The 72,089-nt window shown below is 45.6% G+C and overlaps 1 protein-coding gene across 1 annotated transcript; it reads right to left on the reverse strand.

Moving 5' to 3' along the window:
- Window positions 1-566: 566 nt before the first annotated feature.
- Window positions 567-49,161, reverse strand: LOC141165347 (beta-1,3-galactosyltransferase 1-like). Its single transcript, XM_073650944.1, has 2 exons — window positions 48,981-49,161; window positions 567-2,077 (listed from the first exon to the last, which is right to left on the reverse strand). Exons 1-2 carry the CDS (start codon window positions 49,056-49,058, stop codon window positions 1,025-1,027), a joined length of 1,131 nt encoding a protein of 376 aa, XP_073507045.1. The 5' UTR covers window positions 49,059-49,161; the 3' UTR covers window positions 567-1,024.
- Window positions 49,162-72,089: the final 22,928 nt, after the last annotated feature.

The following is a 72,089-nucleotide window of genomic DNA, read 5'->3' on the forward strand; positions in this document are numbered from 1 at the left end:
ATGACAAGCACGCCGCTTCTCTGACCTCTCCCCATCCCCTTTCCTCATCAAACACGTACCCTCCACTCATCATGCAGCACCACTATCCTAGCCAAAGTGATAACAATACTGTAGTGGAAATGCGATCATTTCCCGCACTTTTACCAAATTTTGCAGATTTTAAGTAAAGTGTCTGATCATGAATCCGAATGTGCAACGTTTGTGCCGAATTTGAAACTGGCGAACATTTTCCGAACATGTTCGCTCATCTCTGTTCACTATTTCTCATGCATCAGAAAAACTTCATTACTGTACTGCTTTTTCCTTCTGCAGAGCTGGCTAGTATGTTCTGCATTCACTTCACACTCATAAAAAAACTTGAATGCCATCTACACCCTTCATATTCGGATTTATTGCCTAGAGCCTCCACCTGCTGCTATCTCTAACTTTGAGAGGAGGAATAGTGAGAGCAGAGAAAGCTGACACAGCCAGGAGTTCCTAATCTATATCATGAGCAACAGGAAAGTCAGATGTGTGAAGCAGTTACACAGGTGCTGCAGCAGCAAAATGGTAATTTTTTTAAATATTTTATTTTGAAAGTTGCTTAAAGGAGTTGTCCAGTGTAAGAAGAAATATCTACAGCTGTGAGGCACACATTGAGGCAATTTCTAGTCCCTACTAAAACATTAAGAAGCAGAGGAGAGTCAAGTGGTTACATGAACTATTCATGAACACCCATTCCCAAGAGGGAATTCAGGGAAAGTGTGTGCAATACGAGCTGTTAAGTTTTGGAAGTTTGCAGTAACGGCAGATTTTTCTTCTTAGACTCATTCACCCTTTTAATTTTGCATTTAGACAAAATGGCAATAAAAATAGTGCTGATGTATCTATAGCTATTAAATAAATACAACATATGTAGGGTTTATTATATAAATCCTACCAGACTAACGGACATGTGTGTACATTTTTTAAAAAGTATGTTCACCCGGGTTAGTTTTCCTCAAATATGATGCTTTTCTCCAGTCCATTTTTAGTTTCTATTTTCTTAGCACTTTTGAGATTTCTTAGCCCAAAAGTCTGCCCATATATTCCGTAGCTCTTCTCCATGATAATGATGCACTGTGACAACTTTCTTAAATTTGCAATGGTTGTAATGAACCTTGAATCCATTAAATACACCTCTAGGGGGTTCACTGGGTGGAATATGGAGCTCATACAAGCAAATTCCCATAAAAGCATCTTCCATGGGGATGACCCTAATCTCTTGGGCCACATCATAGATTTTCTTTGCCATGTCAGCTGAAAAGACATATCCAGGACCAGAGCAATAGGGTGGGTACGTATTATTTGGATATATTTCCTTTGGTACGTACCATTTATAAGATTTTATCCTCAAAGGTCCAGTATTTACAACTAGGGCTCCAGTGAAGTAATTTTTCCGAACTGGTAACTTTGGGTAAAGAACATTATGAATCAGGTAGTCTACATTAAGAAACATGTCACTGTCTATCTTCATGACATAACTGGCAGAAGGACAGAATTTGGTCACCCACTCCATACCCATTAAGGATTTCAAAGTCAAATTGTAATATGTGTCCATGAAGTCTTGTTGTACGATGTCACCAAAGGTCGCACTTTCCTCTTCTAACAAATCCTGGGTTCGATCAGGATAGATCTTAGGTAAACCCACTAGAAAAATCCTGACCACCTCAACATCATAAATACTTTCATTACCCCATGTTTCTCTAATTGTGTGTCTAGACTCCAAGTCCTGGCACTCTGCAATCACCATTATAACAAGGAAAGGCTTCAGATTCTTGCACTTGTCCGGCTGGTTAATGAGGAACTTGTATGGAAATGGGTACGGAGGAGACAATGGGTGCTTGAATGCTGGGTAAGTTAAATTATTCACAGGTTTCTTTCTCTCCTGTAATTTAACAGAATATTGAATCCATTTGTTGATCATTTTTATTTTTCTTTTGTAGCACAGTAAATACCCAGACATTAACATCAGGGTCATGAAGAGCAGGGCAAGAAATTTCTGAGAGTGAATTCGTCTATTCATTTTGCTTCCAAAGATGCAGATCTCATAAGATTTCTGTAAAAATGAAAATGAAAATGTTAATAAAAGAAAAATTCAAGAAAATCTTGGAGAATAAATGTCAACAGTCAATATTATCTTTGGTAGTAACATGAAGGGGCATAAGTACAACCGATGCAGGGGCTGCAGTCGAACCCCCTGAAACGTATACAAAAATCGATTTACTTTACGTATTAAGGGCTCATTCAAATGTCAGTGATTTCTCATCAGTATTTGTATGCTAACACCAGGAGTGTCTCCAAAACACAGACCAGGCGTCAATCTTTCAATTATAGGTTTTCTCTGTGTGTTCCAATGCTGTTTTTTTGCATTAAAATATTGATGAAAAATCACAGAGACGTCTGAATGAGTCTTAAGATCAATACTATTAACTTCCTTTGCAGCCAATTTTCTTTTTTGCACTTTTGTTTTTCATCCCCTTCTTCCAACTGCCATAACTGCTTTCTGCACGATCAGTTGTAGACCCTTCATTTTACCATACGATGTCCTGGAAAATGGAATGGGAAAAATATTTGAAATGCAGTAAAAACAAGAAAACAATGTAATTTCACCACCATTTTTTGTCTTGTTTTTTTTAAATCTTGAAATTTCTAAAAAAAAAAAAAGAATTGTATTGTCATTTTCTGAGACCCTTAACGTTTTTTTTTAATTTTTCAATTGATTGAGCTGTAATAGCTTATTTTTTTGCAAGGCAAGCTCATGGTTTTATGAAGACAATATTGGGGTACATATAGTACCCCAACATGGCAGTCATAGGGGTCTTCAGCAGGCCATTTGCTGCAATGGTAACTCATTGGCACCTTGGAATCACAGATGTGTCCCCATAATGCTTGCCCACAAAACTGCGCACCTGGAAAGCTGCTGTCAGAGATTGGCAGTGGCATGTAAGGAGTTGATAGCTCTGTCTCATTTCACACACTGCTGAAGACTCAGTGAGCCAAGCAATACCATTTTATGCTTTTTCTGTGTAAGGATCTGAGCTCAGAGCACACAGCATAGTGATAGAAAAAGGACTTTTCGATTGTGGTGTTCTAATTCAATGCTGTTGAAGCACATTGAAAATGGGAGTGATGGGTGGCGTGACTAGCTGCTGACATGAGAGGACGCATCTAGTGAGAGCTTCACACTGAACTAAGTTTACTACCTATAATTCTGCTGAAATCTGGGTGAGGAAAGTATCCAGAGATAGCTTACATTGTGGGCTTCCTGGAGAGCAACATTATGAATAGGAAGAGGCAATCCATGGCTCTGGAAAAGCTCCTGGAATTTGCAAGGCCCCTGACACAAAATGGCGCCGGCCCCTCAGTACAACAGCAGGGGGAGGAGGAGACGGCATGTGGTGACACAGAGGGAGATGCACTATAGGAAGAACCTGAGCTGATGCTGAAACAGGTCTCTGCTCAACTATTGTCTGCCATACAAGCGTCTGCCCTCTCTCTCACCGACAAAATTAATGAGGTAAAAATCGATGTGGTGCTGCTGAGACTTGATCTTCAAAACCTGCCCGAGCGGGTAAAAGAAGCTGAGACCAGGGTGTCTGCACTACAAGACACGTTGGCTCCTGTGGCAGGTAAGCACTCGCATCTTGAAAAAGCTGCTGATATGAGGTCAGAGAGGGCCGAGGACTTAGAAAACCATCTCTGCCAGAATAACTTAAGGATTTTGGGTTTTCCTGAACGTGCTGAAGGCGGGGACCCCTGTACTTTTATCGAGAACTGGATTAAATTTACATTTCCGAACGACAATCTATCAGCTGCATTCACCATTGAACGAGCCCACCATGTTCTGACGCATCCACCTCCACAGGGAGCCCATCCCAGAACGAGGAGAAATGGTCACATCTCTCTTCATTGCTAGAAAGGTGATTGCCACCAAATGGATGGATAGGCACCCACCAAGTTGTTCCATGTGAATTAGATTGACAAATGCGATGCTATCCTTTGAATCTTTTATCTATGAAAACAAGAAATGTCCAGAGAAATTTGATAGAGTTTGGGGACCGTGGATCAATTCCACTCACACGGGTGGTCCTCCCTAGGCCCTTAGGGCCTCTTTGCGAGACTTGGTTGAAGATTGGGGTTAAGGCCTTTGATAACATAAAGATAGTTCATTTTCCTCTTTTATATATTACTGATGAGTACAATAAGATGTACAATAAGATGCGAGCGTTTAAAAAACTAATATTTATTGATTTGAGATAACGCGATGATTTGGACTTTGTAACCATTATTTGATTTCTGTGATCATTAGAGTATAATTCTTATGAGAATTGATGTCACTGCAATGTTGGTTGTATTTTACTGTTATTCGGTTCAAATCTTTCAATAAAATGAGTGGTAGACTCTATGAATACTAATCCAGAAATTCAAGTGATATACAGTGGGTACGGAAAGTATTCAGACCTCTTGAAATTTTTCACTCTTTGTTTCATTGCAGCCATTTGGTAAATTCTAAAAAGTTAATCTTTTTTCTCATTAAAGTACCATCTGCACCCCATCTTGACCAAAAATAACCAGAAATGTAGAAATTTTTGCAAATTTATTAAAAAAGAAAAACTGAAATATCACATCACATGGTCATAAGTATTCAGACCCTTTGCTCAGACACTCATGTTTCAGTCACATGCTGTCCATTTCCTTGTGATCCTCCTTGAGATGGTTCTACTCCTTCATTGGAGTCCCGCTGTGTTTAATTAAACTGATAGGACTTGATTTGTAAAGGCACACACCTGTCTATATAAGACCTCACAGTGCATGTCTGACCAAATGAAAATCATGAGCTCAAAGGAACTGCCCAAGGAGATCAGACACAGAATTGTGGCAAGGCACAGATCTGGCCAAGGTTTTAAAAGAATTTATGCATTACTCAAGGTTCCTAAAAGCACAGTGGCCTCCATAAATGGAAGAAGTTTAGGACCACCAGAAGTCTTCCTAGACCTGGCCATCCTGCCAAACTGAGCAATAGTGGGAGAAGAGCCTTGGTGAGAGAGTTAAAGAAGAACCCCAAGATCACGGTGGCTGAGCTCCAGAGATGCAGTAAGGAGATGGGAGAAAGTTCCACAAAGTCAACTATCACTGCAGCCCTCCACCAGTCGTGCCTTTATGGCAGAGTGGCCCGACGGAAGCCTCTCCTAAGTGCAAGACATATGAAAGTCCGCATAAAGTTTGCTCAAAAACACATGAAGGACTCCCAGACTATGAGAAATAAGATTCTCTGGTCTGATGAGATGAAGATAGAACTTTTTGGTGATAATTCTAAGCGGTATGTGTGGAGAAAACCAGGCACTGCTCATCACCTGCCCAATACAATCCCAACAGTGAAACATGGTGATAGCAGCAACATGCTATGGGGGTGTTTTTCAGCTGCAGGGACAGGATGACTGGTTGCAATTGAAGGAACCATGAATGCGACCAAGTACAGAGATATCCTGGATGAAAACCTCTTCTAGAGTGCTCTGGACCTCAGAATTGGCTGAAGGTTCACCTTCCAACAAAACAATGACCCTAAGCACATAGCTAAAATAACAAAGGAGTAGTGTTGAGCCACCCCCGTAGTGTTCGAGTTCGGTTCAGTTCGTCGAACACCCGTGTGTTCGCCGAACTGTTCGTCGAACTGTTCGTCGAACACCTTCGAACACCGTTAAAACCAATGGCAGGCAAACAAAAACACATAGAAACACATAGAAAACACCTTCAAACGTGTCCAAAAGCTGACAAACTGCTCAGAAGACACAACTAACACATGGAAAAGTGACAAGTACATATAGTCATGCGAAAAGAAAAGAGGTGGAGGAGTAAAAGGAGGGGGAGACACAGATATAGGCATGTCATGCCCTTCTAAAATCCAAAAAGTGAGAAGCCGACACGTTCAGTCCGCTCCTGCCACCTCTGTGTCGCCGGGTTTGTGCCAGAGCCGCGGTGAACCCTGACGGCCAGCCCCCCTCTCCCAATACTGGTGCCTGTCCGCTGGTGGGTCGAGCGAGCCCCCCTGTGGTGGAGGCAGCTCTAAGCTTTTTAATTTAAATTGTCTCTCTAATTTGAATAAATACACTTTAAATCCATTTACAAGGATCTATTGGAGGGCAAGTCTCATGCCAGCAGCCGCGTAATTCCAGCTCCAGTAGCGTCCACTAAAGCTGCTGCAGTTAAAAAGCTTTTATAAGGATCGAGCTCGGCTGTCCACCGCAAGGCATCCTACTGCCAGTCCGAGCCCCTATGCCTTGGGGTGCCTCCTGATGCTCTTCACTGAGTATCCCGTGGTCCCGAAGCATTTCCTTTGAAAAAATTAAGTGTCCAAACTACAGGTGGTGTAGCTTGCTTAACAGCCGGGATAATCCGCTGACTAGCAGACACTGCTACTAGGCACAAAGTATTTCCTGGGCTAGATGCAGTTAAAAATTTGTAATTAGATACTCTCGTTGGATGCTGAGAAAGCATTCCATAGAGTCTCCTGGCACGCCATATATGATTCTCTTAAAAAGCTTGGGGTAGGGGTCTAGGGGACCCTTTTATAGCCAAAATCACGACCGTGTATCGCAATACGTCACCTAGGCTGAAGATAAATGGAACTGTAGCACCCTGAGGGCTCGGTTGCTACAGAGGTATTGCACCTCACCCAGAGGTGTGATATCTCACTCTCAGGTAAGGATGTAGTGTGGATCAGGACCTGACACCTGCATGCATTACACCACATTGCCGTGGGGCAGGGCGACCAATATGCCCCTGAGATGGGCACGACAGTCCCTGTCCCTGGCTGGAGTGGGGGGAGGGAACACTGAGGAAGGGGAACCCTGTAGTGCAGGAGCAGGGAGGAAGCAGTTCCTGGGTGCATTGAGAAGGGAGTATAAAAGGTGGGCACCATCTTAGTTCAGTGCAGAGAAGTCTGAGCAGAAGTGGCAGGGAGCAGGGGCTCTGCATGAGCTCTGCTCCGGAGGCGGGCCTAGTAACAGAGGCCCAGGCCTGGAAGAGGGAGAAGGAAGGAAGAGGAGCGGAGAAGGCTCCAGGAACGAGGAACGAAGGGATCTCAGGGGTGCGGACGGGCGAGTCGCCACCGCACGCCCGAATCCAACTGCGTGGAGGGGTCAGGCCAAAGGGGGAGACCGGTCCCCGAAACTAGTGGAGGCAGGAAACGACCCTCAGCTAGAAACAGGAGGCTGTGACATTTTATGTGGCGCAGCCCCTCGCTACACCCGCTAGGAAGGCACCACATAGGGTCAGGGAAACTGGCGCCAAGTTTACCAAGAGGAGGCCCGAGGCAGCCGGGCAGAAGGGTTGGTAAGAAAGGCCAGACAAAGGACACACAAAGGGGGTCCTGTGAAGCACTCCAAAGTTATCTGGGAGTTGTCTGAGCCCCTCACCTGGTGAGCACAGTACGACGTGGGCAGCCGTTACCTGCAGACGTGGTCTGGATAATAAGAACTGTGAGTAAAGGCCCTGGACTGCATCACTGACTCCGTGTCATTACTGCTGCTGCCCTGCACCATCACCCCCATCCTCCGCATACACTGCCCTGAGGCTATACTCCTCCCGTGGGGAGTTATGCTACGCTCTGCTGCACCCACAACACCAGCCTCAGCGGTCTGCCCTGCAGCGGCGGTTCACTCTGACCGCAATCCACGGGTGGCGTAGTCGGACATTTAAATATCAAAACCACATAAATAGTTCCGCCACTGGTTTGACCACCCTGAGCCACGGAACCGGGTAGCTGCCACGAAGACTACAGCCACCAGCATCCACCAAAAAGGGTCCGGCTCCGGGTGTCCCAAGGCCCAGGGGGTGCATCAGAACATTTTCATCACCTTTCACAATCACCAATGGGACAAGGCAGGGATGTCCTCTGTCCCCTCTCTTATACATCCTAGTGACGGAGCACCTGCTCTCATCAATTCGCCATAACCCCAATATTAGGTGGATTGAGGTGGGAGGCACCGAGTACAAGTGCTCTCTATTTGCTGATGATGTCCTAGTATATATCACTCAATCACATATATCCATCCATGCTGTTATGGCTGAAATAGATCACTTTGTTACATGGTCAAATTTTAAAATCAATGCAGCGAAGTCTGAGGCCCTCGATGTCTCCCTCCCCAAATCCATATAGGATTCCATCCAGTCCAACTTTCCCTTTGCCTGGCCCTCACAGGGTATCAAATACTTAGGAATTCCTATTCATAGAGACCTCTCCCATCTATGTTATCTTAATTTTGGGCCCTTTATTGAACAACTCCATACAGACCACGGTTGGCAAGTTAGAACTGTAAGATTCACTACGTGAACCACTGGTGTTTTGTGGAAAAGCACATGTACACTGTGTTCCAAATTATTATGCAAAAAGTGTTTAGGAGTGATAAGGGAAGAATTTGTTTGTTTGTCAGTTAAACTCATTGATGGTGATGTGTGTCAGGGCTCTTTATATCACTGTAAGCAATTGCAGACACCTGTGCTAATTAGTTTGGCAGGTGTGTCCAATGAAAGGCAAGACTACTTAAGAAGGCTGTCTCACATTATTAAGCAGCCTACATTTTCTGCCAAAATGGGAAAGAAAAAGGATGTGTCGGCTGCTGAGAAGCAACAAATTGTGGAGTGTTTAGGTCAAGGCATGACTACAATCAACATTGTGCAATGATCAGGATGAAGTGTCTTGGCAATCAAGAAGTATGTAGCTGATTCACAGTACACACGTGTGCGTGCTGATAAGGGCAAATTGAGGACTCTTTCCTACAGGCAATTACGTCAGGTTGAAAGAGCAGCGGCAAAAAAGCCTTGTCATAGCAGCAGACAAGTTTTTGAAGCTGCTTGTGCCTCCAACGTCCCCCGAACAACAAGATGCAGGGTCCTTCAGAGGTTTGCAGCTGTGCATACGCCATCCTGTCGACCTCCTCTATCCACTTCACACTAGCAGAAACGGCTCCAGTGGGCCAAACATTACATGAAAACTGATTTCAAAACTGTTTTGTTCACGGATGAGTGCCGTGCAGCGCTCGATGGTCCAGATGGATGGAGTGGAGGATGGCTGGTTGATGGACACCCCACGCAAACACGGCTACAGCGCCAACAAGGAGGAGGTGGAGTAATGTTTTGGGCTGGAATCATGGGGAGAGAGATTGTCGGCCCCTTTAGGATCCCTGAAGGCGCTAAAGATGAACTCCATAATGTATGTGGATTTTCTCAAACAGCACTTCCTGCCATGGTTCAAGAAGAAGAACCGTGTATTTCACAGCAAGATCATTTTTCTGCATGATAATGCACCATCTCATGCTGCACATAAAACATCTGCATCTCTGGCTGAAATGGGCATAAAAGGGGACAAACTTATGGTGTGACCCCCATGCTCCCCTGACCTCTACCCCATTCAGAACCTTTGGAGCATCATTAAAAGGAGTGTCTATGATGGCGGGAGGCAGTTCACATCTAAGCAACAGCTCTGGGAGGGTATTCTGTCCTCATGCAAAACAATTGAAGCAGAAACCATCCAAAACCTGACAAATTCAATGGACGAGAGAGTTCAGAAGCTCCTTTCGAACAAGGGGTCCTATGTGAAAATGTAACATCACCTAGAATAAAGTTTTGAGTTGAAAACTGTTTGATTTCAGTTTCTAACAACCTGCTAATGCTTATAATTTCAAAAATGACCATTTTTTTGGTCTTTATTAAAATGAAAAGGTTGATCGAAAAGTTTGGGGGATCTAAGAGTGTGGCAACCCAGTAGTCATGATTACTTCGAATTCTGACAATATGAGGGTCATGCTGCAGGTAGTGCAGCAAGAAGGCACTTATGTGTCTTGCGCATCTCGGAGCCCCAAAATTATTTTCCGGGCTAGATTCAGCTAAAAATTATTATTAATTTTAAATCTGGTGAAGCTTTAGTATAGATGGCCTAATAGGATCAGTGCTGCACACTGCTACAAAGCCCAAATTATTTTCCAGTCAAGATACAGATAAACATGATTAGTAATTTTAAATCTGGTGGAGCTTATTATAGATGGCCTAATAGAATCAGTGCTGCACACTGCTACAAAGCCCAAATTATTTTCCAGCCAAGATACAGATAAACATGATTAGTAATTTGAAAGCTTAAAACGGTTGGTAGGGTGATTTTAACCAATCATCAAGCTTTTACTCTCCCCAGGATGACACAGGGGTAGAAAAGTCGTTTCGGATCCATGATTTGTTCATCTTTATGAACGTGAGTCTGTCTACATTATCAGTGGAGAGCCGCGTGCGCTTATCTGTCAGCACACCACCAGCAGCGCTGAACACACGTTCAGACAGAACGCTGGCTGCGGGGCATGACAAGATCTCCAAGGCGTAAGTGGCTAGCTCCGGCCATTTATCCAGATTGGAAGCCCAAAAAGAGCAAGGGTCCAGTGACACAGTCGTGGCTTTAATGTTTACTTGGAGATACTCCTGTACCATAGTCTCTAGGCGTTGACTATGTGTCAGACTTCTTGTCTCCTGTGGCCTTGCAAAGGATGGGCTAAAAAAGTGGTGAAATGATTCCGCAAAATTGATGTTACCAGCAGATACTGTGGTTCTGTTACGGTTTGAGTGCTGAACACTTGACGGTCCCACGGTTGGCAAGTTGGAATTGTGAGATTCACTACGTGCACCACTGGTATTTTGTGGAAAAGCACATGTAAGATTCTGCAACAGTCTCTGCTGATACTCCTGCATGCGTGCATCCCTTTCTATGGCAGGAATAATTTCTGCAAATTTACTTTTGTACCGGGGATCTAACAGTGTGGCAACCCAGTAGTCAGGATTATTTCTAATTCTCACAATTCGAGGGTCATGTTGCAGGTAGTGCAGCAAGAAGGCACTCATGTGTGTTGCGCATCCAGGAGCACCAAGTCCCTGTTGTGTTGGTGGCGAGGTAACAATCATGCTTCCTTCCTCTGTCCTCTCCCCCCAACCTCGCACAACAGAAATGTGATCAAGGTCTCCCTCATCTGATGAGTCTTCCATCCGTTCGTCCTCCACTTCTTCCTGGGTTCCTGCACCTTCCTCACTAGTTTGGCTGCTACCATGCGCCCTGGTAAAACCATCTCCCCCACCCTCACATGCCTGCCGCCTTGGTGCTGCCGACCGTCTGGACCTTGCAGATGTTAGCCCTTCCGCATACAACTCCTCCTCCTCTACTTCCTCCACCTCCTCTTGTGCCACCACCTGACTCTGAATTCTGTTTAACATGTGCTCCAGCATGTAAATCACCGGAATAGTCATGCTGATAATGGCATCGTCAGCACTAAACATCTTCGTCGCCATTTCAAAACTGTGCAGGAGGGTGCATATTTCCTTGATCTGAGACCACTCCTCCAGCGTGATTTGCCCCACCTCTGGATCTCGTTGGCCCAGGCTATACGTCAGAACGTATTGCACCAGGGCTTGTCGGTGCTGCCACAGTCGCTGCAACATGTGCAGAGTTGAATTCCACCGGGTAGGCACATCGCATTTTAGCCGGTGAAGTGGCAGGCCCAACGACTTCTGTAGAGATGTAAGTCGCTGAGCTGCGGGATGCGAACGGCGAAAGTGAGCACACAGCGACTGTGCCCTCTGCAGAAGGCCATCTAGTCTGGGATAGTGGGCTAAAAATTGCTGGACAACCAGGTTCAACACGTGAGCCATACAAGGCACGTGTGTGACATTGCCCCGGCGAAGGGCCGCACCCAGGTTTGCAGCATTGTCGCACACGGCCTTCCCTGGTTTCAGGTCCAGTGGAGACAACCATTCATGAAATTGGTTCTCCAGAGCTGACCACAACTCCTCAGCTGTGTGACTCACATTTCCCAGACATTTCAATGTAAAAACCGCCTGATGACGTTGAGCCCTACTGCCAGCATAGTAAGGAGGTGTGCAGGATCCCTTCTGCGCAGTTAGAAAGCTTGTGGCATGACCAGACAGGCTTTGGGTGCAGGTGGAAGACCGAGAGGAGGTTGAGGAGGCAGAAGCAGTGGAGGAACTTTGACATAAAGAGGATTGACGCACAACTCGTGGGGACGGCAAGACTTGGACAGCAGCCCCTTGTCCTGCTGTCACCATAGTTACCCAGTGCCCAGTCAGCGACATGTAACGCCCCTGTCCATGCCTACTCGTCCAAGTGTCTGTGGTGAAATGCACCCTGTCACACACAGAGTTTCTCAAAGAAGCGGTGATGTTGTGTGCGACATGCTGGTGGAGCGCAGGCACACCTTTCTTTGAGAAGTAGTGCCGATTGGGCATCTGGTATTGGGGCACTGCGACGGACATAAGGTCTCGAAAATCCTCTGTGTCCACCAGGCGGAAAGGCAGCATTTCTGTAGCCAAGAACTTGCAGATGGTGAAATTCAACCTCTTAGCTTTCTCATGGCTAGGAGGAAATGGTCTTTTACTTGTCCACATCTGAGGGACCGAGGGCTGGCTATTGTGCTTAGACGGGGTTGATAAGGGTGTCCCCGGCAAACTGCCGGTCTGTGAGGAAGATGCAGGCGGACATGTTAGGTTGCCTTGATCCAAAGGTGGTGCTATCGATGTCGAACAGCGCTCAACACCAGCTGGTGTTACCACCTCCAAAGAAAATGATGACCTGCCAATCACGCTGGCTGTTGCGGGTAAAGAGGTGGCAGGTCTGCGCCCCAAAACAGGTGTGACTGCTGTCCCCCCAGTCACAGAGGATGAAGAGGCCGCAGATGCACAAGATATGGCAGACGGTGGTTGGCCCGGCCGGCTAGGCCGCATTGTAGCACACTGAGCTTCCCACTGCAACTTATGCTTCATGTCCATGTGCCGGTTCATGCATGAAGTACTCAAACTATGTATTTTTTGGCCTCTACTTAGCTTTTGCTGACAAATGTTACAGATAACACGAGTTGGGTCATCTTTATCGATCTGAAAAAATGCCCAGGCTATGCAAGGCTTAGCACCCATGCGACCTGAAGAGCCACCACGACTTGTGGTGAGAGGCAGAGTTGTGTTTGAGGATGCAGTTGTTGACGTGCTTACAGTACTACGTCTCTGTCCAGGAAGGCGCAACCTGACCTCGTCGTCACTAGCATCTTCTTCCACCTCCTCTGCTGACCTCATCTCTTTGCTGACTGTGGGTTGACAGTAAGTGGGATCTCCAACCTCATCATCATCACCCTGTGCGTTATCACACCCGTCATCCTCAGAGCCAACCTGTTCCTGCCCTGACAAATAACTAAAGTTGTCGCTCCAATCAGGTATTTGAGTCTTATCATCGTCTTCCTCATTGTCTCCACCAACAGGAGTTACAGTTTGGGAATGAGGGTCTACATTATGGTCAGAACCTTCTGCGTCTGGTCCTGGATCCGACTCATAAACATTCTGGGCATCAGTGCAGATCATTTCCTCGTCTGGATTCACAGAAGAGCTGGAGTCGACCTCTGATTCCCAGGCTATAGTATGAGTAAACAGCTCTGCAGACTCAACCATCTGTTCTACCTCATACTCAGACGGGCAGCTGGAGATTTGGGAGCTGTGAGGAAGCAAGTGCGATTGGGGTGACACCTTTGAGGACTGGAGTATTTGTGATGTTGAAGTTGATGTGGAGGAGAGCCCACTTAAAGGAGCACTTGATATCCGTTGAAGCACCTGCTGTTTTTGTGCCTCATCTGGAATTTGTAGCGATTGGCGTGGCCGTAAGAAAGGGATCTTATCACATTGTCGGCTAAAAGAAGTAGACATTTTAGTTTGGCTGGAAGATGGTCTTTCTTTTGCAGATGTTACTGTTGCTTTAACACCTACCCCACGGACACAACCTTTTTTCCCCTTCCCAACACGCCTATTCCCCTTTCTACCAGCAGCAGGCCTTTTTCCACTCATTTTGGTGGTTAACTAATTAACAACTCTGGAGTTGTTTGCACAAAAAAAACAATGCATGGGAACCGAGCAGAGCGGAGTGGCCAAACTGTGGTATTAGGCCAAAACTATTGGCTGGGTTAGATGCAGAAAAAAATTATATTCAATTTGCAACCTGATGGAGGTCAGTATAGATGGACTAATAGAGAAAGTCCCACACACTGCTAGAAGGCCAAATATTTTTTCAGAGCTAGATGCAGAAAAAAATATATTCAGTTTGCAACCTGATGGAGGTCAGTATAGATGGACTAATAGAGAAAGTCCCACACACAGCTAGAAGCCCAATATTTTTTCAGAGGTAGATGCAGAAAAATTATAATCAGTTTGCAACCTGATGGAGGTCAGTATAGATGGACTAATACAACAAGTCCCACACACAGCTAGAAGCCCAATATTTTTTCAGAGGTAGATGCAGAAAAAAATATATTCAGTTTGCAACCTGATGGAGGTCTGTATAGATGGATTAATAGAACAAGTCCCACACACAGCTAGAAGCCCAATATTTTTTCAGAGGTAGATGCAGAAAAAAATATATTCAGTTTGCAACCTGATGGAGGTCAGTATAGATGGACTAATACAACAAGTCCCACACACAGCTAGAAGCCCAATATTTTTTCAGAGGTAGATGCAGAAAAAAATATATTCAGTTTGCAACCTGATGGAGGTCTGTATAGATGGATTAATAGAACAAGTCCCACACACAGCTAGAAGCCCAATATTTTTTCAGAGCTAGATGCAGAAAAAAATTATATTCAATTTGCAACCTGATGGAGGTCAGTATAGATGGACTAATAGAATGATGCTATGCCCAAAAGATTTTACTTCACTAGGTGCAGTAAAAAAATTGGTATTCTATACACAGGTGGTATATCTTGCAACACAGATAGGCTACTCCACTGACTAACACACTCTGCAATAGGCCAAAAAGGATTAGCTTTGCTAGATTCAGCCAAATGCTGTGAAAAAAACTTGCACAGCACTGGCACAGACCTGCCTGGCAAAAACTGATAGGAACTGATGTAACCTAGTCCTGAAAAGGACTCCAATTACAATTAGTCTTTACTCCCACAATCTATCTATTTAAGAGCACAGACCTGCCTGATAAAAGTCGTAGGAAATGCTGTAACCTAGTCTTTAAAAGGACTGCAATCACAACTATTCCCTACTCCCAAGCTATCTGTATATTTGTGCGAAAATTGGCTTGAAATTAACAAGGTATAGCGCACACAGCAACAGCGGTGCCGTCTAACACGCAGCTGCAGCAGTGAGAAAATGGTGGCGACGGGGAAAATGGCTTGGTCTTATAGGGCAAGGACATGTGACATACACTGCCAATGACACATGCCCTTGCTTGTGTGAAAAAAAGCACTTTGCTCCGTGTGTGCGCTGCTGCTAGGCTGACAGATTGCACCTCCCCACTGTAAATGCGGGAAAGAGAAAAAAAAATGGAGATCTTCATTGTTCCTGCAGAGATCCATCCCCTGCCCCTCCCCCCACCCCGCTGTACACTCAAACTGCGTATTAACATTAATTTTCATCATTACTGAGAAAAAATCCAGTTATGATTTTGGTGCACGAACAGTTATCGAACATAACCTCGAACAGCCAAATTTTTCTCAAATTGTTCGTGTTCGCCGAACGGCTCGAACACCGCCCAAAACAGCTCGAATTTGAGATTGGCGAACAGTTCGAGTAGAACAACGCTCATCTCTACAAAGGAGTGGCTTCAGAACAACTCTGTGATCATTCTTGACTGGCCCAGCCAGAGCCCTGACCTAAACCCAATTGAGCATCTCTGGAGAGACCTGAAAATGGCTGTCCACCAATGTTCACCAACCAACCTTTCGGAACTGGAGAGGATCTGCAAGGAAGAATGGCAGAGGATCCCCAAATCCAGGTGTGAAAAACATGTTGCATCATTCCTAAGAACACTCATGGCTGTACTAGCTCAAAAGGGTGCTTCTACTCAATACTGAGCAAAGGGTCTGAATACTTATGACCATGTGATATTTCAGTTTTTCTTTTTTAATAAATTTGCAAAAATTTCTACATTTCTGTTTTTTTTTCAGTCAAGATGGGGTGGAGAGTGTACTTCAATGAGAAAAAAATTAAGGTGTGAAAAATTTAAAGGGTCTGAATACTTTCCGCACGCACTGTAATGCAGTAATAGCTGCATTTTTTCACAGTGTGTGAGAAAGGAGGGTCATTATTAAACCTCTCATTGCTAATATTGAAATTCATACCAAAATCCTGATTCAAAGCTTGTTGTGTATCACTGAAAGTGTGGTACCTGTATTTTGAGACACACAAGCCACATTTTTTAATCTCCAAAATTCTGAGACCTAAATACAACTGTTTAGGTACCAAAGTGTGTATGTTGGTTAAAATAATTTTTTAGCCCGCTTCATTGCTCTAATAGTCTTTTAACAAATGCTAACACACATCACCTGAATACAGTGATCAGTTGCATGTGAATGCAGGCCACACATCTCTGCCCATTGTGTTTCAATGTGCTAGACAGTAGTTCTGCTGTTGTCGAGGCTGCCATTGCTGGCCATAAACTGCCACACATTTCCTTGCCAGACTTGTCCTAACTCTATACCGTGCCGCTCCTGCTGCAGCCACTGTATAGCCACACCAGTTATATATCTTGTGGCTGCCCACTGTGTTTCATAGTGCTAGACAGTACTACTGATGCTGGGAAATGTACTCTCTTGAGGGTACACAGACATGAAACAGCCACCAAAATAGGGCATATTTTTTTAAAAGGCCAATAATAATAGTATACTTAGCATTCTTTGCTTCATTTTAAGTATACAGTGGTGGCCAAAAGTATTGGCACCCCTGTAATTCTGTCAGATAATATTCAGTTTCTTCCTGAAAATAATTGCAATCACAAATTCTTTGGTCTTATTCTCTTCATTTAATTTGCTTGCAAGGAAAAAACACAAAAGAGAATGAAGCAAAAATCAAATCATTGATCATTTCACACAAAACTCCGAAAATGGGCCAGACAAAAGTATTGGCACCCTCAGCCTAATACTTGGTTGCACAACCTTTAGCCAAAATAACTGAACAACCACTTCCGGTAACCATCAATGAGTTTCTTACAATGCTCTGCTGGAATTGTAGACCATTCTTCTTTGGCAAACTGCTCCAGGTCCCTGATATTTGAAGGGTGCCTTCTCCAAACTGCCATTTTGAGATCTCTCCACAGGTGTTCTATGGGATTCAGGTCTGGACTCATTGATGGCCACCTTAGAAGTCTCCAGTGCTTTCTCTCAAACCATTTTATAGTGCTTTTGGAAGTGTGTTTTGGGTCATTGTCCTGCTGGAAGACCCATGACCTCTGAGGGAGACCCAGCTTTCTCACACTGGGCCCTACATTATGCTGCAAAATTTGTTGGTAGTCTTCAGACTTCATAATGCCATGCACACGGTCAAGCCGTCCAGTGCCAGAGGCAGCAAAGCAACCCCAAAACATCAGGGAACCTCCGCCATGTTTGACTGTAGGGACCATGTTCTTTTCTTTGAATGCCTCTTTTTTTTTCCTGCACACTCTATGTTCATGCTTTTTCCCAAAAAGCTCTACTTTTGTCTCATCTGACCAGAGAACATTCTTCCAAAACGTTTTAGGCTTTCTCAGGTAAGTTTTGGCAAACTCCAGCCTGGCTTTTTTATGTCTCGGGGTAAGAAGTGGGGTCTTCCTGGGTATCCTACCATACAGTCCTTTTTCATTCAGACGCCGACGGATAGTACGGGTTGACACTGTTTTACCCTCGGACTGCAGGGCAGCTTGAACTTGTTTGGATGTTAGTTGAGGTTCCTTATCCACCATCCGCACAATCTTGCGTAGAAATCTCTCGTCAATTTTTCTTTTCCGTCCACATCTAGGGAGGTTAGCCACAGTGCCATGGGCTTTAAACTTCTTGATGACACTGCGCACGGAAGACACAGGAACATTCAGGTCTTTGGAGATGGACTTGTAGCCTTGAGATTGCTCATGCTTCCTCACAATTTGGTTTCTCAAGTCCTCAGACAGTTCTTTGGTCTTCTTTCTTTTCTCCATGCTCAATGTGGTACACACAAGGACACAGGACAGAGGTTGAGTCAACTTTAATCCATGTTAACTGGCTGCAAGTGTGATTTAGTTATTGCCAACACCTGTTAGGTGCCACAGGTAAGTTACAGGTGCAGTTAATTACACGAATTAGAGAAGCATCACATGATTTTTCAAACAGTGCCAATACTTTTGTCCACCCCCTTTTTTAGGTTTGGTGTGGAATTATATCCAATTTGGCTTTAGGACAATTATTTTTGTGTTTTTTCATTGAAGACAAATTAAATGAAGATAATAATACCAACGAATTTGTGATTGCAATCATTTTCAGAAAGAAACTGAGTATTATCTGACAGAATTGCAGGGGTGCCAATACTTTTGGCCACCACTGTAGGACATACCATGATACCAAACATCACAGTGACTACTTTTTACTCTTTAAATAGGTAAATTGATTGATTACACCTGTGATGCTATTTACAGGACACATCTTAGCTTAACATGTCCCTAAGGTCAAAATGTTTTCAATCTTTTCGAGGGGTACCATCATGTTTGTCAAGGCCATTTTCATTCGTGTTTATTTATTTTTTTAACCACAATTCAAAAGCAATGTCTTACTTTCACTAATTGATATTAATCTAGTATAATAAGGAAAATTTTTATCAAAAATTAGTTTTGTAGGTTTATCAGTGAGGTTTTCTTACTTTAACTAAAGGGTACCAACAATTTTCTCCTTGTGTTCATCTGTGCAAAATATTAAACATAAAAACATCATGGTGTTAAAAGTTAGAAATTGACTTTGTCACCTTAAGACACCATGACATACAGAATGCCTTTAGTTAAGATATTGTTCAATTATTGTGAAATCAACTTTGAACCTCTTTTGGCAGTGCCCTAATGGATTCCCTGGACACTGAACTCAGAGAGTCTGCCTGTGGTTTATGCTGTTGTACTATAATGTAAAAGTGTGACATGTACTGGACTGTTGCATACGTGTCAACATTTCCGATTTTACTAGGACAATCGAATAAACTTGGGCTACAAAAGAGTTGAGTTAAGCATATCATGCCCAAAAGTGGCACACTGTACAGTGAATTGTGTATTTGAATTCGACCCACTGATTTTATCTTTTCGAAAAAGGCATTTTTTAAGAGTTATCTCTAAATATGAACTTGTCGTTGAGAGTGAGGATGGGAGGAGGGGGTTACCATATTTTAGAACTTGATTCCTGTTGAACATTAACCAGTCTAGTCCGAGTCAACATTTACTCCACTTGCAATCTGCTTTCACCTAGGACAATTATATTTTCTTGTATTATGAGCAAACAATGTTAGATTTTTTATTGGATTGTTTGAGTTTATATGGTACTTACTTCTTGTACTTTAGAAAAGGATATCAGGAATATTCTTAAAAGAGGCATAAAAAGAAATTCAAAGTTTTTTTGCATATACCCACTTAAATTTTATAGGACAACCTACAGCATTAAAATCACAAATAAAGCATATGGTCTACTTTCTTGTACAGACACAGATCCCCTAAAAAATGGAGACCTTGGGCTCAAAAATAAATATAGACCCAAGGCTGAACAACGTTGGAATACAGATTTTGTATAAGATATCACCTACTAAAACTTAAAAGGGTTCTTTCTTAAAGGATTACCGTAAATGCCGCCAATAAAAAAACAGATATTCACCTCCCGGATTGGTGCAGTTCTAGTGACGTTAATGCTTTGTCTACTGGTACTCACTAGAGGGAGCTCACTACCTACAAATGTATACAGCTCTCATTAAACTGAGTAATAAATTCACCTCTTAAAATTTGTTACATTCTGTTCCTCCTCTGACAATTATTTTACTAAATATTAATAGATAAATTATTATATTGTGGTATCTGTAATTCAAAAGTTCCCCTACCTGATCACTTTATACAGTGTATTCACATTCCCAGTTCATCCACCTTGGTTGTCTGCATTAATTGTCATATGAGGCACTATACAGAACTGAATATGTTGCACTTATAGCACTTTATAACTATATACTATATAACAAAATCACATATGATAGGCTTAGGTATAGCACCAAAGACTATCATGGTCTATATAAAAGCAGAAGCAGGGAATGCAGCAACCATTTTCTGGCAAATATGGATTTGCTTTGCCACAAACCGGATTTCCTAGGAACATTTGGCAAACTCGAATATCAAAAGATTTTATCATCTGGCCACTGGCCAATTGTCCTTATGATCTTCTAGCTTTATCAACAGGATTATAGCATTAGCTGAAGGCTCTGCTTTTGAGGGAAATTGCAATTTATTCTATGTTCTGCAATATTCTATTATTCCAGTATATGCTAAAAAAAAAAGATAAAACAGATCAAGGTTAAATTCCCCTAAAGACAACTGATTGATGATGTCACTGCTGTAGAAGTGACACGAATCGTCGTGAGACACTCGTTTGCAGTGATCGTGGACTATGTCATTGAAGGTGGACAAGTGAGGGATATGGTTGTTTGTTTTTTTCAGAAGATCAAGGGATTTGGGGACAAGGCGTACAATAAATAAAAAAAAAAAGTGTGTTTTTATTTAATTAAAATACTTTATTCTGGCCGTGTTTTTATTGAAAAGGCGGCGACCATTTTACTACGCAGTTAGTAATGGGGGCGTCTTGCAGCAAAGCAACCCCACAGCATTATGGATTCCCCACCATGCTTAACTTTTAGTAAGGTGTTCTTCTCCTTAAAAACTATTGTGCCATCTGTAAACAACTGTTGGTTTGCCAAAAAGCTCTATTGTCCACAAAACATTTTCTAAGAAGGATTGTGGTTTGTTAAGGTACTCTTTGGCAAAGATTAGTCATTACTTTTTATGTCTTTTCTTCAGCAATGCTTTCTTCCTTGGCATTCGCCGATAAATCTCTGCTTGGTTTAGTGTGCAGCGTATGGTACTTGTTGAAACCATGACCCCAGACAGTTTCAGGTAGGCCTTCAGGTCTTTGGATGTTTGACGTGTTGTATTTTCCACCATTTGCACCAACCTTCAAAGACATCTCTTGTCAATTTTCCTCTTTCCCCCACGTCCAAGGAGGTTCTTGATGGTTCCATGTTTGGAAAACGTTTTAATATTGTGCACTGTTGAAACTGGGGTACCAAGGTCTTTGGAGATGGCCTTATACCCTTTGGAAGTCTTATGTTTGCTAATAATAGCAGTTCTGATGTCCTCAGACAGCTCCTTTGTCTTCACCATTGTGACAAAGGAACAGGGCCTACCATGTGGCTTTTTAAAACACTGAAATCATCATTCCTTGGCTAATTCATGTCACATGGGCACCAACAATTAATCACAGGAGAATCTCTTTTGTCATTTACCACAGGTGAGTCAAAATGTGTTTCCATACTAAATTAATGTAAAGAGTGTCAATACCAGTGTCACAGCAAGCTTTAGGTTTCTCTATTTTTCCCTCCCATTGTTATTGGTTTAAAATTGTTTATCATTTGCTCTTTTGTATTTAAAAAGAGTGCTCTATACAAAAAAAACTTTTTAACTTGATTCATTTTTTTCAGGAGATATTCTACATTATGTACTTAAACTTCATGGGTGCCAATAACGATGAGTTTGACTGTATGTAAAAGACACATAACCTTGTTCACACTATATTATAACGCGATTGGTGACTCCAGGGGTAGGAACATAATAGTACAGTCTACCACTCTTCCATGCCAGGTGAAGCTTCGGTCACCACTCACAGCACACTCAGCGGCGTCTGTAAGCACACCCCAGCACTTTGACTGACAGTTGGCTCTACATTGATTCACTGCAAAGCCAGCTGTCAGTCAAAGTTCTGGGGCGTGCTTTCTATTGCCACACTGGCATGCCTGTATGACTGAAAGCTGGCAGCAGATAGTCGGTGAGAAAACACTGGATTTCCAAACTCATGTCAACCATCATTGATATACTTTAGGAAGAAGAGGTTAGATTTACCAGTCTCTAAACACTCTGTGAAACATACAGAAAAACAATTTAAGTTTAGGATCATAGATCACATAGCGTATGGCTGCTGAAACTGAGAGAATTTGAGTGGATTTATAAACTAAACACTCTTAAGCCTAATGGGTTGAATGTGGAATTTAAAATTAATTTGATTTTATATGATTGATGCCTGCCCTCACCACAGGGAATCTCATCTATGTGATATATTTAGGTTTACTAGAATCTTCTAGGATTTTATTGTATGGTTTTTATAGTGTCATATTCACAGATTATCCATGGATCACCTAGAAACACAACTAGAAAGACATGACTCATTTGTATAGAACTTTTTGTGAAGGACCCTGGATTTCTGCTGCAGAATTTCTCTTTTTTTACTTTTTATATTCAATGTTTATAATAAGTAAAAAAATAATAATAATTTGGGTTCTGACTTTGGTCATCTATGTTGAGGTTGAGAGGATACCGTTCTGCTTTATAAATTATTATTGCCTTATATTGTATAGTTAAATGATTCTTAAATTATTTTCTATGGATATAACCATGAGAAGTCCTAATTGTCCAACACCCTCCCACCCCCACTCCAAATAAAAAATAATTATAAAATTCAGCTGGGTCACAGAAGAGCATATCCAACAACTTTTCAGCCCTTACAAAGTAATTTTGCCCCTATTGAAGCAATGTTCCTAAGTTTGCTTGCTGGTGCGAGTAATTATGAATTGTTTATAAACTATGCAATTGATTAGATTTCATATTATATATGCAATTAATTTATATATGGATCATAGGATACCTAAACTCTGGAATTCATGTATATATTATATATTCACATGGCTAGATTGTTATATGAATTCCTATATGATAATTGTTAATTATATTATAATTATGTATTTGATTAATAATAACAACCATTTATATATGTACATTGTACCTGCACTTACTGCTTGAAAAGATTCTATAATAGTACCGAAATGCCATCATACGGGCTAATAAAAGCCTACTTTTTTGCATAATGCATGGAGTGTTGCCTCCTTTTTTCTTTTAGATAGATAGATAACAGATAGATAAACAAATATGCATTATGTAGATAGATAGATAGATAGATAGAGACAAAAAGCATCACTAGCAAGCAGTAAGATGAGATATGGGTGCCAAGTCTTCCAGGCATATACTAATCCACAATATAGAAGTCTTGAGAAAGGCTCATACTTGAAGCCGAAACACTGCCTAAAGCCCTTATGGACTATTAAATCACCATTTATATTTTTCTAAAAAGGAGTCCTGTCTTCATTTTTTTTTCTAGATAAATCGATAGATGGATATATAGATGGATAGATTGATAGAGAATAGATAAGCAATAGATATATAGATGAGAGAATAGATATCTATGGGATAGATAGATAGACAGATAGAGATGGGTGAACCCAAACAGTAAAGTAATGGAGATGTGTCTATAAGAAACCCCCATTACTAACCCCATAGTAAAAGTTTGGAAATAAAGACACAGAAAAAAAAAAACTTTTATTGGAAATTAAAGTTCACACCGTTTTTTACTTATTTATTTAAAAATAAAAAACACTGTTATACTCACCTAACACCTAATCCTCTGAAGCCAATGTCCCCTGTAAAAGAACAGAAAATAAAAAAGCAACCTTATACTCACCTAACACCTAATTTGCTGAAGCCATTGTCACCTGTAAAAAAGAACAGAAAATAAAAAAACACCATATTCCTCAACTGTCCGACAAGATGAAATAATACAGAGTGTCCCATGGCGATCGGATCATTTGTAGGACAGTTACATCAGCAGTCACTGATGTGACTGTTCTAAAAGACAGCAGGTTATACACTGACATAGGAGTGTAATCACTCATATGTCAGTGCATAGTGCTGAGCTGCACTGAGAGAGGTCACTGGAGTTCAATCAGTTGATGAGCTCCAGTGACCTCACTTACGGCACAGACGCTGCATGGGAACTTTCTCACGCAGCTTCTGTGCAGTAAGTGAGGTCTCCGGATCAACTAATTGAACTCCGGTGACCTCAATCCAGGCAGTTCAGCGCGATACATTGCCGAAGCAATTATGATTCTGCTAGTACATCACTGACTGCCGAATAGAATAGTCACATCTCCCGATGCAGCTATTCTAATAATGAGATCTGCGTGGGACACTCGGGATTATGTGGATTACGGCAGATAGGTGAATATATGGTGGTTTATTATATTTTCTTTATTTTTTCTTTATTTTATTACAGGAGACATGGGCAGTATATGGTGTTTTTTTAGTTTTTACAGGGGACAAAGGCATCAGGGAGTAGGTGTAGGTGAGTATATGTCGTTTTTTATTTTAATATTTATTTAATAATTTTAACTTCTTTTTTTTACTTTAAGAACAGGCACCTGCTGATGAGAGACTACTTGTCCCAGCAGTGGTGCCTGTGATGTCTATTTATTGTGACAGCAGACGTCGGCTGATGGGGCTAGTAGTCCCATCTGACGACACTTGTGACCAGCAGTAAGCTTTTTACCGCAGGTCGCAGTCACAGCCACAGGATCAAACTGACATCTGACAATGTGATCCTGCATCGTTCTGACACGTGGTAACCATGTTACCACCTATCAGAGCCACTGCTTCCCGTGCTGTCACGCGGTTCTGGTTGAGAACCTTTTTTTTATATTTCTACCGTGTGCCATCTGCTTTTTTGCATTTACATTATTGAGTTACTGGCTGTAACCTGCAAGTTGGTGCCTACCGACTGTATTTTGTCTTTGTGCTGCCTCATCTTTTGTTAGCCTTGTCCTGGGAACCTGCACAGCGCTTTTCATCTAGGATGACTACTCCCCACTTGGATCCGGATGCCTGTGTGTGTGTTGCTTATACTGTGGAGGATGCCAGGTGTATTCTGTCTGATTTACAAGGAGAAGCTGCTTTCTTGACTACACCCTCCATTTCAGAACCAAAACACAAGCATGATACCAACCTAAAGAGACTCGCCTCTTTACAATTACATCTACTCGCTCTTGCTGAATATTTTAAGGCATGTAAAATTCCACGAGGCACGAGGTCAAATGTTCAGCCTCACCTAATTTTAAAAGATCCTGATTTTTGTGCAAAGTTTGCTTGCTGCTATTTCTAACAAGTATGCATTGGACACTTTATTGCTTAAAGGGGTTGTCCGGTCCAAAACCAGCGAATCCCCGCAGCATGCAGTGCGTGTGCTGGGGGGATTCATAAGTCTGCAGTCACACAGAGTGACTGCAGACTTATCGATTTGGACCGGACAACACCTTTAATATAGAAGGAAAACCAGGGACTTGGATTTACATGGAGTCGCATCTCAAAAGTCCTTCTGAGGATTGGACTGCATTTAAGGAATTCACTGATGCACTTAATTAGAGATGAGCGAACATATTCAGAAAACGTTTGTTTTTTTCAAATTTAGCATGAACATTGCACATTCAGATTTGTGTTTGGACCCCCTAGACTTTGGCTAGGATAGTGGTGCTGTATGATGACTGTGGGGGGGATGTATTTGATGAGACTCCAGTTCAAAACCCTAACCATGACATACAAAGCCATTCACAACCTGTCTCCTCCATATATCTCCGACCTAGTCTCCCGTTACATACCTGCACGCAACCTCCGATCCTCAGAAGATCTCCTGCTCTACTCCCCTCTTATCTCCTCCTCTCACAACCGTATACAAGATTTCTCCCGTGTTTCCGCCCTACTCTGGAACGCTCTACCCCAACGTATCAGACTTTCGCCTACCGTGGAAACCTTCAAAAGGAACTTGAAGCCAACCTCTTCCGACAAGCCTACAACCTGCAGTAACCACCGCTCCACCATACCGCTGCACGACCAGCTCTACCCTCACCTACTGTATCCTCAACCATCCCTCGTAGATTATGAGCCCTCGCGGGCAGGGTCCTCGCTCCTCCTGTACCAGTCGCTGTCACATTGTGTTCAAGATTATTGTAATTGTTCTTGTATTATACCCCTTTTTCACATGTAAAGCGCCATGGCATAAATAGCGCTATAATAAATAATAATAATAATAATAATGAGGGGAGGGGTTGGGGAGTAGCGGCCACCCCCTCCCCTCCATGCACCTCATTGCATGGTATATTTTTAAGCCTAAGGTGACATTAGAGGAGAGGTGTTAGTCTTACTGTAGACACGCCTGGTGGATTATAATTTTCAGAGCAGTTTTTGCTTTTTAAATGTTTTTACATTTTTATTGTCACCGTTCATGAAGTTTTTGTTTAATAAATAAATCTATATTGCATCTTATTCTTGGTTATCCCATTCATATTCTCACACTTCTTTTTTTTTGTTGTTCTATTGGTTGATATCATCCCTTACTCGGTGGTGCCTTCATATATGCATTTGTTCATAGCGAATCTCTGGGGGATATGTATTTTCTATTTCGTTATTGTACATATTTTCTACGATAGATCGATAATTTTTCTTTTTTTAACCATAATTTGTCCCCTAAGAGCTCATAGCAGATCTCTGGGTAACTCATATTTCTTATTTCTTTATTGTACATAATTTCCATTGAAGATAGATCATCATTTGTCCCCTAAGAGTTCATAGCAGATCTCTAGGGAACATACATTTATTTTTCCTTTAATGTACATATTTTCCGCTATGGATAAATCATAATTTATCCCTTAAGAGCTCATAGTAGATCTGTGGGAAACATGTATTTATTTCTCCTTTAATGTGCATATTTTCCACTGTAACTGAGGCATCTCTAGGAGCCTCAGTTACAGGGAAAACATCCAGTGATAGGTCACTGGCAGAGCTGATCTGGGTGCACTTGGACTCGGCATCTTCTCTGTCTGGTGATCATCTGATAGCTGTGTGTAATAGAATAATTGTCTGTGCTGATGCTTCTATTCAGCACATGGAGCTCACAGAAGATAGAGAGCAGTGATAAACCGCCTCTGTCTTTTCAGGGGACACAGCAGCCCCTCATTTGCTGCGGCTCATCTGTACAAAGCTCCGCAATCTGAGCTCAGTAAGTCAGCGCTCAGGCTGCGCAGCACTACACTGATGTTGGCAGGACGTGACACTTGGCTCACCGCCCGTGACAGCGGGACAGAAACCTAAATCCGGGACCAACCCACTGCATTCGGGACAGTTGGGAGATACGTTTATGGAAGAATAAATGGAACCTAGGAGTTTTTTCTGCCTAAATTGGATACTGCCCCTTTCTTCTAATTGGGAGCTGTGTGTCTGTGTCCATTCCTGCCACAGACAATATCCCTCCACAGTTTATATCACATATTTTAGGCTTGGATGCACAGCTAAGCAGATACTATTACACATGATAGGCTTACATGCACAGCTTGACAGACAATATCACACATTATATGCTTAGATACACCAGCTTCACGGACAGACAATATGACACATAGTAAATTTAGATACACAGCTCAACAAACAGTATCAGACATGATAGGCTAAAATACCCAGATCCAGAGACAGTTTCACAAATGATATGCTTAGATACACCAGCTCCACAGACGGTATCACACATTATAGGCTTAGATACACAGATCAGCAGACAGTAAAACACATTATAGGCTTAGATACATAGCTCAATAGGCAGTATTACACATGATAGAATTAGATGCAGCAGCTGCAAGACAGTATTACATTTGATAAATTTACAGTGGCTTGTGAAAGTATTCAATGTAAGGTATCAAATAACTAAAAATTGACATGTGCATATGTATTCACCCCTTTTGCTATTAAGCCCCTAAAAAATTCTGATGCAAGCAATTCCCTTCATAAGTCACATGCTTAGTGAAAGGAAGCCCACCTGTGTGCAATCTAAGTGTCACATATCTGTCAGTATATACACTTTACCTTTTCTGAAAGGCCACAGAGGCTGCAACACCATAAGCAAGAGGCTCCACTAACCAAACACCATGAAGATCAAAGAGATCTTCAAACAACACCATGAAGACCAAGGAGATCTCCAAACAACACCATGAAGACCAATGAGATCTCCAAACAACACCATGAAGTCCAAGGAGATCTCCAAACAAGTCAGTGATAAAGTTGTTGAGAAGTACAAGTCAGGGTTGGGTTATAAAAAAAAATATCCCAATCTCTGATGATTCCCTCGGAGCACCATCAAATCCATTATAATCAAATGGAAAGAATATGTTAACACAACAAACCTGCGAAGAGAGGGTGGCCACCAAAACTCTCAGCCCGGGCAAGGAGGGCATTAATCAGAGAGGAAGCACAGAGACCAAAGGTAACCCTGAAGGAATTGCAGAGAATGGAGTATCTGTCAATACGACCACAATAAGCCGTACACTCCATGAAGGTGGCCTTTCTGGGAGAGTGGATAGAAAACAACCTTTACTTACACACAAAAATGTTAAGACTCATTTAGAGTTTGCCGAAAGACATGTGGAAGACAACCCAAATGTATGGAGGAAGGTGCTTTGGTCAGATGAGATGAGCGGTGTTCGACTCGAACTGTTCGCCAATCTCAAATTCGAGCTGTTTTGGGCGGTGTTCGAGCCGATCGGCAAACATGAATGATTTGAAAAAAATCCGGCTGTTCGAGGTTATGTTCGATAACTGTTCGTGCACCAAAATCATAACTGGATTTTTTCACAGTAATGCTGATAATCAATGTTAATACACAGTTTGAGTGTACAGCGGTGCGGGGGGGAGGGGCAGGGGATGGATCTCTGCATAAATAATGAAGATCTCCATTTTTTTTTCTCTTTCCCGCATTTACAGTGGGGAGGTGCAATCTGTCAGCCTATCAGCAGCGCACACACGGAGCGAACTGCTTTTTTTCAAACAAGCAAGGGCATGTGTCATTGGCTGTGTATGTCACATGTCCTTGCCCTATAAGACCCAGCCATTTTCCCCGTCGCCACCATTTTCTCACTGCTGCAGCTACGTGTTAGACGCACCACTGTTGATGTGTGTGCTATACTTTCAGTGTTAATTTCAAGCCAATTTTCTCAGAAATCTACAGATAGCTTGGGAGTAGGGAATAGTTGTGATTGCAGTCCTTTTGAGGACTAGGTTACAGCATTTCCTATGACTTTTAGCAGGCAGTGCTCTTAAATAGATAGGTTGGGAGTAGGGACTAATTGTAAATGCAGTCCTTTTGAGGACTAGGTTACAGCATTTCCTAGGACTTTTTGCCAGGCAGGTCTGTGCCACTGCTGTGCAAGTGTTTTTCACAGCATTTGGCTAAATCTAGCTAAGCAAATCCTTTTTGGCCGCTTGCAGTGTGTGTTAGTCAGTGGAGTAGCGTATCTGTGTTGCAAGCTACACCACCTGGGTATAGAATGCATTTTTTTTTACTGCACCTAGCCAAGTAAAACCTTTTGGGCATAGCATCATTCTATTAGGCCATCTATACTAAGCTCCACCAGCTTGAAAATTACTAATAATTTTTATTTGCATCTAGCTCGGAAAATAATTTTGGGATTGTAGCAGTGTGTGGGACTTATTCTTAGTCCATCTATACTAAGCTCCACCAGCTTGCAAATTACGAATAATTTTTATCTGCATCTAGCTCAGAAAATAATTTTGGGCTTGTAGCAGTATGTGGGACTTATTCTTAGTCCATCTATACTACGCTCCACCAGCTTGCAAATTACAAATAATTTTTATCTGCATCTAGCTCGGAAAATAATTTTGGGCTTGTAGCAGTATGTGGGACTTAATCTAAGTTCATCTATACTAAGCTCCACCAGCTTGCCAATTACAAATAATTTTTAGCTGCATCTAGCTTGGAAAATAATTTTGGGCTTGTAGCAGTATGTGGGATTTATTCTTAGTCCTTCTAAACTAAGCTCCACCAGCTTGCAAATTACAAATAATTTTTAGCTGCATCTAGCTCGGAAAATAATTTTGGGCTTGTAGCAGTGTGTGGGACTTATTCTTAGTCCATCTATACTAAGCTCCACCAGCTTGCAAATTACAAATAATTTTTATCTGCATCTAGCTCAGAAAATAATTTTGGGCTTGTAGCAGTGTGTGGGACTTATTCGTAGTCCATCTATACTACGCTCCACCAGCTTGCAAATTACAAATAATTTTTAGCTGCATCTAGCTCGGAAAATAATTTTGGGCTTGTAGCAGTGTGTGGGACTTATTCTAAGTCCATCTATACTAAGCTCCACCAGCTTGCAAATTACAAATAATTTTTAGCTGCATCTAGCTCGGAAAATAATTTTGGGCTTGTAGCAGTGTGTGGGACTTATTCTTAGTCCATCTATACTAAGCTCCACCAGCTTGCAAATTACAAATAATTTTTAGCTGCATCTAGCTCGGAAAATAATTTTGGGCTTGTAGCAGTGTGTTGGACTTATTCTTAGTCCATCTATACTAAGCTCAACCAGCTTGCAAATTACAAATAATTTTTATCTGCATCTAGCTCGGAAAATAATTTTGGGCTTGTAGCAGTGTGTGGGACTTATTCTTAGTCCATCTAAACTAAGCTCCACCAGCTTGCAAATTACAAATAATTTTTAGCTGCATCTAGCTCGGAAAATAATTTTGGGCTTGTAGCAGTGTGTGGGACTTATTCTTAGTCCATCTATACTAAGCTCCACCAGCTTGCAAATTACAAATAATTTTTATCTGCATCTAGCTCGGAAAATAATTTTGGGCTTGTAGCAGTGTGTGGGACTTATTCTTAGTCCATCTATACTAAGCTCCACCAGCTTGCAAATTACAAATAATTTTTAGCTGCATCTAGCTCGGAAAATAATTTTGGGCTTGATGCAGTGTGTGGGACTTATTCTTAGTCCATCTATACTAAGCTCCACCAGCTTGCAAATTACAAATAATTTTAATCTGCATCTAGCTTGGAAAATAATTTTGGGCTTGTAGCAGTGTGTGGGACTTATTCTTAGTCCATCTATACTACGCTCCACCAGCTTGCAAATTACAAATAATTTTTAGCTGCATCTAGCTCGGAAAATAATTTTGGGCATATTAGCAGTGTGTGGTACTCATTCTATTAGGCCATCTATAGTAAGCTCCACCAGCTTTCAAATTACTAATAATTTTTAGCTGCATCTTGCCTGGAAAATAATTTTGGGCATAGTAGCAGTGTGTGGTACTCATTCTATTAGGCCATCTATACTAAGCTCCACCAGCTTGCAAATTACAAATAATTTTTAGCTGCATCTTGTCTGGAAAATAATTTTGGTCATATTAGCTGTGTGTGGTACTCATTCTATTAGGCCATCTATACTAAGCTCCACCAGCTTTCAAATTACTGACAATTTTTAGCTGCATCTGCCTGGAAAATAATTTTGGGCATAATAGCAGTGTGTGGTACTCATTCTATTAGGCCATCTATACTAAGCTCCACCAGCTTTCAAATTACTAATAATTTTTAGCTGCATCTTGTCTGGAAAATAATTTTGGGCATATTAGCAGTGTGTGGTACTCATTCTATTAGGCCATCTATACTAAGCTCCACCAGCTTTCAAATTACTAATAATTTTTAGCTGCATCTTGCCTGGAAAATAATTTTGGGCATAGTAGCAGTGTGTGGTACTCATTGTATTAGGCCATCTATACCAAGCTCCACCAGCTTTGAAATTAATAATCATTTTAGCTGCATCTAGCGAGGAAAATAATTTTTCTTCCCAATAGTGGTAGCAATAGAAATATGGGGCGCGCGACTGGCTAACAAAAATATACGCTTCATAACAAAAAACACCAGCCTAGCGCACTGCATTAATAAGATGGCATCATCGTCTCTCCCAGTGCTAGGCCTACTACGCCGGCTAGCATTCCTGTGCCTAAAACACAATGTATGGGTCCGCGCTAGCCACGATGCTGAGGGGTCTAAAGCTGCTGCTAACGCTTTATCACAATTCAATTGGCAGATTTTCACAGAGCTCCTCCCCAACGCCCACCCATTTGGCAACAGTTACCCACTCTCCATATAGGATCTAGTGGCGAATAGTTGATGCCATTAATCAGAGCGTCAGTTGCCCCGTCGACGTGGCAAGCATATGGTAAGGCATGGGAAGAGTGGACACAACTAGTAGCAGGCAGACGGGTTGACCAATGTGAACAAGCCAGATTACAAGTCACCATAGAATTTCTCCACCAGCTAATGATGAAGGGCATATCAGGGGCATCAGCGCAGCGGTGTCTGACCGGAGTAGCATTTCACTTCCAACTACTGAATTGGGGAGATGTGACAAAGAGATTCATCATCAGACAATCCATAAAAGGGTAGAAAAGGGGTCAGCCAAGTCAGGAGTGTAGACGTCCCGTCCCGTGTAACTAAAACTGATTTCTTACATCAAATCCCTAACACCATTAACATGACACTCACAATTTGAAGCAACACTACTGTCTACTGCATTTGCAATCGCCTTCTTCGGGGCGCTATGCATAAGCGAATTAGTCCCTCAATCCAAAATTACCACCAGTGGAGGCTTAATACACCAGGACGTAGTCATAGCCAATAATGCAATATTCTACGCATATGCCAATCGAAAACGGTTCCAGCGGGCAGGGGCACTTGGGTACTTCTACAACCCACAAACGGTACACTGAGTCAGGTAACAATAGTAAAAACATATATAACCATCAGAAGACAAAGTAATTTCTTCCTATCACACATTGATGGAATGCCATTATCAAGATACCAGTTCCAAGCTATATTTAATAAATGCATAACATCGGCAGGGAACCACCCCAAAGATTATGGGACACACTCATTCCACATATGCGCGGCCACGGAAGCAGCAAGAGCAGGACTGTCAGAAACGGAAGTTCAGAGGATAGGGAGATGGCGATCCACGTGTTTGGCGAGATACATAAGACCGGACTTGTTATCCTAACGTGCTTTGTTTCTTTTACAGGTGACGCTAAGCCAACAGTGTGGGAGATAGACCACTCGTATATATATTGGGCAGAAAAAAGGGCGAAAGTCCGCCCAGGCGGGAGGAAATGACAGTTTCATAACACAAATTTCAACTGGAGAGGTATTAGAGGCCTGCTATGGCCACAGGTACTAATGGAGGTAATCATGGTAGGGAGAGAGGCAAGAGGTCCGGTCATCTTAGTTATACAGGCCGGGGGAAATGACCTAGGTCATCACAAGAGCGCATAACTAATGGCAATAATGAAACTAGACACTGAGTGCTTCAGAGAATTTTTCACAAAACTAACTATAGCATGGTCAGAGATTGTGCCGATAGTGGTATGGCAAGGTGCGCGAGACATCACGGCCATCGAATGGACAAGGCGGGTAATAAATATTCGGATGGCAAAATTTAGAAGAGACAGAGGCGGTGTAGTGATACAACACCGACAACTGGAAGGAGATAAAGCAGGCCTCATACGGCCCGACGGTGTTCACTTAATGGATATTGGACTGGACATATTCCTGTCAGGACTCCAGGACGGAGTGGAACAAGCGTTAAGACTGATGGATGGGGGTCAGAGTCCTGCATACGAGTACACAGGATCCTCCGTGGCCTGGAAATAGAAAGGACATGTTGGAGAGTTACACTTGTTGGCCAACTTACCGGTGTGGAGACCCAGGGCATGCTGCAACAAGCTGAATTATTTTAGAAATAAAATGCCTTTCTAATGGAATGAGTATAAAGAGTTAATAAAGCTGTGACCGATCCTCACCCATTCAGTTGTAAGAGTTACATTATTGTATTGTCAAGGAAAGGGGGGCGGTAGGGGGGCTGAGCGTCTGGGTTTGGTTGGGGGTCCCCACAGTCTGCCTAGGCTAGATGCATTTAAAAATTCTTATTAGATACACAGGTGGTGCAGCTTGCTTTGCAGCTGGGCTAGTACGCCCAAAGTATTGCCTAGGCTAGATGCAGTTAAAAATTCTACGCTGACTAGCAAACACTGAAGCTTTGGAGCAGACCTCTGAGTAAACAGTTCTTCAGACTCAACCATCTGTGTTACCCCAAGCCATAGTGTATGTAGTTTTGTACAGTTAAAAGGGGGGGGGGCGACCCAACCCACCTGAAATTGACAATGCCAACATCATGTAAAACACAGCAAGGGGACTCCAAAAAGAGTCTCCATTTTTTCCAAAAATTGTGGCACAGACACCACTTAAGTGGCATCAATTGCCCCAGAGTTGCTTAAAATGGTTGGTGAGGTGATTTTACCAAATCCTCAAGCTTTTAGTCTCCCCAGGATGACACAGGGGTAGAAAAGTCCTTGCAGATCCATGATTTGTTCATCATTATGAACGTGAGTCTGTCTACATTCTCAGTGGACAGCCACGTGCGCTTATCTGTCAGCACACCACTGTAATGCACACGCCCGGACTGACTGGCGTGTGCGTGTTTTTGTAGTGATTCCACTGTGCCATGAACCGGAGAGTGCCTGGAGGGGCGTAACTAAGTATCTGCCCGATCCGACCAAGGTCGCACGACGGCATACGACGCCAGTGCACCAGGGAGGAACCGAGCTGAGGAACCAGGGTCTACTCCAGGTCAGACTCCGGACACGGCTGTTAACCCACACCGGGGAATACAGGAACAGGTAGACTAGAGCGCAGGCTGGGTAGGGTCCAGTACAGACTGGGAGACAAATTCGAAACCGCAGACGCGGTGGACAGGGCACAGCAAAGAGAAAACCGCAGACGCAGTGGACAGAGCTGAGCAAAGCGAAAACCGCAGACGCGGTGGACAGAGCTGAGCAAAGCGAAAACCGCAGATGCGGTGGACAGAGCTGAGCAAAGCGAAAACCGCAGACGCGGTGGACAGAGCTGAGCAAAGTGAAAACCGCAGACGCGGTGGACAGAGCTGAGCAAAGCGAAAGCCGCAGACGCGGTGGACAGAGCTGAGCAAAGCGAAAACCGCAGACGCGGTGGACAGAGCTGAGCAAAGCGAAAACCGCAGACGCGGTGGACAGAGCTGAGCACAGCGAAAACAGCAGACGCGGTGGACAGAGCTGAGCAAAGCGAAAACCGCAGACGCGGTGGACAGAGCTGAGCAAAGCGAAAACCGCAGAGGCGGTGGACAGAGCTGAGCAAAGCGAAAACCGCAGACGCGGTGGACAGAGCTGAGCAAAGTGAAAACCGCAGACGCGGTGGACAGAGCTGAGCAAAGCGAAAACCGCAGGCGCGGTGGACAGAGCTGAGCAAAGCGAAAACTGCAGACGCGGTGGACAGAGCTGAGCAAAGCGAAAACCGCAGACGCGGTGGACAGAGCTGAGCAAAGCGAAAACCGCAGACGCGGTGGACAGAGCTGAGCAAAGCGAAAACCGCAGACGCGGTGGACAGAGCTGAGCAAAGCGAAAACCGCAGACGCGGTGGACAGAGCTGAGCAAAGCAAAAACCGTAGACGCGGTGGACAGAGCTGAGCAAAGCGAAAACTGCAGACGCGGTGGACAGAGCTGTGCAAAGCGAAAACCGCAGACGCGGTGGACAGAGCTGAGCAAAGCGAAAACCGCAGACGCGGTAGAGACAAGGCTCTGTTCACACGGAACAGACTAGAAGGGAAAGGCAGAACCAGATACCCACAAGGTACTTGCAGAGAAGTAGCGAGTGGACCACAAACTCACAAACGGAAGTACAGTTACAACGAGCAGGAGTTAGGTACGAGTTCAGACTCTGCAGAAAAAGGGAAAGTACGGACATAGAGAAAAACAAAACAGGCTAGGAGAGTATTCAGACAAGAACAAACACAGCAGCAAGATACAGGAGCGGGTCTAGGTATGCGGCCCCTAGAAGGTGGAACGAACAGGCAGGAGCGAGTTCACACAGGCCTGGAAATACAGCCTCCAGGATAGGCAGAAAACAACAGCTAGAAGATAATACAGACAGGACACAGTTCAGACACGGGAACTGATACCGAAGGCAGGAAACATAAACGGGACCTGGCATATCAGTGACCAAAGGCCAACTGACAGAACACAATGCTCAGGCAGGGATTCATTGGAGCAGCTGGGTTAAATACCAGATGGCAGAAAGCAATAGGCTGAGGAAGCACAAGGGGTGTGTCTGCAGCAGGTACAAAAAGCAGGAAGTGATCGGGCGCCGCCCTTAAGCAGCAGACACAGAGGCAAACAGACAGCATGGAGGGAAGCCAGGCTAGCAAACTGGACTGGAGATCAAGTGCGCGCTCTTGCACAGTGGGAGATGGACCACTATGCAAGGACGCCGCAAGGTATGTTACAGTACCCCCCCCCTTATGCTCCCTCTTCTTCAGGCCTGCCAGAATGTTCCGCAGGGAATTCGAGGGCCAATCCTTTACTTCAAGGAGATCACTTCCACTGTCCACCGGAAAAACAGGTCTCCTCTGGGTAGCTAGGATGCTACCTCCTATCCAGCCATCCTCAGCAACAGACGAAACAGGTGGAGTACCAGGAATAGCACACAAGGAAGTCTCTCTCCACTTATTATCAGGTAGCACCCGAGAGGGTTTAGGAGACAACTGGAAGCCCTCCGATGGGTTGGAGGGGTGCAGAGACTCGGGGGTAACCTCTTCTTCGGGGTACATCTTGTCAAGCTCACAGGATGAAATGGACGAGGTATCAGGTACAAGGTGTAGAAAAGTCACTGTCTCTTTGTTATCAGGTGGTACCCCGGAGGATTCAGGAAACAACTGGGGGTCCTCCGCTGGGTCGGAAGATTGCAGAGACTCGGGGGTAACCTCTGCTTCGGAGTACACTAGGTCGGACTCACTGGAAGAAGCGGGCGAGGTATCAGGTACCGAGTATAGGAGAGTCTCTGTCCATTTGCTATCAGGTAGCACCCCGAAGGGTTCAGGAGACAACTGGAGGTCCTCCGCCTGGTTGGAGGGGTGTAGAGACTCGGGGATAACCTCTGCTTCAGAGTACACTAGGTCGGACTCACTGGAAGAAGCGGGCGAGGTATCAGGTACCGAGTATAGGAGAGTCTCTGTCCATTCGGTATCAGGTAGCACCCCGAAGGGTTCAGGAGACAACTGGAGGTCCTCCGCCTGGTCGGAGGGGTGTAGAGACTCGGGGATAACCTCTGCTTCAGAGTACACTTGTTCAGACTCACTGGATGAAGCAGCCGAGGTATCAGGTACCGAGTATAGGAGAGTCTCTGTCCATTCGCTATCAGGTAGCACCCCGAAGGGTTCAGGAGACAACTGGAGGTCCTCTGCCTGGTCGGAAGGGTGTAGAGACTCGGGGGTAACCTCTGCTTCGGAGTACACTAGGTCGGACTCACTGGACGAAGCAGGCGAGGTATCAGGTGCAGAGTATAGGAAAGTCTCTGTCCATTCGCTACCAGGTAGCACCCCGAAGGGTTCAGGAGACAACTGGAGGTCCTTCGCCTGGTCGGAAGGGTGTAGGGACTCGGGGGTAACCTCTGCTTCGGAGTACACTAGGTCGGACTCACTGGACGAAGCAGGCGAGGTATCAGGTGCAGAGTATAGGAAAGTCTCTGTCCATTCGCTACCAGGTAGCACCCAGAAGGGTTCAGGAGACAACTGAAGGTCCTCCGCCTGGTCGGAGGGGTGTAGAGACTCGGGGGTAACCTTTGCTTTGGAGTACACTAGGTCGGACTCACTGAATGAAGCGGGCGAGGTATCAGGTGCAGAGTATAGGAAAGTCTCTGTCCATTCGCTACCAGATAGCACCCCGAAAGGTTCAGGAGACAACTGGAGGTCCTCCGCCTGGTCGGAGGGGTGTAGAGACTCGGGGGTAACCTCTGCTTCGGAGTACCCTTGGACAGGCTCACCGATTAAAGTGGGTGAAGTATCACATACCAGGTGCAGGAAATCCTCCTGTGTGGATTCTGGGTGGGCAACAGTCTCTTCGGGCAGGAGAACTGGTGCGCTACCCACGCACATTACCCGTCGGGGCTGCTCTGGGATACTGGGAAATTAAGCTTCAACAGGACCTTCAAGGTTGGGGTCAGGAGGTCTTTGGGAGGACAGACCCTGGCGTGACGGCTTGCCTCTACGCCTAGCACGTCTGGACTGCCTCTTAAGGTTGGGAGAAGTATTCCGGAGAGCATAGTCATCCTATATGGATTCTGGTTGGGCAGTAGTCTCTTCGGGCAGGAGGACTAGTGCGCTACTCACACACATTACCCATCGGGGCTGCTCCGGGATATTGGGAAGTGAAGCTTCAGCAGGAGCCTCCGGGTTAGGATCATCGAAGCCATTAGAAAGGCCACCAGGAAGGCCATTATATCGAGGACGATAGGATCCTGTGTTTCCCATGGGGGGTTGATCCATTCCAAGGCATCATCCGCTAGGTTAGACATAATGAATCCCACCTTAACCCAATCGGTGGGAAAACAAAGAGGGTAGAACTTGAAGTGTAGCATGCATTGCTCCACAAATGCACCACTCTGTCTTGGATCCCCATAGTACCGTGGCGGATCCGCAGGAACGAGAGCTGATAGATCCATCTGGACGGGTGCGTAATTCGCCTGGAACTCAGCTAGAGAAAAAAAAATATTTATTTATTTTTAATGCACGTATTCGCTGGAAAACGTCTCAGAGAGCGAAGGCCGTGGGGCTCAACGGGAACCATGACCTGAGCATGCTGAAATGCACACGCCCGGACTGACTGGCGTGTGCGTGTTTATGTAGTGATTCCACTGTGCCATGAACCGGAGAGTGCCTGGAGGGGCATAACTAAGTATCTGCCCGATCCGACCAAGGTCGCACGACGGCATACGACGCCAGTGCACCAGGGAGGAACCGAGCAGAGGAACCAGGGTCTACTCCAGGTCAGACTCCGGACACGGCTGTTAACCCACACCGGGGAATACAGGAACAGGCAGACTAGAGCGCAGGCTGGGTAGGGTCCAGTACAGACTGGGAGACAAATTCGAAACCGCAGACGCAGTGGACAGGGTATAGCAAAGCGAAAGCCGCAGACGCGGTGGACAGAGCTGAGCAAAGCGAAAACCGCAGACGCGGTGGGCAGAGCTGAGCAAAGTGAAAACCGCAGATGCGGTGGACAGAGCTGAGCAAAGCGAAAACCGCAGACGCGGTGGACAGAGCTGAGCAAAGCGAAAACCGCAGACGCGGTGGACAGAGCTGAGCAAAGCGAAAACCGCAGATGCGGTGGACAGAGCTGAGCAAAGCGAAAACCTCAGACGCGGTGGACAGAGCTGAGCAAAGCGAAAACCGCAGACGCGGTAGAGACAAGGCTCTGTTCACACGGAACAGACTAGAAGGGAAAGGCAGATCCAGATACCCACAGGGTACTTGCAGAGAAGTAGCGAGTGGACCACAAACTCACAAATGGAAGTACAGTTACAACGAGCAGGAGTTAGGTACGAGTTCAGACCCTGCAGAAAAAGGGAAAGTACGGACATAGAGAAAAACAAAACAGGCTAGGAGAGTATTCAGACAAGAACAAACACAGCAGCAAGATACAGGAGCGGGTCTAGGTATGCGGCCCCTAGAAGGCGGAACGAACAGGCAGGAGCGAGTTTACACAGGAAATACAGCCTCCAGGATAGGCAGAAGACAACAGGCTAGAAGATAATACAGACAGGACACAGTTCAGACACGGGAACTGATACCGAAGGCAGGAAACATAAACGGGACCTGGCATATCAGTGACCAAAGGCCAACTGACAGAACACAATGCTCAGGCAGGGATTCATTGGAGCAGCTGGGTTAAATACCAGATGGCAGACAACAATAGGCTGAGGATGCACAAGGGGTGTGTCTGCAGCAGGTACAAAAAGCAGGAAGTGATCGGGCGCCGCCCTTAAGCAGCAGACACAGAGGCAAACAGACAGCATGGAGGAAAGCCAGGCTAGCAAACTGGACTGGAGATCAAGTGCGCTCTCTTGCACAGTGGGAGAGGGACCACTATGCAAGGACGCCGCCAGGTATGTTACAACCACCAGCAGCGCTGAACACACATTCAGAGAGAACGCTGGCTGCAGGGCATGACAAGATCTCCAAGACGTGAGTGGCGAGCTCTGGACATTTTTCCAGATTGGAATCACAAAATGAGCAAGGGTCCAGTGACACAGTCATGGCTTCGATGTTCACTTGGAGATACTCCTGTACCATCCTCTCTAGGCGTTGACTATGTGTCAGACTTCTTGTCTCCTGTGGCCTTGCAAAGGATGGTCTAAAAAAGTGGTGAAACGATTCCACAAAATTGCTGTTACCAGCAGATACTGTGTTACTGTTACGGTTTGAGTGATGAAGACTCGACAGTCCCACGGTTTGCAAGTTAGAACTGTGAGATTCACTACGTGCACCACTGGTGTTTTGTGGAAAAGCATATGTAAGATTCTGCAACAGCCTCTGCTGATACTCCTGCATGCATGAATCCCTTTCTATGGCAGGAATTATTTCGGCAAATTTACTTTTGTACCGGGGATCTAAGAGTGTGGCACTGGCAACCCAGTAGTCGGGATTACTTCGAATTCTGACAATCCAAGGATCATGATGCAGGTATTGCAGCAAGAAGGCACTCATGTGTCTTGCACATCCAGGAGGACCAAGTCCTTGTTGTGTTCGTAGCGAGGTAAGAATCATGCTTCCTTCCTCTGCCCTCTCCCCCCCAACCTCACACAACAAACATGTGATCAAGGTCTCCCTCATCTGATGAGTCTTACATGCCCATCGCCAGTTCGTCCTCCACTTCTTCCTCGGCTCCTGCACCTTCCTCAACAGTTTGGTTGCTACCATGCGCCCTGGTTAATCCCTCTCCCCAACCCTCCCATGCCTGCCGCCTTGGTGCTGCCGACCGTCTGGATGTTGGAGATGTTATCCCTTCCGCATACGACTCCTCCTCTACTTCCTCCACATCCTCTTGTGCCACCACCTGACTCTGAATTCTGTTTAATGTGTGCTCCAGCATGTAAATCACCGGAATAGTCATGCTGATAATGGCATCGTCAGCACTAAACATCTTCGTCACCATTTCAAAACTGTGCAGAAGGGTGTGTGGCGCCCCTGAGGGTTCAGTCGCCACAGAGGTACTGCATCTCACCCAGAGGTGTGGTATCTCACCCTCAGGTAAGGATGGAGTATGGCTCGGGACCCTAACACCTGCATCCAACACATACCCGCAGTGGGGGTAGGACGAGATTGCTCCTAAGGGAGAGCACAGTCCCAGGTCCCTAGCTGGCGGGAGGGTCCTATGTAGTGGGTGTGGGTGGAGAAAGCAGCTTAGGGGAGCGCACGACAGGGAGAGTATAAATAGGAAGCCATCTTAGAAAAAGCAAGCCAGTCAGAGAAGGAGAAGTGACAGGAGCAGAGGCTCTGCATGAGCTCTGCTCCGGAGGTGGGCCTAGCCTGGGAGGCCCAGGACTGAAGGAGAGAAGAGAGGAGTGGGAGCAGGAAGGCTCCAGGAACCGAAGGGACCCTAGGGGTACGGGCCGTGCAGAAGGCCACCCGTACGCCCGCTGCTACCAGGAGGTAGAGGGGTCAGGCCAGATAAGGGGAACCAGTCCCTCAACTAGCGGAGAAACAGAAAGGCTCAACTAGAAACCGGAGGCTGCAGCATTTCATGTACTGCAGGCCAAAGTCCACACCAGTCTCACTAAGAAGGTAGCCACATAGGACCCAGGGGACGGAACACACGTCGCCCGCCAAGGCCCGAGGATACCGGATAGAAGTGTCACTGGGTGTGAGGTGCATGGGGAAGGCCAGAGAAAGGACACACAGAAGGGGGTCCTGCTAAGTACTCCAGAGCTATGTGGGGGTGGACTGAGCCCCTCACTGAGTACGCACAGCACGACGGGGGAGATTGCTTTGGTACCTGTAATATGGACTGCAACAACTGTGAGTAAAGATCTTGGGACTGCATCACACGGACTCTGTGTTCATTACTGACTCCCTGCACTACAACCACCATCATCCACCCACACTGCCCTGAAGCTACACTCTTCCTGTGGGGAGTAAAAATACCATTGCTGCAAAACCACCAGCTTCAGAGGACTGTTCCGCAGCGGTGGCCCCTTTGACCGCACTCCACAGGTGGCGTAGTCCGACATTATAAAAACCATACATACAAATTACCCTTGGATTGACCGCCCTGGGTCACGGACCGGGTCACCGCCACAGTGACTACAACCCCAGCATCTACCGGCCCGGCTCAGGGTACCCCACGACCCAGGGGGTACATCAACTTCATAGGTCCCTGATCTGAGACCACTCCTGCAGCGTGATTTGCCCCACCTCTGGATCTTGTTGGCCCAGGCTATACGTCAGAACATATTGCACCAGGGCTTGTCAGTGCTGCCACAGTCGCTGCAACATGTGCAGAGTTGAATTCCACCGTGTCGGCACATGGCATTTCAGCCGGTGAACTGGCAGGCCCAACGACTTCTGTAGAGATGTAAGTCGTTGAGCTGCGGGATGCGAACGGCGGAAGTGAGCACACAGCGACCTTACCCTCTGCAGAAGGCCATCTAGTACGGGATAGTGGGCTAAAAATTGCTGGACAACCAGGTTCAACATGTGAGCCATACAAGGCATGTGTGTGACATTGCCCCGGCGAAGGGCCGCACCCAGGTTTGCAGAATTATCGCACACGGCCTTCCCTGGTTGCAGATCCAGTGGAGACAACCATTCATGAAACTGGGTCTCCAGAGCTGACCACAACTCCTCAGCTGTGTGACTCACAGTTCCCACACATTTCAAAGTAAACACCGCCTGATGCCATTGAGCCCTGCTGCCAGCATAGTAAGGAGGTGTGCAGGATTCCTTCTGCGCAGTTAGGAAGCAGGTGGCATGACCAGACAGGCTTTGGGTGCAGGTGGAGGACCGAGAGGAGGTTGAGGAGGCAGAAGCAGTGGAGGAACTTCTAGATAAAGAGGATTGATGTACAACTCGTGGGGACGGCAAGACTTGGACAGCAGCCCCTTGTCCTGCTGTCACCATAGTTACCCAGTGCCCAGTCAGCGACATGTAACGCCCCTGTCCATGCCTACTCGTCCAAGTGTCTGTGGTGAAATGCACCCTGTCACACACAGAGTTTCTCAAAGAAGCGGTGATGTTGTGTGCGACATGCTGGTGTAGCGCAGGCACACCTTTCTTTGAGAAGTAGTGCCGACTGGGAATCTGGTACTGGGGCACTGCGACGGACATAAGGTCTCGAAAATCCTCTGTGTCCACCAGGCGGAAGGGCAGCATTTCTGTAGCCAAGAGCTTGCAGATGGTGAAATTCAACCTCTTAGCTTTCTCATGGCTAGGAGGAAATGGTCTTTTACTTGTTCACATCTGAGGGACCGAGGGCTGGCTGTTGTGCTTAGACGAGGTTGAGTAGGGTGTCCCCGGCAAACTGCCGGTCTGTGAGGAAGATGCAGGCGGAAAAGTTAGGATGCCTTGATCCAAAGGTGGTGCTCTCGATATCGGAGAGCGCTCAACACCACCTGGTGTTTCCACTTCCAAATGAAATGATGACCTGCCAATCACACTGGCTGTTGCGGGTAAAGAGGTGGCAGGTCTGCGTCCAAAAACATGTGTGACTGCTGTCCCCCCAGTCACAGAGGATGAAGAGGCCGCGGATGCACAAGATGGGGCAGACGGTGGTTGGCCTGGCCCGCTAGGCCGCATTGTAGCACAGTGAGCTTCCCACTGCAACTTATGCTTCATATCCATGTGACGGTTCATGCATGAAGTACTCAAACTATGGATTTTTTGGCCTCTACTTAGCTTTGGGTGACAAATATTACAGATAACACGAGTTGGGTCATCCTTATCAATCTGAAAAAAAGCCCAGGCTATGCAAAGCTTAGAGCCCATGCGACCTGAAGAGCCACTGTGACTTGTGGTCAGAGGCAGAGTTGTGTTTGAGGATGCAGTTGTTGACGTGCTTCCAGTACTCCGTCTTTGTCCAGAAAGGCGCAACCTAACCTCATCGTCAATAGCATCTGTGACGTTCAGCTGCGCTTGGTATCACAGAGGCCCCCATAAACATTCACACATCTCCACTTTCCACCTCAGACCAGCAGAGGGAGCCCGTTTGGGATATAAATAGGGAAGGTGGAGCTAGGCAGTTCAGTTCCTCTGATGAGTTCCTGCAGTAGAGAAGCCTAAGAGATGTCAGTCTGCAGTGGAGCTCAGACTAGTCTAGAAAACTCAGTTAATAGTTCAGCAGTGGAGCACGAGGCTCCTGCTAGCTAGATTCAGGGAGCCCAGTTAGAGCTTAAGGTGTGCCGGCGCCATAAGATCGGTGAAGCGCGGCAAGCTGCCGTTAGTGTGTATAGCCTAGTGAGGGCCCGAATAGGCCGAAGGCGAGTGGAGAGTTAGTACATAGGGGGCAGAGGAGCTTAACCAGCTCACCCTGAAGCATTTACCGGACACCGGATCCGAGCTTACCTGGATTTCTATGACCCAGTAAGGCATAACCGGAATCCCTGGAGAACTACAAGTCCCAGGATCGCTAAGGTGCTGATACGTAACAGAGCCAGGAGACGCTTAGGCCCCCCCATACTGGGAGCGTGAACTTCAAGACAAGGCATAACCACAAGGTCAGCCAGAGCAGGACAGAGACAAAGTTAGGCCTTGCTTCAGGCAGGTCAGAAACTTGCTACGCAGAGGCAAGAAACAGGAGGTCCTACACCAGCTCATTGGGGAGGATCCTGATATGCACCCTTCACCCTACCGTGCTCCGGGATGTGCCTGAATTTCCACCAGTAAAAGGTACTGAAGTGACTACCGTGTCCGTTCCCGTTCTTGCTCTGACCCAGCTGGGTCTCGCCTGTCCTGCATTCCCCCTGCATACTCTTTTCTGAGGCCTAGCTCCACCTGTGGGGAGCTATACCATCGAGCTGCCTTATCACCGGCCTCAGTGGACAGCTGCAGCGCTGGTGCTTCTCACCAGATACCACAGGTGGCGTCACAAACTCTTATAAAATTAGCAATTATCCACCCATTTAAAGAGTGACCCCAGGGTACGGGCCCGGGAGACGACCACCGCGACATCCCCAAGGCCAGGCAAAGGCCCGGGTACCGAGTCATCCCCATCCCCTGGGCTAGTCACATCCTCCTCCACCTCCTCTGCTGACCTCATCAACTGGCTGACTGTGGGTTGACAGTAAGTGGGATCTCCAACCTCGTCATCATCACCCTGTGTGTTCTCACACCCGTTGTCCTCAGAGCCAACCTCTTCCTGCCCTGACCGAAAAGTAAAGTTGTCGCTCCAATCAGGTATTTGAGTCTCATCATTGTCTTCATCATTGTCTCCACCAACAGGAGTTACAATTTGGGAACGAGGGTCTATATTATGCTCAGAACCTTCTTCATCTGGTCCTGGATCCGACTCATAAAGATTCTGGGCATCAGTGCAGATCATTTCCTCATCTGGATTAACAGAAGCTCTGGAGCAGACCTCCGTTTCCCAGGCTATACTATGAGTAAACAGCTGGCAGATTCAACCATCTGTGTTACCCCATACTCAGATGGGCAGCTGGAGACTTGGGAGCTGCGAGGAAGCAACTGCGATTGGGGTGACACCTCTGAGGACTGGAGTATTTATGATGTTGAAGTTGAGGTGGAGGAGAGCCCACTTGATATCCGTTGAAGCAACTGCTGTTTTTGTGCCTCATCTGGAATTTGTAGCGATGGGCGTGTCCGTAAGAAAGGGATCGTATCACATTGTCCACGAAAAGAAGTAGACATCTTAGTTTGGCTGGAAGATGGTCTTTCTTCTGCAGATGTTACCCCCCCCACCGCAGGGGGGCTCAACCCACCAGCGGACAGGCACCAGTATTGAGAGAGGGGGGCTGGCCGTCAGGGTCCACCGCGGCTCTGGCACAAACCCGGCGACAAGGAGGTCGCACGGGCAGGAACGGACAGGCTGTGTCGGCTTCGCACTCCAGCGTAGTCCCTCTTCCCGCTCGCGCCTGTAACCTCAAAGGGATGCTCAAGCGGCTTTTCTTCCCAGAGCTGTTCCCCGCCCAGCAGGAACGTGGGGGAGCTCAGGTCGGCCTTCCACTGTACTCCCTTACCTCCCTCGCCCTCTTTCCTTCTTCCGTTCTTTATCTAACCCCTCGGCTCTGTGGTGTCCGCTCTCCCTCCAGCTCTCTCCTTCTCACAGGTGGACTACCGCATGTATTCACACTGTGGCGAATCTTTTGGGCCCAGGCATAAGAAGTTGTCGAGGTAATGGATAATATGTGCCCCTTAGAAATGTCCATTACAACCCATTCGAGGAAGCAACTAAACGCCTCAAAATAGTGAGCAGGATCTGGACCACCCCATGGGCAAACAGCGATTTTTATAGTATGCTCCTTCCCAGAAGCAGCCCAATAGGTGGACACTATTCGGAGGCACAGTTAGTAAGTAACGGGAACGCCGCATCAATGTCTGTTTTGGCCATTAGGGTGAACCTTCCCAACTTCTTGATCCGCCTGATTGCCTTGTCAAAGGATGTACAGTATATACTACTGTACTTGGTTCCGCGTCGATGTTGTCGTTTACTGACCTGCCCCTTGGATATGACAAATGGTGGATTAGTCCGAATGTATTGGGTTCCGTTTTTGGCACAACTCACAATGGGGATACCACTACGTCTTGTAAGGAAAGTGTTCTGAATGGAACCGCCATTCTACCTAAAGATATTTCTTTTTTTAATTTTCTTGTCACGACCTCTGGGTGTTGGTAGGCTGATTTTAGATTTTTACTCCAGCCTTTCTTGATTTAAGAAGGGCATGACATGCCTATATCTGTGTCTCCCCCTCCTTTTACTCCTCCACCTCTTTTCTTTTCGCATGACTATATGTACTTGTCACTTTTCCATGTGTTAGTTGTGTCTTCTGAGCAGTTTGTCAGCTTTTGGACACCTTTGAAGTGTTTTCTATGTGTTTTCTATGTGTTTCTATGTGTTTTTGTTTGCCTGCCATTGGTTTTAACGGTGTTCGAAGGTGTTCGACGAACAGTTCAACGAACAGTTCGGTGAACATACGGGTGTTCGACGAACCGAACCGAACTCGAACACTACGGGGGTGGCTCAACACTACTCATCACCCTAATAACACCATCCCCACAGAGAAACATGGCGATGGCAGCATAATGCTGTGGGGATGTTTTTTGGCAGCATGGACAGGAAATATGTTCTGAGTTTAGGGGAAGTTTGTTGGTGCGAAATACAGGGATATTCTTGAGCAAAACCTGTTTCAGTCTGTCAGAGGCTGGGATGGAGGTTCACCTCCCAACAAGATAATGACCCAAAGCATACTGCTAAAGCAACACTGGAGTGGTTTAGGCTATGTGCCCACATAGCAGATTTGATGCAGAGCGTTTTTGCCTCTCTCTGGCAGAAAAAAATGCATGCAGATTTACATGCGTTTTTTCTGCCAGGGAGAAGCGTTTTTTCAGCGTTTTTACATGTGTTTTCGCATGCATTTTTTCAAGCACTTTACCAATCGATTTTGAGCATAACTTGGAAAAGTGCTTGACAAGTTGGTCACACAATATAAATCCATGCAACCGGCATGGATTTATATTGTGTGACCAACTTAGATGCTTTAAATGCTGCATCTATAGTAAAAAAAGAATTAAAAAGTTAAAGATAAAAAAACCGTGTACACGCACCTCTCCAGTCTCCTCCTGGCGGTGATCCTCTCTCCTCGGCGTCCCGCGGTGTACTGGCAGGACCTGCGGTGACGTCATTTAGTCAGCTGATGGTCACGCGACCATCACCTGACCGCTGACGTCAGCGGTCGCATGACCATCAGCTGACTAAATGATGTCACCGCAGGTCCTGCCAGTACACCGCGGAACACCGAGGAGAGAGGACGCGGCTGGGAGGAGACCGGAGAGGTGAGTATACAGGTTTTTTTATTTTTAACTTTTTTATTTCTTTTTTTCACTGCGTGGTAGCCGGGATTTAGAGGAGTTCTAGTCTCCTCTTCATCCTGGATACCACATGCACCGCGATTACGCTGCAAATTCACGGCCATTGAATTTAATTGAAACGCAGCAAATCCACATATACCTGTGGGTTTGCTGCGTTTCAATGTTCCTCAATGGCCGCGAACTTGCAGCGTAATCGCGGTAGAAATGATCATGCTGCGTTTTGCAACGCAATGCGAATTCGGTGCGTTAATTAGCGCATCATGTGCACAGCACATCCGAATTCACATTGCTTTGCATGGCAGTTTACAAGCGTTTTTGCGGCCGTAAAAATGCCGCAAAAATGCTACGTGGGCAAATAGACTTAAGGGGAAATATGTAAATGCTTTGGAGTGTCTTAGTCAAAGACTTTAATCCTTTTGAGAATCTGTGGTCAGACTTGAAGATTGCTGTTCACCAGAGGAAACCATCTATCTTGAAGGAGCTGAAGCTATTTTGCCTTGAGGAATGGGCAAAAATCCCAGTGTTAAGATGTGGAAAGCTCATAGAGACTTATCCAAAGTGACTTGCAGCTGTAATTGCTGCAAACGGAGGCTCTACAAAGTACTGACTTTAGGGGGTGGGGGGGGGGGGGTGAATACTTATGCACACTACACTTTTCAGTTATTTTTTCCTATTTCTTGTTTGCTTCACAATTCAAAGAAAACAAATGTTCACAGTTGTAGGCATGTTCTTTACATGAACTGATGCAAACCCTAAAAAAAAACTGTGAAATTTCATATTGTGAGGTAGCAAAACACAAAAAATGCCAGGGGGGTGAAACTTTTACAAGTCACTTCAGATACACTAGTTCCACCAACAGTATCATACATGATAGGCTTAGGTACTGTACATAGCTCTACAGGCAGTATCACATGTGAAAGGCATAGATACACCAGTTCCACGGACAGTATCACACATTATAGGTTTAGATTCATAGATCAGCAAACCTTTTTACACGTGATAGGCTTAAATACCCAGCTCAATAGACAGTATCACATATAATAGGCATAGATGCACCAGCTACACAGGCTGTATATGACACATGAGAGACTTAGATCCACAGACAGTATCACACTGATAGGCTTAGATACACAGCTTTGCTGACAGTATTAAACATGACATGATACATATGTCACATTAAAAGTGAATTAGTATGTAATATTGTGGTGTGATATAGTTTTCTGTGTATTTTTTCTTACCTTAGGTTTATCTCCGCCGCTCAATGTGATGTGGTCCACAGGTGACTTCTGCATATAGTTGGTCCAGAAATTAAACATCCCATTGATACGAGAACCTCATGTAAGTGGATAATCTTCTCCATTTATACCTTCTTCTCATCCACTCTAGTTGCTGTTTTGTTTTTATTGGAAGAACTTTGTCCTTTCTGCCATATATTCTGAGAAGCAGGAAGTTGGGATGAAATGCACATAAAAAAGAAGGACATCATATAACATTTTATATGTTTTCACACTGTGACTTCATTGTATACCCAATTCTTGAGCTATGATATCAGGATATTTGTTATTCCAATATTGTGATATGGCTGTGTGTATAATCCCTGTTCTATGACATTACTGTGCTTATCTCTGTACTGTGACATCACTGTATTTATTATCGCTGTACTGTGACATCACTGTGCTTATTGTCTCTGTTCTGTGACATCACTGTGTTTATTATTTCTGTACTGTGACATCACTGTGTGTATTATCTCTGTACTGTGACATCACTGTGTTTATTATCCCTGTACTGTGACATCACTGTGTGTATTATTCCTGTACTGTGACATCACTGTGTTTATTAACCCTGTACTGAGACATCACTGTGTATATTATCCCTGTACTGTGACATCACTGATTACGATCCCTGTCCTGTGACATCACTGTGTTTATTATCCCTGTACTGTGACATCACTGTGTGTATTATCCCTGTACTGTGACATCGCTGTGTTTATTATCGTTGTACTGTGACATCGCTGTGTGTATTATCCCTGTACTGTGACATCACTGTGTATATTATCTCTGTCCTGCGACATCACTGTGTGTATTATCTCTCTACTGTGACATCACTGTGTGTATAATCCCTGTACTGTGACATCACTGTGTTTATTATCCCTCTACTGTGACAACACAGTGTGCATTATCTCTGTACTTTGACATCGCTGTGTTTATTATCTCTGTACTGTGACATCACTGTGGGTATTATCCTTGTATTGTGACATCACTGTGGGTATTATCCCTGTACTGCGACATCACTGTGTTTATTATCCCTGTACTGTGACATCACTGTGTGTATTATCCCTGTACTGTGACATCACTGTGTTTATTATCCCTGTACTGTGACATCACTGTGTGTATTTTCCCTGTACTGTGACATCACTGTGTCTATTAACCCTGTTCTGTGACAAAACTGTGTTTATTATCCCTGTACTGTGACATCACTGTGTGTATTATCCCTGTACTGTGACATTACTGTGTGTATTATCCCTGTACTGTGACATCACTGGGTGTATTATACCTGTATTGTGACATCACTGGGTGTATTATCCCTGTATTGTGAAATAGCTGTATATATTATCCCTGTACTGTGACATCACTGTGTTTGTTATTCCTGTACTGTGACATCACTGTGTGTATTAACTTTGTATGTGACATCACTGTGTTTATTATCCCTGTACTGTGACATCACTGTGTATATTATCCCTGCACAGGGACATCACTGTGTTTATTATCCCTGTTCTATGATATCACTGTGATCATCTGTGTACTGTGTCATCACTATGTGTATTATCTCTGTACTGTGACATCGCTATGTGTATTATCCCTGTACTGTGACAACATTGGATTTATTATCTCTGTACTGTGACATCACTGTGTTTATTATCCCTGTACTGTGACATCACTGTGTTTATTATCCCTGTACTGTGAATCATTGTGTGTATTATCCCTGTATATTGACATCACTGTGTGTATTATCCCTGTACTGTGACATCACTATGTTAATTATCCCTAAACTGTGACATCACTGTGTGTATTATCCCTGTACTGTGACATCACCGATTATTATCCCCGTACTGTGACATCACTGTGTTTATTGACCCTGTACTGTGACATCACTGTGTATATTATCCCTGTACTGTGACATCGCTGTGTTTATTATCTCAGTACTGTGACATCACTGTGTTTATTATCCCTGTACTGTGACATCACTGTGTATATTATCGCTGTACTCTGACATCACTGTGTGTATTATCCCTGTACTGTGACATCACCGATTATTATCCCCGTACTGTGACATCACTGTGTTTATTAACCCTGTACTGTGACATCACTGTGTATATTATCCCTGTACTGTGACATCGCTGTGTTTATTATCTCTGTACTGTGACATCACTGTGTTTATTATCCCTGTACTGTGACATCACTGTGTATATTATCGCTGTACTCTGACATCACTGTGTGTACTATCCCTGTACTGTGACATCACTGTGTTTATAATCCCTGTATTGTGACATCACTGTGTGTATTATCTTTGTACTGTGACATCGCTATGTTTATTTCTTTACTGTGACCTCACTGTGTGTATTATCCCGGTACTGTGACATCACTGAGTTTATTATCCCTGCACTGTGACATCACTATGTTTATTATCTCTGTACTGTTACATCACTCTGATTATTTTCCCTGTACTGTGACATCACTGTGTTTTTTATTTCTGTACTCTGACATCATTGTGTGTATTATCCCTGTACTGTGACATCACTGTGCTTATTATCCCTGTACTGCAACATCACTGTGTATATTATCCCTGTACTGTGACATCACCGTTTATTATCCCTGTACTGTTACATCACAGTGTTGATTATCCCTGTACTGTGACATCACTGTGTTGATTATCTCTGTACTGTGACATCACTGTCTGTATTATCCCTGTACTGTGACATCACTGTGTATATTATCCCTGTACTGTGAGATCACCATTTATTATCCCTGTACCGTGACATCACTGTGTTTATTATCCCTGTACTGTGACATCACTGCGTATATTATCCCTGTACTGTGACATCACTGTGTGTATTATCCCTGCACTGTGACATCACTGTGTTTATTATCCCTGTACTGTGACATCACTGTGTGTATTATCTTTGTGCTGTGACATCGCTGTGTTTATTATCTCTGTACTGTGACATCACTGTGTGTATTATCCCTGTACTGTGACATCACTGTGTTTATTATCCCTGTACTGTGACATCACTGTGTTTATTATCTCTGTATTGTGACATCACTGTGTGTATTATCTTAGTACTTTGACAACGCTATGTTTCTTTACAGTGACATCACTGTGTGTATTATCCCGTTACTGTGACATCACTGAGTTTATTATCCCTGTACTGTGACATCACTGTGTTTATTATCTCTGTACTGTTGCATCACTCTGTTTATTTTCCCTGTACCGTGACATCACTGTGTTTTTTATCTCTGTACTCTGACATCATTGTGTGTATTATCCCTGTACTGTGACATCACTGTGCTTATTATCCCTGTACCGTGACATCACTGTGTATATTATCCCTGTACTGTGACATCACTATGTGTATTATCCCTGTACTGTGACATCACTGTGTGGATTATCCCTGTACTGTGAAATTACTGTGTTTATTATCTCTGTACTGTGACATCACTATGTGTATTATCCCTGTACTGTGACATCACTGTGTACATTATCCCTGTACTGTGACATCACCATTTATTATCCCTGTACTGTGACATCACTGTCTTTATTATCCCTGTACTGTGACATCGCTGTGTATATTATCCTTGTACTGTGACATTACTGTGTGTACTATCCCTGCACTGTGACATCACTGTGTTTATTATCCCTGTACTGTGACATCACTGTGTGTATTATCTTTGTGCTGTGACATCGCTGTGTTTATTATCTCTGTACTGTGACATCACTGTGTGTATTATCCCTGTACTGTGACATCACTGTTTTATTATCCCTGTACTGTGACATCCCTGTGTTTATTATCTCTGTACTTTGACAACACTCTGTTTATTTTCCCAGTACTGTGACATCACTGTGTATTATCCCTGTACTGTGACATCACTGTGTGTATTATCCCTGTACTGTGACATCACTGTGTGTAATATCTCTGTACTGTGTCATCATTGTGTGTATTATCCCTGTACTGTGACATCACTTTGCTTATTATTCCTATACTGAGACATCACTGTGTTTATTTTCTCTGTACTGTGACATCACTGTGTTTATTGTCCCTGTACTGTGACATCACTGTTTTTATCTCTGTGCTGTGACATTTCTATTTATTATCCCTACATTGTGACAACACTGTGTGTATTATCCCTGTACTGTGACATCACTGTGTGTATTATCTCTGTACAGTGACATCACTGTGTTTATTATCCCTACACTCTGACATCACTGTGTGTATTATCCCTGTATTGTGACATCACTGTGTGTATTGTCCCTGTACTGTGACATCACTGTGTTTATTATTTCTGTACTGTGATATCACTGTGTTTATTTTCCATGTTCTGTGACATCAACGTTTATTATCCCTCTACTGTGACATCACTTTGTGTATTTTCCCTGTACTGTGACATCACTTTCTTTATTATCTCTGTACTGTGACATCACTGTGTATATTATCCCTCTACTGTGAAATCACTGTGTTTATTATCCCTGTACTGTGAAATCACTGGATTTATTATCTCTGTACTGTGGCATCACTGTGTTTATTATCCCTATACTGTGACATCACTGTGTGTTTTATCCCTGTACTGTGACGTCGCCGTGTTTATTATCCCTGTACTGTGACATCACTGTGTGTTATCCCTCTACTGTGACATCACTGTGTTTATTATCCCTGTACTGTGACATCATTGTGTGTATTATCGCTGTACTGTGACATCACTGTGTATATTATCCCTCTACTGTGAAATCACTGTGTTTATTATCCCTGTACTGTGAAATCACTGGATTTATTATCTCTGTACTGTGGCATCACTGTGTTTATTATCCCTGTACTGTGACATCACTGTGTGTTTTATCCCTGTACTGTGACGTCGCCGTGTTTATTATCCCTGTACTGTGACATCACTGTGTGTTATTCCTCTACTGTGACATCACTGTGTTTATTATCCCTGTACTGTGACATCATTGTGTGTATTATCGCTGTACTGTGACATCACTGTGCTTGTTATCCCTGTACTGCAACATCACTGTGCTTGTTATCTCTGTACTGTGACATCACTGTGTTTATTATCTCTGTACTTTTACATCACTGTGTTTTTTATCTCTGCACTGTTACATTTCTGTTTGTTATCCCTACATTGTGACATCACTGTGTGAATTAACCCTGTAATGTGACATCACTGTGTGTATTATCTCTGTACTGTGACATCACTGTGTTTATTGTCTCTGTACTGTGACATCACTGTGTTTTTTATCTCTGTAGTGTGATATTTCTGTTTTTTATCCCTACATTGTGACATCACTGTGTGTATTATCCCTGTACTGTGACATCACTGTGTGCATTATCTCTGTACTGTGACATCACTGTGTTTATTGTCTCTGTATTATGACATCACTCTGCTTTTTATCTCTGTACTGTGACATTTCTGTTTTTTATCCCTGCACTGTGACATCACTGTATGTATTATCTCTGTAAGGTGACATCACTGTGTTTATTATCCCTGTACTTTGATAACACTGTGTGTGTTATCATTGTACTGTGACATCACCGTTTATTATCCCTGCACTTTGACATCAATGTGTATATTATCCCTGTACTGTGACATCACCGTTTATTATCACTGTACTGTGACATCACTGTGTGTATTATCCCTGTACTGTGACATCACTGTGTGTATTATCTCTGTACTGTGAAATCACTGTGTTTATTATCCCTGTACTGTGATATTGTAGCGCCGGCGTCCCTGTCCTCTGCTAGGCAGGGACGCTGTTCCCCTCACCCCTCTGCTCCGAGCCCGGCGTCCTCCTCCCGCTCTGCTGGCAGCGCGCGCTCCTTCCCGGCTACTGTGCTTAGGGCGCGTGCGCGCGCGCTCCCTCCCTCTTAAAGGGGCCGCGCGCGTCGTCCTAAGGAGTCCCCGGCCAATGGCCGGAGGACTTCACCATATATAAGGCACCTCCTCCAAAATAGAGGTGCCCGAGCAATGTTGTTGCACTGTTCACTACTCTGCTTCAGCCCTCAGGTCCCGTTGCCAGTTACCTGCCAGATTCCTGCCAGTTTACTGTCTGATTCCTGCCTGATATTCCGCTTACCTGCCTGCTAGCCTGAGGTCCGACGGTCTGCCTACCGACTCCTGTCAGTCTGTCTAAGGACCAGCTTGCCCGCTCACCTGGGAGCGCTCTTCTGCTACCTGCCTGCTAGCCTGAGGTCCGACGGTCTGCCCTCCAACTCCTGTCAGTCTGTCTATGGACCAGCTTGCCCGCTCACCTGGGAGCGCACATCTGCTACCTGCCTGCTAGCCTACCTGGAGGCTCCGCCGTCACGTGCTGTGACCACCTGCCATTCCAGAGACTCCTGCCCGCTCACCTGGGAGCACACACCTGTTACCTGCCTGCTAGCCTACCTGGAGGCTCCGCCGTCACGTGCTGTGACCACCTGCCATTCCAGAGACTCCTGCCCGCTCACCTGGGAGCACACACCTGTTACCTGCCTGCTAGCCTACCTGGAGGCTCCGCCATCACGTGCTGTGACCACCTGCCATTCCAGAGACTCTCGCTTGCTCACCTGGGAGCACACATCTTCCATCTGCCTGCTAGCCTACCTGGAGGCTCTGCCATCACAGGTCGTGCCTACCCTTTACCCAGAGACTGCCCCGGTCACTTGCCGTGACCTCCTGCCCGTTCATCCAGAGACTGCCCCGGTCACTTGCCGTGACCTCCTGCCCGTTCATCCAGAGACTGCCCCGGTCACTTGCCGTGACCTCCTGCCCGTTCATCCAGAGACTGCCCCGGTCACTTGCCGTGACCTCCAGCCCGTTCACTCAGAGACTGTCCCGGTCACCTGCTGTGACCGCCTGCCCGTCTTCCCTGGTCGCCACCCGCTCCCTTACAAGGACCGCCCTCTTGTATAGTAGCTCAGAGGTTCCGCCTCCCAGACCTGTTACAGTTTGCTCGGGCCATGGAACCCGGTGGCACCCAACTCCCTCACTCTCGGACCTGTGTCATGAACTGTCCCGTCAGAGGTCCCAACAGGAGTCCATCCTGGGTCACCTGCGGAATGTCAATTCTCGCCTGGACACTCTGACTGCTCCACCAGCAACCACCGCCAGTGCCATGACTCGTAATCCGGCAGCTCCGCTGCCCACCAATACTATGGTATCCTACCCCGGACCCCGGCTTTCTGCACCTCCTCGCTTCGGAGGCGACTCCGCTCAGGCTCGGGGCTTTATAAATCAGTGCACCCTGCACTTTGAACTCCTGTCCCACCAGTTTAACTCCGACCGGGCCAAAATTGCCTTCATCATGTCCCATCTCACCGGGGAGGCCCTGGCCTGGCTAAATCCTCTATGGGAGAGAGGAGACCCCCTGGTGTCCGACTTGCCTGCCTTTCTCACGGCTTTCCGGAAAGTCTTCGACGAACCTGGATGGAAGACCTCATCCGCATCATCTCTGCTACGCCTCTGTCAGGGAAGTCTCACCGTAGGCCAATATGCCATACGGTTCCGTACCCTTGCCTCGGAGCTGGCCTGGGATAACGACGCTCTGGTATCTGTCTTCTGGGAGGGTCTGTCCGGCCGTACTAAAGATGAACTTGCCGGTCGAGACATTCCTACCACTCTCGATGACCTAATAACTCTTGCCACCCGGATTGACCTACGGTTCCAGGAGCGTGCCAAAGAAGTCACCCGTGAGAGGAGGTTCCCACGTCTAGCTCCTACTTTTCAGAAATCCGTCACTCCCTCCGTTTCTCCCCAGGTACACTCTCCTGAGCCTATGCAGGTCGACCAGACCAAGATGGTCAAAACCCGTCAGGACTTACGCCGTGCCGAGGGGAGCTGCTTCTACTGTGGCAGTAAGGAGCACCGGATCCGTACCTGCACGGAGAGGTCGGGAAACGCCTGTGTCTAGGTTCGCTCAGAGAGGTCGACCTAGACAAGAATAAATCCTCTCCATCTCTGCTGCTGTCAGTCTCAATTATCTGCGGGGAGAATCGTTTTTTCGAACTAGCCCAACTCGACTCTGGAGCGGCCGGGAATCTTATTTCACAGGCCCTGGTAGAAAAATACCGCATTCCCACCAAACCTCTGGCTATACCATTATCTGTCGCTGCTGTGGATGGGGGCCTCTTACCACGTCCCATCCAACTCATCACCGAATCCGTAACTCTGCAGGTGGGAATGCTGCATTCTGAGAGCATCTCTTTTTATGTTCTGCCTGGACTCTCTCACGCCCTCTTACTAGGTCTACCTTGGCTCCAGAGACATGCACCCGTGCTTGACTGGCAGACCGGAGAAGTCCTTCGCTGGTGACAGGACTGTCATAAGACTTGTTTGGTTCCTGTTCATCCCGCCCGTCCTTCTCCTACCCCAACTAATCTACCTGGACTTCCGATTCCCTATTGGTCATTTGCTGATGTCTTTAATATAAAGGAGGCAGAGACATTGCCCCTTCATAGACCATACGACTGTCCTATCGACCTGTTACCCGGTGCTACGCCTCCCCGTGGGCGTATTTACCCATTGTCTGCTGCTGAGACCCGATCGATGTCCGAATATATTGAGGAGAATTTGGCCAGGGGATTCATCTGGAAATCTACCTCCCCGGCGGGAGCAGGCTTCTTTTTCGTAAAAAAGAAGGACGGCTCTCTCCGTCCCTGTATAGACTATAGAGGCCTTAACCAGATCACGGTGAAGAATAAGTACCCCCTTCCGCTCATTCCAGAATTATTTGATCGTCTGAGGGGGGCTAGAATCTTCACCAAACTGGACCTCCGTGGGTCGTACAACCTGGTCCGTATCCGTCAAGGGGATGAATGGAAGACTGCATTCAACACCCGGGACGGCCACTATGAATATCTGGTAATGCCCTTTGGTCTCTGTAACGCTCCTGCTGTCTTTCAAGAGTTGGTCAATGACATCTTCCGGGACCTTCTCTACTCCTGCGTAGTGGTGTACCTGGACGACATCTTGGTCTTCTCTCCGGATCTCCAGACTCACCGGAGAGACGTTCGTCAGGTCCTGCTCAGGCTCAGGCAGAATCACCTCTTCGCTAAATATGAGAAGTGCCTCTTTGAGCAGACCTCGCTTCCGTTTTTGGGCTACATTATTTCTCAGACCGGCCTACGAATGGATCCAGAGAAACTGTCTGCCATCGAGAAATGGCCCCGACCGGAGGGGTTGAAGGCCATTCAGCGGTTCCTGGGCTTCGCCAACTACTACCGCCTCTTCATACCGCACTTCTCTTCCCGGACTGCCCCAATTTCCGCGCTCACCCGTAATGGCACTAATCCCAGAGAGTGGCCGCCCGAAGCAGAGGAGGCCTTTCTTTCCTTAAAACAGGCCTTCTCTTCCGCCCCGGTGCTGCATCGCCCAGATGACAACAAGCAGTTCTTCCTGGAAGTTGACGCCTCCTCCTCTGGAGCCGGAGCGGTACTTACCCAAAAATCATCTTCCGGGAGAATGGTAACTTGTGGCTTTTTCTCCAAACTCTTCTCCTCTTCTGAGCGCAACTATTCCATTGGAGATCGAGAGTTATTGGCCATCAAGCTGGCATTGGAGGAGTGGCGTTACCTGCTCGAAGGGGCTCTTCACCCGGTAATAATTTACACTGACCACAAGAACTTGGCTTACCTCCAGCATGCCCAGAGACTTAACCTGCGCCAAGCTCGGTGGTCCTTGTTTTTTGCTCGCTTTGATTTTATTCTTCATTTTCGCCCGGCTGACAAAAACATCAAGGCGGACGCCTTATCCCGATCCTTTCTGGTGTTTGATCTCGAGGAGGAACCGAAACACATCATCGATCCCGCCAGAGTAATGCAGGTGGCTCCCGTGAGTCTAAATCGTCTCCCTCCCGGTAAGACATTCGTATCAGTACCTGATCGGGAGAAGATCCTACATTGGGGTCACTCGTCTAAACTAGCTGGCCACGCCGGTCAGAAAAAGACCCTCCAGCTTATTACCCGGCACTACTGGTGGCCTACCCTGCACAAGGACGTAATAGACTTTGTTTCTGCCTGTGTGTCCTGCGCCCGCAACAAGGTTCCGAGACATCTGCCAGCCGGTCGCCTCCTTCCGCTCCCAGTACCTGCTGCCCCCTGGCAGCATATAGCAATGGACTTTATAACTGATCTCCCCGTCTCTGCCGGTTGTACGGTCATTTGGGTCGTCGCTGACCGCTTTTCCAAGATGGCTCATTTCGTTCCCCTGCCAGGCCTCCCGTCTGCACCCGAGCTGGCTAAAGACTTTATCCGCCACATCTTCCGTCTTCATGGCCTGCCCCTCCACATCGTGTCCGATCGTGGGGTACAGTTCACCTCACGCTTCTGGAGAGCCACTTGTAAACTGCTAGACGTCACCCTGGACTTCTCCTCCGCTTACCACCCACAGTCTAATGGTCAAGTGGAGCGGATCAATCAGAACCTGACCAGTTACCTCCGGCACTTCGTTAATGCCCACCATTCAGACTGGGTGGATCTCCTGCCATGGGCCGAATTTTCTTACAACAATCACGAGAGCGAATCTTCCTCCAAATCCCCGTTTTTTGTAGTCTTCGGTCAGCATCCTCGGATCCCATTTCCCGTCTCCACCTCGGTGGACAATCCGGCTGCGGAATCTCTTGTTAACAAATTTTCCTCCATATGGGAGAGTACCCGATCCGCACTCCTTCTGTCATCCGAGCGTATGAAAAGACATGCTGACAAAAAACGTCTGGATCCTCCTCAATTCCGTCCAGGGGATAAGGTCTGGCTCTCGTCCAAGTATGTCCAGCTCAAGATTCCTTCCTATAAGTTAGGGCCTCGGTTCATCGGTCCTCTGGAGGTCATCAGTCAGATCAACCCGGTGGCCTATAAATTGAAACTCCCGGCCAATTTGCGGATCCCTAACTCCTTCCATGTATCTCTCCTCAAACCTGTGGTACTTAACTCTTTTTCCAAGTCTACAGGTACGCCTCCTGCTCCGGTTTCCGCTGAAAACGAATTTGAGGTAGAGAACATTCTGGCCACCAAAAGGGTAAGAGGGAAGACCTTTTTTCTAGTAGATTGGAAGGGGTTTGGTCCTGAAGAGAGAACGTGGGAGCCCCGGGAGAACATCCATGCCCCTCTCATCCTAGCTAAATTTCTCTCTGGCCTAAAAAAGGGGGGGCCTAAAGGGGGGGGTACTGTAGTGCCGGCGTCCCTGCCCTCTGCTAGGCAGGGACGCTGTTCTCCTCACCCCTCTGCTCCGAGCCCGGCATCCTCCTCCCGCTCTGCTGACAGCGCGCGCTCCTTCCCGGCCACTGTGCTTAGGGCACGCGCGCGCTCCCTCCCTCTTAAAGGGGCCGCGCGCGCCGTCCTAAGGAGTCCCCGGCCAATGGCCGGAGGACTTCACCATATATAAGGCACCTCCTCCAAAATGGAGGTACCCGAGCAATGTTGTTGCACTGTTCACTACTCTGCTTCAGCCCTCAGGTCCCGTTGCCAGTTACCTGCCAGATTCCTGCCAGTTTACTGTCTGATTCCTGCCTGATATTCCGCTTACCTGCCTGCTAGCCTGAGGTCCGACGGTCTGCCTACCGACTCCTGTCAGTCTGTCTAAGGACCAGCTTGCCCGCTCACCTGGGAGCGCTCTTCTGCTACCTGCCTGCTAGCCTGAGGTCCGACAGTCTGCCCTCCAACTCCTGTCAGTCTGTCTATGGAACAGCTTGCCCGCTCACCTGGGAGCGCACATCTGCTACCTGCCTGCTAGCCTACCTGGAGGCTCCGCCGTCACATGCTGTGACCACCTGCCATTCCAGAGACTCCTGCCCGCTCACCTGGGAGCACACACCTGTTACCTGCCTGCTAGCCTACCTGGAGGCTCCGCCGTCACGTGCTGTGACCACCTGCCATTCCAGAGACTCCTGCCCGCTCACCTGGGAGCATACACCTGTTACCTGCCTGCTAGCCTACATGGAGGCTCCGCCATCACGTGCTGTGACCACCTGCCATTCCAGAGACTCTCGCTTGCTCACCTGGGAGCACACATCTTCCATCTGCCTGCTAGCCTACCTGGAGGCTCTGCCATCACAGGTCGTCCCTACCCTTTACCCAGAGACTGCCCTGGTCACTTGCCGTGACCTCCTGCCCATTCATCCAGAGACTGCCCCGGTCACTTGCCGTGACCTCCTGCCCGTTCATCCAGAGACTGCCCCGGTCACTTGCCGTGACCTCCTGCCCGTTCATCCAGAGACTGCCCCGGTCACTTGCCGTGACCTCCAGCCCGTTCACTCAGAGACTGTCCCGGTCACCTGCTGTGACCGCCTGCCCGTCTTCCCTGGTCGCCACCCGCTCCCTTACAAGGACCGCCCCCTTGTATAGTAGCTCAGAGGTTCCGCCTCCCAGACCGGTTACAGATATCACTGTGTGTATTATCCCTGTACTATGACATCAAAGTTTATTATCCCTGTACTGTGACATCAATGTGTATATTATCCCTGTACTGTGACATCACCGTTTATTATCCCTGGACTGTGACATCACTGTTTGCATTATCCCTGTACTGTGACATCACTTTGTTTATTACCTCTGTACACTGACATCTCTGTGTTTATTATCTCTGTACTGTGACATCGCTGTGTGTATTATCCCTGTATTGTGACATCACTGTGTTTATTATCCATGTAATGTGACATCACTGGATTTATTATCTCTGTAGTGTGACATCACTGTGTTTAGTATCCCTGTACTGTGACATCACTGGATTTATTATCTCTGTACTGTGACATCACTGTGTTTATTATCCCCGTACTGTGACATCACTGTGTTTAACATCCCTGTACTGTGAAATCAATGTGTGTATTATCCCTGTATTGTGACATCACTGTGTGTATTATCCTGTACTGTGACATCACTGTGTTTATTATCCCTGTATTGTGACATCACTGTGTGTATTATCCATGCACTGTGACATCACTGTGTATATTATCACTGTACTGTGACATCACCGTTTAGTATCCTTGTACTGTGACATCACTGTGTTTATTATCCCTGTACTGTGACATCACTGTGTATATTATCCCTGTAGTGTGACATCGCTGTGTTTATTATCTCTGTACTGTGACATTACTGTGTGTATTATCTTTGCACTGCGACATCGCTGTTTTTATTATTTTCTTACTGTGACATAACTGTGTGTATTATCCCTGTACTGTGACATCACTGATTTTATTATCCCTGTACTGTGACATCACTGTGTTTATTATCTCTGTACTGTGACATAACTCTGTTTATTATCCCTGTGCTGTGACATCACTGTGTGTATTATCCATGTACTGTGACATCACTGTAAAAATTATCCCTGTGCTGTGACATCAATGTGTGTATTATCTCTGTACTCTAACATCATTGTGTGTATTATCGCTATACTGTGACATCAATGTGCTTATTATCCCTGTACTGCGACATCACTGTGTTTATTACCTCTGTACTGTGACATCACTGTGTGTATTATCCCTGTACTGTGACATCACTGTGTGTATTATCCCTGTACTGTGACATCACCGTGTTTATCATCCCTGTACTCTGACATCACTGTGCATATTATCTCTGTACTGTGACATCGCTGTGTTTGTTACTTCTGTACTGTGACATCACTGTGTATATTATCTCTGTACTGTGACATCATTGTGTATATTATCTCTGTATTGTGACATTACTGTGTGTATTATCCCTTTACTGTGACATCACTGTGTTTACTATCCCTGTACTGTGACATCACTGTGTGTATTATGCCTGTACTGTGACATCACTTTGCTTATTATTCCTGTACTGAGACATCACTGTGTTTATTTTCTCTTTACTGTAACATCACTTTGTTTTTTGTCCCTGTACTGTGACATCACTGTTTTTTATCTCTGTGCTGTGACATTTCTATTCATTATCCCTACATTGTGACATCACTGTGTGTATTATCCCTGTACTGTGACATCACTGTGTGTATTATCTCTCTACAGTGACAGCACTGTGTTTATTATCCCTCCACTCTGACATCACTGTGTGTATTATCCCTGTATTGTGACATCACTGTGTGTATTGTCCCTGTACTGTGACATCACTGTGTTTATTATTTCTGTACTGTGATATCACTGTGTATATTTTCCATGTTCTGTGACATCACCGTTTATTATCCCTGTACTGTGACATCACTTTGTGTATTTTCCCTCTACTGTGACATCTCTTTGTTTATTATCTCTGTACTGTGACATCACTGTGTATATTATCCCTCTACTGTGAAATCACTGTGTTTATTATCCCTGTACTGTGACATCACTGGATTTATTATCTCTGTACTGTGACATCACTGTGTTTATTATCCCTGTACTGTGACATCACTGTGTGTTTTATCCCTGTACTGTGATGTCACCGTGTTTATTATCCCTGTACTGTGACATCTTATCCCTCTACTGTGACATCACTGTGTTTATTATCCCTGTACTGTGACATCATTGTGTGTATTATCGCTGTACTGTGACATCACTGTGCTTGTTATCCCTGTACTGCGACATCACTGTGCTTGTTATCTCTGTACTGTACTGTAACATCACTGTGTTTATTATCTCTGTATTTTTACATCACTGTGTTTTTTATCTCCGTACTGTTACATTTCTGTTTGTTATCCCTACATTGTGACATCACTGTGTGGATTAACCCTGTAATGTGACATCACTGTGTGTATTATCTCTGTACTGTGACATCACTGTGTTTATTGTCTCTGTACTGTGACATCACTGTGTTTTTTATCTCTGTACTGTGACATTTCTGTTTATTATCCCTACATTGGGACGACATTATGTGTATTATCCCTGTACTGTGAAATCACTGTGTGTATTATCCCTTTACTGTGACATCACCGTTTATTATCCCTGTACTGTGACATCACTGTGTATACTATCCCTGTACTGTGACATCACTGTGTGTATTATCTCTGTACTGTGACATCACTGTGTTTATTAACCCTGTACTGTGACATCACTGTATGTATTATCCCTGTACTGTGACATCACCGATTATTATCCCTGTTCTGTGACATCACTTTGTATATTATCCCTGTACTGTGACATCACTCTTTTTTATCCCTGTACTATGACATCACTGTGATTATTTTTCCTGTACTGTGACATCACTGTGTTTATTATCTCTGTACTGTGACATCTCTGTATTTATTATCCCTGTACTGTGACATCACTGTGTGTATTATCGCTGTAATGTGACATTACTGTGTGTATTATCTCTGTACTGTGTCATCATTGTGTGTATTATCCCTGTCCTGTGACATCACTGTTCTTATTATTCCTGTACTACGACATAACTGTTTATTATCTTTGTAGTGTGACATCACTGTGTTTATTGGCTCTGTACTTTGACATCACTGTGATTTTTATCTCTGTGATGTAAAATTTCTGTTTATTATCCCTACATTGTGACATCACTGTGTGTATTATCCTTGTACTGTGACATCACTGTGTGTATTATCTCTATACTGTGACATCACTGTGTTTATTATCCCTCTACTCTGCCATCACTGTGTGTATTATCCCTGTATTGTGACATCACTGTGTGTATTGTTCCTGTACTGTGACATCACTGTGTTTATTATCCCTGTGCTGTGATATCACTGTGTATATTATCCCTGTACTGTGACATCACCGTTTATTATCCCTGTACTGTGACATCACTGTGTGTATTTTCCCTGTACTGTGACATCACTGTGTTTATTATCCCTGTACTGTGACAACACTGTGTTTATTATCACTGTACTGTGACATTACTGTGTATATTATCCCTCTACTGTGAAATCACTGTGTTTATTATCCCTGTACTGTGACATCACTGGATTTATTATCTCTGTACAGTGACATCACTTTGTTTATTATCCCTGTACTGTGACAACACTGTGTGTATTATCCCTGTACTGTGACGTCACCGTGTTTATTATCCCTGTACTGTGACATCACTGTGTGTTATCACTGTACTGTGACATCACTGTGTTTCTTATCCCTGTACTGTGAAAACACTGTGTATATTATCCCTGTACTGTGACATCACTGTGTTTATTACCTCTGCACTGTGACATCACTTTGTTTATTATCTCTGTACTGTGACATCGCTGTGTGTATTATCCCTGTACTGTGACATCACTGTGTTTATTATCCCAGTACTGTGACATCACTGGATTTATTTTCTCTGTACTGTGACATCACTGTGTGTATTATCCCTGTAGTGTGACAACATTGTGTTTTTTATACCTGTACTGTGACAACATCGTTTATTATTCCTGTACTGTGACATCACTGTATTTATTATCCCTGTACTGTGACATCATTGTGTGTATTACCCCTGTACTGTGACATCGCTGTATTTATTATCTCTGTACTGTGACATCACTGTGTATATTATCTCTGTACTGTGACATCACTGTGTGTATTATCCATGTACAGTGACTAGTGTTGAGCCACCCCCGTAGTGTTCGAGTTCGGTTCGGTTCGTCGAACACCCGTGTGTTCGCCGAACTGTTCGTCGAACACCTTCGAACACCGTTAACACTAGGACTACTGGACTCGTGACCCCGCCTAGAACTACTGAAAGGAGTCATTTTGACTCCTTGCTTGTTTTCGTTTATTTTTAGAGTTTCATTTGTGGTTATTTATTAATAATTATATTTTTTGTAATGTATTATTATTGTGAGATCCAACAGTAATGCTTTTGATTGTTTTTTTTCTGCTTTTCTTATTTTTCTACAGAAAATAATAATTATAATAGACGTTTTTCAAACATTTTTTTTTATTCAAGTGCACACATATAAACAACAACTGAAGAACAAAAAGCAGAGAAAATGTAGGTGGAGGAGCATAAAAATGAAAATATGGCGCAGAATTCACCTTCTAAACATTTGGTGTTTCGCATTTTAGGCATTGCCTTTGATTTATGGCAGTACATTGCCCACACAAAGACTTACCACAAGTCTTACAATTTCCGACAGATCTATTTTTCTTGCACTTTTCTTTGATCTGGCAAAATTTTGTTTGAACCATCACCTCTGAGCATGTAGAAACTTGGGACGTGGAACCCTTTTCCCTATCTGTGACATAAGGACCACTCAACTCTCTCACAAGCGTTTGCAAAAATGCCTTGCGTGACATTTTTTGGTGGGTAATCTCCTTGAATATTATCCATGCATTTATACCCGCAAAGTCTAAGGCATTTTCAAATGCATGAACAGGCCATCTCCTTGTGCATGTTCGTGTGGTATATTTTCGTGCCATCTGATCCACTACATCTACTCCATATTTTGCTTCATTGTAAAACTTTACCGTTTCTGGAGTTTTTTTAGCGGAATCAGACGCAACAACAACATCTGGATGGACGGAACTCAAAATGACAACATTTTTGTTGGGCTTTCCTTGATATACTGTAAGTGTAAAATTGTCTTCATTTCTAAACACTTTAGTGTTGTACAATTCCTCTTTCATGGATTTTATTTCTTTAGGCACTTCTCGCCTTATCTTGTTCAGTGTTCCCACGATGGTTGTTCCTTTGCTTTTTAGCTGTTTAGCTAATTTTACTGAAGTAAAATAATTATCGGTTGTAACATTGCGACCTTTTTTCAAAAACGGGTCCAATAACTTCATTACCACATGGTCAGCTAAACGGTCCTCAGCACGGCGTGTGTCATCTTTGCCTAGATAAGGGAAGCCATTTGCCAGATATTTGCTCCTCTTATCAACAGCTAGCCAATATTTGTGGCCATATTTATCTGGTTTGGAAGGCATGTACTGCGTGAATGGACACCTAGTTTTGCTTGGGAAAAGTTGCTCATCCACCATTATGTATGGGCCAGGTTTGTAACACGCAATACAATTTTCAATAAACCTGTCCCACACAGTAGAAAATAGAGCAAACTTGTCCGTTTGCAGTCTCTCCGATCGAGTAGATTTCTCATCAAATCTGAGAAACCTCATAATTTCAACAAAGCGGTCCCTAGACATTGTCGCTTTGCAAAACGGTATTCCCCAGTCATTACACCAAATACTGCTAATCGAGTGACGGTTCGTGCCAGATATTCCACGAGCATAGAATATCGCAATGAATGCATCTAGCTCCTCATCAGATAGAGTTTGTTCAGCATTACACAGTAATACAAGCAGGTAAAACACAAGGAAAATGTGAAAAGTTGACATGTAAATTGAACTACATCTATATGAACATCAGGGTAAATAAGACAGAGTGAAAAAATTATGCACAAAACTTTATAGCAACATTTAGTGATAAAAGGACCTCAAAATATAGTAGGGAGTCAAAATGACTCCCTTCAGTAGTTCTTGGTAAATTTTGAAAAAAACGCGCAAATTTTTCACCAAAATTATTTATTCTCACAAAATCTTTTTTCACATCATATTTGAGGAAAAGTCACCGAGTTTCAAGCCGGAATTCTGAAAAATGTAGTCACAGAAGAGAAATAAAAAACGAAAGGAGTCAAAATGACTCCATCAGTAGTTCTAGTGTTAAAACCAATGGCAGGCAAACAAAAACACATAGAAACACATAGAAAACACCTTCAAAGGTGTCCAAAAGCTGACAAACTGCTCAGAAGACACAACTAACACATGGAAAAGTGACAAGTACATATAGTCATGCGAAAAGAAAAGAGGTGGAGGAGTAAAAGGAGGGGGAGACACAGATATAGGCATGTCATGCCCTTCTAAAATCCAAAAAGTGAGAAGCCGACACGGCCAGTCCGTTCCTGCCCGTGCCACCTCTGTGTCGCCGGGTTTGTGCCAGAGCCGCGGTGGACCCTGACGGCCAGCCCCCCTATCCCAATACTGGTGCCTGTCCGCCGGTTGGTCGAGGCCCCCCACGGTGGGGGGGGGTAACATCTGCAGAAGAAAGACCATCTTCCAGCCAAACTAAGATGTCGACTTCTTTTCGTGGACAATGTGATACGATCCCATTCTTACGGACACGCCCATCGCTACAAATTCTAGATGAGGCACAAAAACAGCAGGTGCTTCTACGGATATCAAGTGCTCCTTCAAGTGGGCTCTCCATCACCTCAATTTCAACATCACAAATACTCCAGTCCTCAGAGGTGTCACCTCAATCGCACTTGCTTCCTCACAGCTCCCAAGTCTCCAGCTGCCCATCTGAGTATGGGGTAACACAGATGGCTGAGTCTGCACAGCTGTTTACTCATACTATAGCCTGGGAAACGGAGGTCTGCTCCAGAGCTTCTGTTAATCCAGATGAGGAAATGATCTGATCTGATGCCCAGAATCTTTATAAGTCGGATCCAGGACCAGATGAAGAAGGTTCTGTGCATAATGTAGACCCTTGTTCCCAAACTGTAACTCCTGTTGGTGGAGACAATGATGAAGACGATGATGAGACTCAAATACCTGATTGGAGCGACAACTTGACTTTTCAGTCAGGGCAGGAAGAGGTTGGCTCTGAGGACGACGGGTGTGATAACACACAGGGTGATGATGACGAGGTTGGAGATCCCACTTACTGTCAACCCACAGTCAGCCAGTCGATGAGGTCAGCAGAGGAGGTGGAGGAGGATGTGACTAGCCCTGGGGATGGGGATGACTCGGTACCCGGGCATTTGCCTGGCCTTGGGGATGTCGCGGTGGTCGGCTCCCTGGCCCGTACCCTGGGGTCTCTCTTTAAAAGGGTGGATAATTGTTAATTTTATAAGAGTTCATGACGCCACCTGTGGTATCTGGTGAAAAGCACCAGCGCTGCAGCAGTCCACTGAGGCCGGTGATAAGGCAGCTCGATGGTATAGCTCCCCAAAGGTGGAGCTAGGTCTCAGGGCAGCGTATGCAGGGGGGAATGCAGGACAGGCGAGACCCAGCTGGATCAGAGCAAGAAGGGGAATGGACACGGTAGTCACTTCAGTACCTTTTACTGGTGGAAATTCAGGCACATCCCGGAGCACTGTAGGGTGAAGGGTGCATATCAGGATCCTCCCCAATGAGCGGGTGTAGGGCCTCCTGTTTCTTGCCTCTGCGTAGTAAGTTTCTGACCTGCCTGGAGCTAGGCCTAACTTTGTCTCTGTCCTGCGCTGGCTGACCTTGTGGTAGGGCCTTCTCTTGGAGTTCACGCTCCCAGTATGCGGGGCCTAAGCGTCTCCTGGCTCTATTACATATCAGCACCATAGCGATCCTGGGACTTGTAGTTCTCCAGGGATTCCGGTTATGCCTTACTGGGTCATAGAGATACCGGTAAGCTCAGATCCTGTGTCCGGTAAATGCTTCGGGGTGAGCTGGTTAAGCTCCTCTGCCCCTTATGTACTAACTCGCCATTCGCCTTCGGCGTACTCGGGCCCTCACTAGGCTATACACACTAACGGCAGCTTGCCGCGCTTCACTGATCTTACGGCACCGGCACACCTTAAGCTCTATCTGGGCTCCCTGAATCTAGCAAGCAGGAGCCTCGTGCTCCACTGCTGAACTATTAACTGCGTTCTCTAGACTAGACTGAGCTCCACTGCAGACTGACCTCTCTTAGGCTTCTCTACTGCAGGAACTCTTCAGAGGAACTGAACTGCCTAGCTCCACCTTCCCTATTTATATCCCTAACGGGCTCCCTCTGCTGGTCTGAGGTGGAAGGTGGAGATGTGTGAATGTTTATGGGGGCCTCTTGTGGAGGATTCCATCAATGCACTCTTCTAGGATCTATGATTCCAAGCGCAGCGGGGCATCACAGATGCTATTGACGTCGAGGTTAGGTTGCGCCTTCCTGAACAGAGACGGAGTACTGGAAGCACGTCAACAACTGCATCCTCAACCACAACTCTGCCTCTGACCACAAGTCGTAGTGGCTCTTCAGGTCACATGGGCTCTAAGCCTTGCATAGCCTGGGCATTTATTCAGATCGATAAGGATGACCCAACTCGTGTTATCTGTAATATTTGTCAGCAAAAGCTAAGTAGAGGCCAAAAAATCCATAGTTTGAGTACTTCATGCATGTACCGTCACATGGATATGAAGCATAAGTTGCAGTGGGAAGCTCACTGTGCTACAATGCGGCCTAGCCGGCTGGGCCAACCACCGTCTGCCCCATCTTGTGCATCCGCAGCCTCTTCATCCTCTGTGACTGGGGGGACAGCAGTCACACATGTTTTTGGACGCAGACCTGCCACCTCTTTACCCGCAACAGCCAGTGTGATTGGCAGGTCGTCAGTTCATTGGGAAGTGGAAACACCTGCTAGTGTTGAGCACTCTCCGACATCGAGAGCACCACCTTTGGATCAAGGCAACCTAACATGTCCGCCTGCATCTTCCTCACAGACCGGCAGTTTGCCGGGGACACCCTACTCAACACCGTATAAGCACAACAGCCAGCCCTCGGTCCCTCAGATGTGGAAAAGTAAAAGACCATTTCCTCCATGCCATGAGAAAGCTAAGAGGTTGAATTTCACCATCTGCAAGCTGTTGGCTACAGAAATGCTGCCTTTCCACCTGGAGGACACAGAGGATTTTCAAGACCTTAAGTCCGTCACAGTGCCCCAGTACCAGATTCCCAGTCGGCACTACTTCTCAAAGAAAGGTGTGCCTGCGCTCCACTAGCATGTCGCACACAACATCACCGCTTCTTTGAGAAACTCTGTGTGTGACAGGGTGCACTTCACCACAGACACTTGGACGAGAAGGCATGGACAGGGGCGTTACATGTCGCTGACTGGGCACTGGGTAACTATGGTGACAGCAGGACAAGGGGCTGCTGTCCAAGTCTTACCGTCCCCACTAGTTGTGCGTCAATCCTCTTTATCTCGAAGTTCCTCCACTGCTTCTGCCTCCTCAACCTCCTCTCGGTCCTCCACCTGCACCCAAAGCCTGTCTGGTAATGCCACCTGCTTTCTAACTGCGCAGAAGGAATCCTGCACACCTCCTTACTATGCTGGCAGCAGGGCTCAACGCATCAGTGTTTACTTTGAAATGTCTGGGAAATGTGAGTCACACAGCTGAGGAGTTGTGGTCAGCTCTGGAGACCCAGTTTCATGAAAGGTTGTCTACACTGGACCTGCAACCAGGGAAGGCCATGTGCGACAATGCTGCAAACCTGGGTGCGGCACTTCGCCGGGGCAATGTCAAACACGTGCCTTGTATGGCTCACATGTTGAACCTGGTTGTCCAGCAATTTTTAGCCCACTATCCCGGACTAGATGGCCTTCTGCAAAGGGCACGGTCGCTGTGTGCTCACTTCCGCCGTTCGCATCCCGCAGTTCAACGACTTACATCTCTACAGAAGTCGTTGGGCCTGCCAGTTCACCGGCTGAAATGCGATGTGCCGACTCAGTGGAATTCAACTCTGCACATGTTGCAGCGACTGTGGCAGCACCGACAAGCCCTGGTGCAATACGTTCTGACGTTTAGCCTGGGCCAACGAGATCCAGAGGTGGGGCAAATCACGCTGCAGGAGTGGTCTCAGATCAGGGACCTATGAAGTTGACGCGCCCCCTGGGCCATGGGGTACCCTGAGCCGGGCCGGTAGACGCTGGGGGTTGTAGTCACTGTGGCGGTGACCCAGTCCGTGACCCAGGGCGGTCAATCCAAGGGTAATTTGTATATATGGATTTTATAATGTCTGACTACGCCACCTGTGGAGTGTGGCCAAAGGGGCCGCCGCTGCGGAACAGTCCTCTGAAGCTGGTGGTTTTGCAGCAACGGTATTATTACTCACCACAGGAAGAGTGTAGCTTCAGGGCAGTGTGGGTGGATGATGGTGGTTGTAGTGCAGGGAGTCAGTAATGAACACAGAGTCCGTGTGATGCCGTCTCAAGATATTACTCACAGTTGTTGTAGTCCAGATTACAGGTACCAGAGCAATCTCCCCCGTCGTGCTGTGCATACTCAGTGAGGGGCTCAGTCCACCCCCAGATAGCTCCGGAGTACTTAGCAGGACCCCCTTCTGTGTGTCCTTTCTCTGGCTTTCTCCCTGCACCTCACACCCAGTGACACTTCTATCTGGTATCCTCGGGCCTTGGCGGGTGACGTGTGTTCCGTCCCCTGGGTCCTATGTGGCTACCTTCTTAGTAAGACTGGTGTGGACTTTGGCCTGCAGTACATGAAATGCAGCA

The sequence above is a fragment of the Phyllobates terribilis genome, unplaced genomic scaffold (genome assembly GCF_046119375.1).
Source record: "Phyllobates terribilis strain yellow unplaced genomic scaffold, ASM4611937v1 Scaffold_11__3_contigs__length_659146591, whole genome shotgun sequence".
In the NCBI taxonomy this organism is placed as follows: domain Eukaryota; kingdom Metazoa; phylum Chordata; class Amphibia; order Anura; family Dendrobatidae; genus Phyllobates; species Phyllobates terribilis.

Bases quoted from the DNA above. Each gene is read 5' to 3' on its own strand.
- LOC141165347 (XM_073650944.1), bottom strand. From the start codon at position 49,058: ATGTTTAATTTCTGGACCAACTATATGCAGAAGTCACCTGTGGACCAC. The intron at 2,078-48,980 runs GTAAGAAAAAAT...TCATTTTTACAG, and splicing joins GCGGCGGAGATAAACCTAAG to AAATCTTATGAGATCTGCAT.